Below are 72,089 nucleotides of genomic sequence, written 5' to 3' on the forward strand. Positions count from 1 at the left end.
ACGTGTACATCTTCCCTCGGTAATATAAACGGAAAATCAAGAACATTTTAGTTAATTCTAATGAAAACACAATGATTTTTATAATTTGTATTGGAAACAACATTGTCATATGTCTATTCTTGGATCTAAATAATACGAAACCTCGCTCAATGATTTGAAGTTAAAATCCTCAAATATGGTTAAATATTGACTTTTTCACGTTTTTCATGTAGTTTGATATTACGTAAATATATTCATTTTTACGAATATTTCGATACTATTTCATGTAGTATCACGATATGTGATTTGGCCTTCAAATCTCAGAATTTCGCATAATATTGCATTTTAAGCAAGTTTTCTTGCATTTTGTTTCGTACGAAAAATCATCGAATTTAGCAATATTTTGACGTTTATCATCCCATTTTCCTTTATGTGACTTAAACAAAATATCATCGAATTAGGCAATATTTTGCCGTTTTCTACGTTTTTGTGAATTTTCAGTCTATGGGTATTAATTCAGTATATATACGATAAAAATGACGCAAACACATAAGTGATTAGATAATAACCTTAAATACTTCATTTTCAATCATCTATTTGTTTCTCGTAAAATACTGAGTAAGATATTGAAAAGGGGAGAAGTTCTGTTATTATTGCATATATCGACGTTTCAGCCGGAATAGAGCGATTTTCGTGTACATCTTCCATCGGTAATATAAACGGAAAATCAGGATCATTTTAGTTAATACTAATGAAAAAACATTGATTTTTATCATTTGTATTGGAAACAACATTGTCATATGTCTTTTCTTGGATCTAAATAATACGAAACCTCGCTCTATGATTTGAAGTTAAGATCCTCAAATATGATTAAATAGTGACTTTTTTCACGTTTTTCATGTAGTTTGATACTACGTAAATATATTGAGTTTTACCAATATTTCGATTCTATTTCATGTAGTATCACGATATGTGATTTGGCCTTCAAATCTCAGAATTTCGCATAATATTGCATTTTAAGCAAGTTTTCTTGCATTTTGTTTCGTACGAAAAATCATCGAATTTAGCAATATTTTGACGTTTATCATCCCATTTTCCTGTATGTGACTTAAACAAAATATCATCGAATTAGGGAATATTTTGCCGTTTTCCACGTTTTTGTGAATTTTCAGTCTATGGGTATTAATTCATATATATACGATAAAAATGATGCAAACACATAATTGATTAGATAATAACCTTAAATACTTCATTTTCAATCATCTATTTGTTTCTCGTTAAAATACTGAGTAAGATATTGAAAAGGGAAGAAGTTCGATTTTTATTGCATATATCGACGTTTCAGCCGGAATAGAGCGATTTTCGTGTACATCTTCCATCGGTAATATAAACGGAAAATCAGGAACATTTTAGTTAATACCAATGAAAACACATTGATTTTTATCATTTGTATTGGTAACAACACTGTCATATGTCTTTTCTTGGATAATGCGAAACCTCGCTTTTCATATATAATTTGAAGTTAAAATCCTCATATATGGTGAAATATTGACTTTTTCACGTTTTTCATGTAGTTTGATATAACGTAAATATATTCATTTTTACCAATATTTCGATACTATTTCATGCAGTATCACGATATGTGATTTGGCCTTCAAATCTCAGAATTTCGCATAATATTGCATTTTAAGCAAGTTTTCTTGCCTTTTGTTTCGTACGAAAAATCATCGAATTTAGCAATATTTTGACGTTTATCATCCCCTTTTTCTTTATGTGACTTAAACAAAATATCATCGAATTAGGCAATATTTTGCCGTTTTCCACGTTTTTGTGAATTTTCAGTCTAAGGGTATTAATTCATATATATACGATAAAAATGATGCAAACACATAATTGATTAGATAATAACCTTAAATACTTCATTTTCAATCATCTATTTGTTTCTCGTTAAAATACTGAGTAAGATAATGAAAAGGGGAGAAGTTCGGTTTTTATTGCATATATCGACGTTTCAGCCGGATAAGAGCGGTTTTACGTGTACATCTTCCCTCGGTAATATAAACGGAAAGTCAAGAACATTTTAGTTAATTCTAATGAAAACACATTGATTTTTATAATTTGTATTGGAAACAACATTGTCATATGTCTATTCTTGGATCTAAATAATACGAAACCTCGCTCTATGATTTGAAGTTAAAATCCTCAAATATGGTTAAATATTGACTTTTTTCACGTTTTTCATGTAGTTTGATATTACGTAAATATATTCATTTTTACCAATATTTCGATACTATTTCATGTAGTATCACGATATGTGATTTGGCCTTCAAATCTCAGAATTTTGCATAATATTGCATTTTAAGCAAGTTTTCTTGCCTTTTGTTTCGTACGAAAAATCATCGAATTTAGCAATATTTTGACGTTTATCATCCCCTTTTCCTTTATGTGACTTAAACAAAATATCATCGAATTAGGCAATATTTTGCCGTTTTCCACGTTTCTGTGAATTTTCAGTCTATGGGTATTAATTCATATATATACGATAAAAATTATGCAAACACATAATTGATTAGATAATAACTTTAAATACTTCATTTTCAATCAACTATTTGTTTCTCGTTAAAATACTGAGTAAGATATTGAAAAGGGGAGAAGTTCTGTTTTTATTGCATATATCGACGTTTCAGCCGGAATAGAGCGATTTTCGTGTACATCTTCCATCGGTAATATAAACGGAAAATCATTAACATTTTAGTTAATACCAATGAAAACACATTGATTTTTATCATTTGTATTGGTAACAACATTGTCATATGTCTTTTCTTGGATCTAAATAATACGAAACCTCGCTCTATGATTTGATGTTAAAATCCTTATATATGGTTAAATATTGACTTTTTTCACGTTTTTCATGTAGTTTGATATAACGTAAATATATTCATTTTTACCAATATTTCGATACTATTTCATGTGATCACGATATGTGATTTGGCCTTCAAATCTCAGAATTTCGCATAATATTGCATTTTAAGCAAGTTTTCTTGCCTTTTGTTTCGTACGAAAAATCATCGAATTTAGCAATATTTTGACGTTTATCATCCCCTTTTTCTTTATGTGACTTAAACAAAATATCATCGAATTTGGGAATATTTTGCCGTTTTCCACGTTTTTGTGAATTTTCAGTCTATGGGTATTAATTCATATATATACAATAAAAATGATGCAAACCCATAATTGATTAGATAATAACCTTAAATACTTCATTTTCAATCATCTATTTGTTTCTCGTTAAAATACTGAGTAAGATATTGAAAAGGGAAGAAGTTCGATTTTTATTGCATATATCGACGTTTCAGCCGGAATAGAGCGATTTTCGTTTACATCTTCCATCGGTAATATAAACGGAAAATCAGGAACATTTTAGTTAATACCAATGAAAACACATTGATTTTTATCATTTGTATTGGTAACAACACTGTCATATGTCTTTTCTTGGATAATGCGAAACCTCGCTCTATGATTTGAAGTTAAAATCCTCATATATGGTGAAATATTGCCTTTTTTCACGTTTTTCATGTAGTTTGATATAACGTAAATATATTCATTTTTACCAATATTTCGATACTATTTCATGTAGTATCACGATATGTGATTTGGCCTTCAAATCTCAGAATTTCGCATAATATTGCATTTTAAGCAAGTTTTCTTGCCTTTTGTTTCGTACGAAAAATCATCGAATTTAGCAATATTTTGACGTTTATCATCCCCTTTTTCTTTATGTGACTTAAACAAAATATCATCGAATTAGGCAATATTTTGCCGTTTTCCACGTTTTTGTGAATTTTCAGTCTATGGGTATTAATTCATATATATACGATAAAAATGATGCAAACACATAATTGATTAGATAATAACCTTAAATACTTCATTTTCAATCATCTATTTGTTTCTCGTTAAAATACTGAGTAAGATAATGAAAAGGGGAGAAGTTCGGTTTTTATTGCATATATCGACGTTTCAGCCGGATTAGAGCGGTTTTACGTGTACATCTTCCCTCGGTAATATAAACGGAAAGTCAAGAACATTTTAGTTAATTCTAATGAAAACACATTGATTTTTATAATTTGTATTGGAAACAACATTGTCATATGTCTATTCTTGGATCTAAATAATACGAAACCTCGCTCTATGATTTGAAGTTAAAATCCTCAAATATGGTTAAATATTGACTTTTTTCACGTTTTTCATGTAGTTTGATATTACGTAAATATATTCATTTTTACCAATATTTCGATACTATTTCATGTAGTATCACGATATGTGATTTGGCCTTCAAATCTCAGAATTTTGCATAATATTGCATTTTAAGCAAGTTTTCTTGCCTTTTGTTTCGTACGAAAAATCATCGAATTTAGCAATATTTTGACGTTTATCATCCCCTTTTCCTTTATGTGACTTAAACAAAATATCATCGAATTAGGCAATATTTTGCCGTTTTCCACGTTTCTGTGAATTTTCAGTCTATGGGTATTAATTCATATATATACGATAAAAATTATGCAAACACATAATTGATTAGATAATAACTTTAAATACTTCATTTTCAATCAACTATTTGTTTCTCGTTAAAATACTGAGTAAGATATTGAAAAGGGGAGAAGTTCTGTTTTTATTGCATATATCGACGTTTCAGCCGGAATAGAGCGATTTTCGTGTACATCTTTCATCGGTAATATAAACGGAAAATCAGGAACATTTTAGTTAATACCAATGAAAACACATTGATTTTTACCATTTGTATTGGTAACAACACTGTCATATGTCTTTTCTTGGATCTAAATAATAAGAAACCTCGCTCTATGATTTGAAGTTAAAATCCTCATATATGGTTAAATATTGACTTTTTTCACGTTTTTCATGTAGTTTGATATAACGTAAATATATTCATTTTTACCAATATATCGATACTATTTCATGTAGTATCACGATATGTGATTTGGCCTTCAAATCTCAGAATTTCGCATAATATTGCATTTTAAGCAAGTTTTCTTGCCTTTTGTTTCGTACGAAAAATCATCGAATTTAGCAATATTTTGACGTTTATCATCCCCTTTTCCTTTATGTGACTTAAACAAAATATCATCGAATTAGGGAATATTTTGCCGTTTTCCACGTTTTTGTGAATTTTCAGTCTATGGGTATTAATTCATATATATACGATAAAAATGATGCAAACACATAATTGATTAGATAATAACCTTAAATACTTCATTTTCAATCATCTATTTGTTTCTCGTTAAAATACTGAGTAAGATAATGAAAAGGGGAGAAGTTCGGTTTTTATTGCATATATCGACGTTTCAGCCGGATTAGAGCGGTTTTACGTGTACATCTTCCCTCGTTAATATAAACGGAAAATCAGGAACATTTTAGTTAATTCTAATGAAAACACATTGATTGTTATAATTTGTATTGGAAACAACATTGTCATATGTCTATTCTTGGATCTAAATAATACGAAACCTCGCTCTATGATTTGAACTTAAAATCCTCAAATATTGTTAAATAGTGACTTTTTTCACGTTTTTCATGTAGTTTGATACTACGTAAATATATTCATTTTTACCAATATTTAGATTCTATTTCATGTAGTATCACGATATGTGATTTGGCCTTCAAATCTCAGAATTTCGCATAATATTGCATTTTAAGCAAGTTTTCTTGCCTTTTGTTTCGTACGAAAAATCATCGAATTTAGCAATATTTTGATGTTGATCATCCCCTTTTCCTTTATGTGACTTAAACAAAATATCATCGAATTAGGCAACATTTTGCCGTTTTCCACGTTTTTGTGAATTTTCAGTCTATGGGTATTAATTCATATATATACGATAAAAATGATGCAAACACATAATTGATTAGATAATAACCTTAAATACTTCATTTTCAATCATCTATTTGTTTCTCGTTAAAATACTGAGTAAGATAATGAAAAGGGGAGAAGTTCGGATTTTATTGCATATATCGACGTTTCAGCCGGAATAGAGCGATTTTCGTGTACATCTTCCATCGGTAATATAAACGGAAAATCAGGAACATTTTAGTTAATACCAATGAAAACACATTGATTTTTATCATTTGTATTGGTAACAACACTGTCATATGTCTTTTCTTGGATCTAAATAATACGAAACCTCGCTCTATGATTTGAAGTTAAAATCCTCATATATGGTTAAATAGTGACTTTTTTCACGTTTTTCATGTAGTTTGATACTACGTAAATATATTCATTTTTACCAATATTTAGATTCTATTTCATGTAGTATCACGATATGTGATTTGGCCTTCAAATCTCAGAATTTCGCATAATATTGCATTTTAGGCAAGTTTTCTTGCCTTTTGTTTCGTACGAAAAATCATCGAATTAAGCAATATTTTGACGTTTATCATCCCCTTTTCCTTTATGTGACTTAAACAAAATATCATTGAATTAGGCAATATTTTGCCGTTTTCCACGTTTTTGTGAATTTTCAGTCTATGGGTATTAATTCATATACATACGATAAAAATGATGCAAACACATAATTGATTAGATAATAACCTTAAATACTTCATTTTCAATCATCTATTTGTTTCTCGTTAAAATACTGAGTAAGATAATGAAAAGGGGAGAAGTTCGGTTTTTATTGCATATATGGACGTTTCAGCCGGATTAGAGCGGTTTTACGTGTACATCTTCCCTCGTTAATATAAACGGAAAATCAGGAACATTTTAGTTAATTCTAATGAAAACACATTGATTGTTATAATTTGTATTGGAAACAACATTGTCATATGTCTATTCTTGGATCTAAATAATACGAAACCTCGCTCTATGATTTGAAGTTAAAATCCTCATATATGGTTTAATATTGACTTTTTTCACGTTTTTCATGTAGTTTGATATAACGTAAATATATTTATTTTTACCAATATTTCGATACTATTTCATGTAGTATCACGATATGTGATTTGGCCTTCAAATCTCAGAATTTCGCATAACATTGCATTTTAAGCAAGTTTTCTTGCCTTTTGTTTCGTACGAAAAATCATCGAATTTAGCAATATTTTGACGTTTATCATCCCCTTTTCCTTTATGTGACTTAAACAAAATATCATCGAATTAGGGAATATTTTGCCGTTTTCCACGTTTTTGTGAATTTTCAGTCTATGGGTATTAATTCATATATATACGATAAAAATGATGCAAACACATAATTGATTAGATAATAACCTTAAATACTTCATTTTCAATCATCTATTTGTTTCTCGTTAAAATACTGAGTAAGATAATGAAAAGGGGAGAAGTTCGGTTTTTATTGCATATATCGACGTTTCAGCCGGATTAGAGCGGTTTTACGTGTTCATCTTCCCTCGTTAATATAAACGGAAAATCAGGAACATTTTAGTTAATTCTAATGAAAACACATTGATTGTTATAATTTGTATTGGAAACAACATTGTCATATGTCTATTCTTGGATCTAAATAATACGAAACCTCGCTCTATGATTTGAACTTAAAATCCTCAAATATTGTTAAATAGTGACTTTTTTCACGTTTTTCATGTAGTTTGATACTACGTAAATATATTCATTTTTACCAATATTTAGATTCTATTTCATGTAGTATCACGATATGTGATTTGGCCTTCAAATCTCAGAATTTCGCATAATATTGCATTTTAAGCAAGTTTTCTTGCCTTTTGTTTCGTTCGAAAAATCATCGAATTTAGCAATATTTTGATGTTGATCATCCCCTTTTCCTTTATGTAACTTAAACAAAATATCATCGAATTAGGCAACATTTTGCCGTTTTCCACGTTTTTGTGAATTTTCAGTCTATGGGTATTAATTCATATATATACGATAAAAATGATGCAAACACATAATTGATTAGATAATAACCTTAAATACTTCATTTTCAATCATCTATTTGTTTCTCGTTAAAATACTGAGTAAGATAATGAAAAGGGGAGAAGTTCGGATTTTATTGCATATATCGACGTTTCAGCCGGAATAGAGCGATTTTCGTGTACATCTTCCATCGGTAATATAAACGGAAAATCAGGAACATTTTAGTTAATACCAATGAAAACACATTGATTTTTATCATTTGTATTGGTAACAACACTGTCATATGTCTTTTCTTGGATCTAAATAATACGAAACCTCGCTCTATGATTTGAAGTTAAAATCCTCATATATGGTTAAATAGTGACTTTTTTCACGTTTTTCATGTAGTTTGATACTACGTAAATATATTCATTTTTACCAATATTTAGATTCTATTTCATGTAGTATCACGATATGTGATTTGGCCTTCAAATCTCAGAATTTCGCATAATATTGCATTTTAGGCAAGTTTTCTTGCCTTTTGTTTCGTACGAAAAATCATCGAATTAAGCAATATTTTGACGTTTATCATCCCCTTTTCCTTTATGTGACTTAAACAAAATATCATTGAATTAGGCAATATTTTGCCGTTTTCCACGTTTTTGTGAATTTTCAGTCTATGGGTATTAATTCATATATATACGATAAAAATGATGCAAACACATAATTGATTAGATAATAACCTTAAATACTTCATTTTCAATCATCTATTTGTTTCTCGTTAAAATACTGAGTAAGATAATGAAAAGGGGAGAAGTTCGGTTTTTATTGCATATATGGACGTTTCAGCCGGATTAGAGCGGTTTTACGTGTACATCTTCCCTCGTTAATATAAACGGAAAATCAGGAACATTTTAGTTAATTCTAATGAAAACACATTGATTGTTATAATTTGTATTGGAAACAACATTGTCATATGTCTATTCTTGGATCTAAATAATACGAAACCTCGCTCTATGATTTGAAGTTAAAATCCTCATATATGGTTTAATATTGACTTTTTTCACGTTTTTCATGTAGTTTGATATAACGTAAATATATTTATTTTTACCAATATTTCGATACTATTTCATGTAGTATCACGATATGTGATTTGGCCTTCAAATCTCAGAATTTTGCATAATATTGCATTTTAAGCAAGTTTTCTTGCCTTTTGTTTCGTACGAAAAATCATCGAATTTAGCAATATTTTGACGTTTATCATCCCCTTTTCCTTTATGTGACTTAAACAAAATATCATCGAATTAGGCAATATTTTGCCGTTTTCCACGTTTTTGTGAATTTTCAGTCTATGGGTATTCATTCATATATATACGATAAAAAATGATGCAAACACATAATTGATTAGATAATAACCTTAAATACTTCATTTTCAATCAACTATTTGTTTCTCGTTAAAATACTGAGTAAGATAATGAAAAGGGGAGAAGTTCGGTTTTTATTGCATATATCGACGTTTCAGCCGGATTAGAGCGGTTTTACGTGTACATCTTCCCTCGGTAATATAAACGGAAAATCAGGAACATTTTAGTTAATTCTAATGAAAACACATTGATTTTTATAATTTGTATTGGAAACAACATTGTCGTATGTCTTTTCTTGGATCTAAATAATACGAAACCTCGCTCTATGATTTGAAGTTAAAATCCTCAAATATGGTTAAATAGTGACTTTTTTCACGTTTTTCATGTAGTTTGATACTACGTAAATATATTCATTTTTACCAATATTTCGATTCTATTTCATGTAGTATCACGATATGTGATTTGGCCTTCAAATCTCAGAATTTCGCATAATATTGCATTTTAAGCAAGTTTTCTTGCCTTTTGTTTCGTACGAAAAATCATCGAATTTAGCAATATTTTGACGTTTATCATCCCCTTTTCCTTTATGTGACTTAAACAAAATATCATCGAATTAGGCAATATTTTGCCGTTTTCCACGTTTCTGTGAATTTTCAGTCTATGGGTATTAATTCATATATATACGATAAAAATTATGCAAACACATAATTGATTAGATAATAACTTTAAATACTTCATTTTCAATCAAATATTTGTTTCTCGTTAAAATACTGAGTAAGATATTGAAAAGGGGAGAAGTTCTGTTTTTATTGCATATATCGACGTTTCAGCCGGAATAGAGCGATTTTCGTGTACATCTTCCATCGGTAATATAAACGGAAAATCAGGAACATTTTAGTTAATACCAATGAAAACACATTGATTTTTATCATTTGTATTGGTAACAACACTGTCATATGTCTTTTCTTGGATCTAAATAATACGAAACCTCGCTCTATGATTTGAAGTTAAAATCCTCATATATGGTTAAATAGTGATTTTTTTCACGTTTTTCATGTAGTTTGATACTACGTAAATATATTCATTTTTACCAATATTTAGATTCTATTTCATGTAGTATCACGATATGTGATTTGGCCTTCAAATCTCAGAATTTCGCATAATATTGCATTTTAAGCAAGTTTTCTTGCCTTTTGTTTCGCACGAAAAATCATCGAATTAAGCAATATTTTGACGTTTATCATCCCCTTTTCCTTTATGTGACTTAAACAAAATATCATTGAATTAGGCAATATTTTGCCGTTTCCCACGTTTTTGTGAATTTTCGGTCTATGGGTATTAATTCATATATATACAATAAAAATGATGCAAACACATAATTGATTAGATAATAACCTTAAATACTTAATTTTCAATCAACTATTTGTTTCTCGTTAAAATACTGAGTAAGATATTGAAAAGGGGAGAAGTTCTGTTTTTATTGCATATATCGACGTTTCAGCCGGAATAGAGCGATTTTCGTGTACATCTTCCATCGGTAATATAAACGGAAAATCAGGAACATTTTAGTTAATTCTAATGAAAACACATTGATTTTTATCATTTGTATTGGAAACAACATTGTCATATGTCTTTTCTTGGATCTAAATAATGCGAAACCTCGCTCTATGATTTGAAGGTAAAATCCTCATATATGGTTTAATATTGACTTTTTTCACGTTTTTCATGTAGTTTGATATAACGTAAATATATTTATTTTTACCAATATTTCGATACTATTTCATGTAGTATCACGATATGTGATTTGGCCTTCAAATCTCAGAATTTTGCATAATATTGCATTTTAAGCAAGTTTTCTTGCCTTTTGTTTCGTACGAAAAATCATCGAATTTAGCAATATTTTGACGTTTATCATCCCCTTTTCCTTTATGTGACTTAAACAAAATATCATCGAATTAGGCAATATTTTGCCGTTTTCCACGTTTTTGTGAATTTTCAGTCTATGGGTATTAATTCATATATATACGATAAAAAATGATGCAAACACATAATTGATTAGATAATAACCTTAAATACTTCATTTTCAATCAACTATTTGTTTCTCGTTAAAATACTGAGTAAGATAATGAAAAGGGGAGAAATTCGGTTTTTATTGCATATATCGACGTTTCAGCCGGATTAGAGCGGTTTTACGTGTACATCTTCCCTCGGTAATATAAACGGAAAATCAGGAACATTTTAGTTAATTCTAATGAAAACACATTGATTTTTATAATTTGTATTGGAAACAACATTGTCGTATGTCTTTTCTTGGATCTAAATAATACGAAACCTCGCTCTATGATTTGAAGTTAAAATCCTCAAATATGGTTAAATAGTGACTTTTTTCACGTTTTTCATGTAGTTTTATACTACGTAAATATATTCATTTTTACCAATATTTCGATTCTATTTCATGTAGTATCACGATATGTGATTTGGCCTTCAAATCTCAGAATTTCGCATAATATTGCATTTTAAGCAAGTTTTCTTGCATTTTGTTTCGTACGAAAAATCATCGAATTTAGCAATATTTTGACGTTTATCATCCCATTTTCCTTTATGTGACTTAAACAAAATATCATCGAATTAGGCAATATTTTGCCGTTTTCCACGTTTTTGTGAATTTTCACTCTATGGGTATTATTTCATATATATACGATAAAAATTATGCAAACACATAATTGATTAGATAATAACCTTAAATACTTCATTTTCAATCATCTATTTGTTTCTCGTAAAACACTGAGTAAGATATTGAAAAGGGGAGAAGTTCTGTTTTTATTGCATATATCGACGTTTCAGCCGGAATAGAGCGATTTTCGTGTACATCTTCCATCGGTAATATAAACGGAAAATCAGGAACATTTTAGTTAATACCAATGAAAACACATTGATTTTTATCATTTGTATTGGTAACAACACTGTCATATGTCTTTTCTTGGATCTAAATAATACGAAACCTCGCTCTATGATTTGAAGTTAAAATCCTCATATATGGTTAAATAGTGATTTTTTTCACGTTTTTCATGTAGTTTGATACTACGTAAATATATTCATTTTTACCAATATTTAGATTCTATTTCATGTAGTATCACGATATGTGATTTGGCCTTCAAATCTCAGAATTTCGCATAATATTGCATTTTAAGCAAGTTTTCTTGCCTTTTGTTTCGCACGAAAAATCATCGAATTAAGCAATATTTTGACGTTTATCATCCCCTTTTCCTTTATGTGACTTAAACAAAATATCATTGAATTAGGCAATATTTTGCCGTTTCCCACGTTTTTGTGAATTTTCGGTCTATGGGTATTAATTCATATATATACAATAAAAATGATGCAAACACATAATTGATTAGATAATAACCTTAAATACTTAATTTTCAATCAACTATTTGTTTCTCGTTAAAATACTGAGTAAGATATTGAAAAGGGGAGAAGTTCTGTTTTTATTGCATATATCGACGTTTCAGCCGGAATAGAGCGATTTTCGTGTACATCTTCCATCGGTAATATAAACGGAAAATCAGGAACATTTTAGTTAATTCTAATGAAAACACATTGATTTTTATCATTTGTATTGGAAACAACATTGTCATATGTCTTTTCTTGGATCTAAATAATGCGAAACCTCGCTCTATGATTTGAAGGTAAAATCCTCATATATGGTTTAATATTGACTTTTTTCACGTTTTTCATGTAGTTTGATATAACGTAAATATATTTATTTTTACCAATATTTCGATACTATTTCATGTAGTATCACGATATGTGATTTGGCCTTCAAATCTCAGAATTTTGCATAATATTGCATTTTAAGCAAGTTTTCTTGCCTTTTGTTTCGTACGAAAAATCATCGAATTTAGCAATATTTTGACGTTTATCATCCCCTTTTCCTTTATGTGACTTAAACAAAATATCATCGAATTAGGCAATATTTTGCCGTTTTCCACGTTTTTGTGAATTTTCAGTCTATGGGTATTAATTCATATATATACGATAAAAAATGATGCAAACACATAATTGATTAGATAATAACCTTAAATACTTCATTTTCAATCAACTATTTGTTTCTCGTTAAAATACTGAGTAAGATAATGAAAAGGGGAGAAATTCGGTTTTTATTGCATATATCGACGTTTCAGCCGGATTAGAGCGGTTTTACGTGTACATCTTCCCTCGGTAATATAAACGGAAAATCAGGAACATTTTAGTTAATTCTAATGAAAACACATTGATTTTTATAATTTGTATTGGAAACAACATTGTCGTATGTCTTTTCTTGGATCTAAATAATACGAAACCTCGCTCTATGATTTGAAGTTAAAATCCTCAAATATGGTTAAATAGTGACTTTTTTCACGTTTTTCATGTAGTTTTATACTACGTAAATATATTCATTTTTACCAATATTTCGATTCTATTTCATGTAGTATCACGATATGTGATTTGGCCTTCAAATCTCAGAATTTCGCATAATATTGCATTTTAAGCAAGTTTTCTTGCATTTTGTTTCGTACGAAAAATCATCGAATTTAGCAATATTTTGACGTTTATCATCCCATTTTCCTTTATGTGACTTAAACAAAATATCATCGAATTAGGCAATATTTTGCCGTTTTCCACGTTTTTGTGAATTTTCACTCTATGGGTATTATTTCATATATATACGATAAAAATTATGCAAACACATAATTGATTAGATAATAACCTTAAATACTTCATTTTCAATCATCTATTTGTTTCTCGTAAAACACTGAGTAAGATATTGAAAAGGGGAGAAGTTCGGTTTTTATTGCATATATCGACGTTTCAGCCGGATTAGAGCGGTTTTACGTGTACATCTTCCCTCGGTAATATAAACGGAAAATCAGGAACATTTTAGTTAATTCTAATGAAAACATTCATTTTTATCATTTGTATTGGAAACAACATTGTCATATGTTTTTCTTGGATCTAAATAATACGAAACCTCTCTCTATGATTTGAAGTTAAAATCCTCAAATATTGTTAAATAGTGACTTTTTTCACGTTTTTCATGTAGTTTGATACTACGAATATATATTGAGTTTTACCAATATTTCGATTCTATTTCATGTAGTATCACGATATGTGATTTGGCCTTCAAATCTCAGAATTTCGCATAATATTGCATTTTAAGCAAGTTTTCTTGCATTTTGTTTCGTACGAAAAATAATCGAATTGAGCAATATTTTGACGTTTATCATCCTCTTTTCCTTTATGTGACTTAAACAAAATATCATCGAATTAGGCAATATTTTGCCGTTTTCCACGTTTTTGTGAATTTTCAGTCTAAGGGTATTAATTGATATATATACAATAAAAATGATGCAAACCCTTAATTGATTAGATAATAACCTTAAATACTTCATTATCAATCATCTATTTGTTTCTCGTTAAAATACTGAGTAAGATATTGAAAAGGGAAGAAGTTCGATTTTTATTGCATATATCGACGTTTCAGACGGAATAGAGCGATTTTCGTGTACATCTTCCATCGGTAATATAAACGGAAAATCAGGAACATTTTAGTTAATACCAATGAAAACACATTGATTTTTATCATTTGTATTGGTAACAACACTGTCATATGTCTTTTCTTGGATCTAAATAATGCGAAACCTCGCTCTATGATTTGAAGTTAAAATCCTCATATATGGTTAAATATTGACTTTTTTCACGTTTTTCATGTAGTTTGATATAACGTAAATATATTCATTTTTACCAATATTTCGATACTATTTCATGTAGTATCACGATATGTGATTTGGCCTTCAAATCTCAGAATTTCGCATAATATTGCATTTTAAGCAAGTTTTCTTGCCCTTTGTTTCTTACGAAAAATCATCGAATTTAGCAATATTTTGACGTTTATCATCCCCTTTTTCATTATGTGACTTAAACAAAATATCATCGAATTAGGCAATATTTTGCCGTTTTCCACGTTTTTGTGAATTTTCAGTCTATGGGTATTAATTCATATATATACGATAAAAATGATGCAAACACATAATTGATGAGATAATAAACTTAAATACTTCATTTTCAATCAACTATTTGTTTCTCGTTAAAATACTGAGTAAGATATTGAAAAGGGGAGAAGTTCTGTTTTTATTGCATATATCGACGTTTCAGCCGGAATAGAGCGATTTTCGTGTACATCTTCCATCGGTAATATAAACGGAAAATCAGGAACATTTTAGTTAATACCAATGAAAACACATTGATTTTTATCATTTGTATTGGTAACAACACTGTCATATGTCTTTTCTTGGATCTAAATAATACGAAACCTCGCTCTATGATTTGAAGTTAAAATCCTCATATATGGTTAAATATTGACTTTTTTCACGTTTTTCATGTAGTTTGATATAACGTAAATATATTCATTTTTATCAATATTTCGATACTATTTCATGTAGTATCACGATATGTGATTTGGCCTTCAAATCTCAGAATTTCGCATAATATTGCATTTTAAGCAAGTTTTCTTGCCTTTTGTTTCGTACGAAAAATCATCGAATTTAGCAATATTTTGACGTTTATCATCCCCTTTTCCTTTATTTGACTTAAACAAAATATCATCGAATTAGGCAATATTTTGCCGTTTTCCACGTTTTTGTGAATTTTCAGTCTATGGGTATTAATTCATATATATACGATAAAAAATGATGCAAACACATAATTGATTAGATAATAACCTTAAATACTTCATTTTCAATCAACTATTTGTTTCTCGTTAAAATACTGAGTAAGATAATGAAAAGGGGAGAAGTTCGGTTTTTATTGCATATATCGACGTTTCAGCCGGATTAGAGCGGTTTTACGTGTACATCTTCCCTCGGTAATATAAACGGAAAATCAGGAACATTTTAGTTAATTCTAATGAAAACACATTGATTTTTATAATTTGTATTGGAAACAACATTGTCGTATGTCTTTTCTTGGATCTAAATAATACGTAACCTCTCTCTATGATTTGAAGTTAAAATCCTCAAATATGGTTAAATAGTGACTTTTTTCACGTTTTTCATGTAGTTTGATACTACGTAAATATATTGAGTTTTACCAATATTTCGATTCTATTTCATGTAGTATCACGATATGTGATTTGGCCTTCAAATCTCAGAATTTCGCATAATATTGCATTTTAAGCAAGTTTTCTTGCATTTTGTTTCGTACGAAAAATAATCGAATTTAGCAATATTTTGACGTTTATCATCCTCTTTTCCTTTATGTGACTTAAACAAAATATCATCGAATTAGGCAATATTTTGCCGTTTTCCACGTTTTTGTGAATTTTCAGTCTATGGGTATTAATTCATATATATACAATAAAAATGATGCAAACACATAATTGATTAGATAATAACCTTAAATACTTCATTATCAATCATCTATTTGTTTCTCGTTAAAATACTGAGTAAGATATTGAAAAGGGAAGAAATTCTATTTTTATTGCATATATCGACGTTTCAGACGGAATAGAGCGATTTTCGTGTACATCTTCCATCGGTAATATAAACGGAAAATCAGGAACATTTTAGTTAATACCAATGAAAACACATTGATTTTTATCATTTGTATTGGTAACAACACTGTCATATGTCTTTTCTTGGATCTAAATAATACGAAACCTCGCTCTATGATTTGAAGTTAAAATCCTCATATATGGTTAAATATTGACTTTTTTCACGTTTTTCATGTAGTTTGATATAACGTAAATATATTCATTTTTACCAATATTTCGATACTATTTCATGTAGTATCACGATATGTGATTTGGCCTTCAAATCTCAGAATTTCGCATAATATTGCATTTTAAGCAAGTTTTCTTGCCTTTTGTTTCGTACGAAAAATCATCGAATTTAGCAATATTTTGACGTTTATCATCCCCTTTTCCTTCATTTGACTTAAACAAAATATCATCGAATTAGGCAATATTTTGCCGTTTTCCACGTTTTTTGTGTTTTTTAGTGATTTTCTTGTACATCTTCCATCGGTAATATAAACGGAAAATCAGGAACATTTTAGTTAATACCAATGAAAACACATTGATTTTTATCATTTGTATTGGTAACAACACTGTCATATGTCTTCTCTTGGATCTAAATAATACGAAACCTCGCTCTATGATTTGAAGTTAAAATCCTCATATATGGTTAAATATTGACTTTTTTCACGTTTTTCATGTAGTTTGATATAACGTAAATATATTCATTTTTACCAATATTTCGATACTATTTCATGTAGTATCACGATATGTGATTTGGCCTTCAAATCTCAGAATTTCGCATAATATTGCATTTTAAGCAAGTTTTCTTGCCTTTTGTTTCGTACGAAAAATCATCGAATTTAGCAATATTTTGACGTTTATCATCCCCTTTTCCTTTATTTGACTTAAACAAAATATCATCGAATTAGGCATTATTTTGCCGTTTTCCACGTTTTTGTGAATTTTCAGTCTATGGGTATTAATTCATATATATACGATAAAAAATGATGCAAACACATAATTGATTAGATAATAACCTTAAATACTTCATTTTCAATCAACTATTTGTTTCTCGTTAAAATACTGAGTAAGATAATGAAAAGGGGAGAAGTTCGGTTTTTATTGCATATATCGACGTTTCAGCCGGATTAGAGCGGTTTTACGTGTACATCTTCCCTCGGTAATATAAACGGAAAATCAGGAACATTTTAGTTAATTCTAATGAAAACACATTGATTTTTATAATTTGTATTGGAAACAACATTGTCGTATGTCTTTTCTTGGATCTAAATAATACGAAACCTCTCTCTATGATTTGAAGTTAAAATCCTCAAATATGGTTAAATAGTGACTTTTTTCACGTTTTTCATGTAGTTTGATACTACGTAAATATATTGAGTTTTACCAATATTTCGATTCTATTTCATGTAGTATCACGATATGTGATTTGGCCTTCAAATCTCAGAATTTCGCATAATATTGCATTTTAAGCAAGTTTTCTTGCATTTTGTTTCGTACGAAAAATAATCGAATTTAGCAATATTTTGACGTTTATCATCCTCTTTTCCTTTATGTGACTTAAACAAAATATCATCGAATTAGGCAATATTTTGCCGTTTTCCACGTTTTTGTGAATTTTCAGTCTATGGGTATTAATTCATATATATACAATAAAAATGATGCAAACACATAATTGATTAGATAATAACCTTAAATACTTCATTATCAATCATCTATTTGTTTCTCGTTAAAATACTGAGTAAGATATTGAAAAGGGAAGAAATTCTATTTTTATTGCATATATCGACGTTTCAGACGGAATAGAGCGATTTTCGTGTACATCTTCCATCGGTAATATAAACGGAAAATCAGGAACATTTTAGTTAATACCAATGAAAACACATTGATTTTTATCATTTGTATTGGTAACAACACTGTCATATGTCTTTTCTTGGATCTAAATAATACGAAACCTCGCTCTATGATTTGAAGTTAAAATCCTCATATATGGTTAAATATTGACTTTTTTCACGTTTTTCATGTAGTTTGATATAACGTAAATATATTCATTTTTCCCAATATTTCGATACTATTTCATGTAGTATCACGATATGTGATTTGGCCTTCAAATCTCAGAATTTCGCATAATATTGCATTTTAAGCAAGTTTTCTTGCCTTTTGTTTCGTACGAAAAATCATCGAATTTAGCAATATTTTGACGTTTATCATCCCCTTTTCCTTTATTTGACTTAAACAAAATATCATCGAATTAGGCAATATTTTGCCGTTTTCCACGTTTTTGTGAATTTTCAGTCTATGGGTATTAATTCATATATATACGATTAAAAATGATGCAAACACATAATTGATTAGATAATAACCTTAAATACTTCATTTTCAATCAACTATTTGTTTCTCGTTAAAATACTGAGTAAGATAATGAAAAGGGGAGAAGTTCGGTTTTTATTGCATATATCGACGTTTCAGCCGGATTAGAGCGGTTTTACGTGTACATCTTCCCTCGGTAATATAAACGGAAAATCAGGAACATTTTAGTTAATTCTAATGAAAACACATTGATTTTTATAATTTGTATTGGAAACAACATTGTCGTATGTCTTTTCTTGGATCTAAATAATACGAAACCTCTCTCTATGATTTGAAGTTAAAATCCTCAAATATGGTTAAATAGTGACTTTTTTCACGTTTTTCATGTAGTTTGATACTACGTAAATATATTGAGTTTTACCAATATTTCGATTCTATTTCATGTAGTATCACGATATGTGATTTGGCCTTCAAATCTCAGAATTTCGCATAATATTGCATTTTAAGCAAGTTTTCTTGCATTTTGTTTCGTACGAAAAATAATCGAATTTAGCAATATTTTGACGTTTATCATCCTCTTTTCCTTTATGTGACTTAAACAAAATATCATCGAATTAGGCAATATTTTGCCGTTTCCCACGTTTTTGTGAATTTTCGGTCTATGGGTATTAATTCATATATATACAATAAAAATGATGCAAACACATAATTGATTAGATAATAACCTTATATACTTAATTTTCAATCAACTATTTGTTTCTCGTTAAAATACTGAATAAGATATTGAAAAGGGGAGAAGTTCTGTTTTTATTGCATATATCGACGTTTCAGCCGGAATAGAGCGATTTTCGTGTACATCTTCCATCGGTAATATAAACGGAAAATCAGGAACATTTTAGTTAATTCTAATGAAAACACATTGATTTTTATCATTTGTATTGGAAACAACATTGTCATATGTCTTTTCTTGGATCTAAATAATGCGAAACCTCGCTCTATGATTTGAAGTTAAAATCCTCATATATGGTTTAATATTGACTTTTTTCACGTTTTTCATGTAGTTTGATATAACGTAAATATATTTATTTTTACCAATATTTCGATACTATTTCATGTAGTATCACGATATGTGATTTGGCCTTCAAATCTCAGAATTTTGCATAATATTGCATTTTAAGCAAGTTTTCTTGCCTTTTGTTTCGTACGAAAAATCATCGAATTTAGCAATATTTTGACGTTTATCATCCCCTTTTCCTTTATGTGACTTAAACAAAATATCATCGAATTAGGCAATATTTTGCCGTTTTCCACGTTTTTGTGAATTTTCACTCTATGGGTATTATTTCATATATATACGATAAAAATTATGCAAACACATAATTGATTAGATAATAACCTTAAATACTTCATTTTCAATCATCTATTTGTTTCTCGTAAAACACTGAGTAAGATATTGAAAAGGGGAGAAGTTCGGTTTTTATTGCATATATCGACGTTTCAGCCGGATTAGAGCGGTTTTACGTGTACATCTTCCTTCGGTAATATAAACGGAAAATCAGGAACATTTTAGTTAATTCTAATGAAAACATTCATTTTTATCATTTGTATTGGAAACAACATTGTCATATGTTTTTCTTGGATCTAAATAATACGAAACCTCTCTCTATGATTTGAAGTTAAAATCCTCAAATATGGTTAAATAGTGACTTTTTTCACGTTTTTCATGTAGTTTGATACTACGTAAATATATTGAGTTTTACCAATATTTCGATTCTATTTCATGTAGCATCACGATATGTGATTTGGCCTTCAAATCTCAGAATTTCGCATAATATTGCATTTTAAGCAAGTTTTCTTGCCTTTTGTTTCGTACGAAAAATCATCGAATTTAGCAATATTTTGACTTTTATCATCCCCTTTTCCTTTATTTGACTTAAACAAAATATCATCGAATTAGGCAATATTTTGCCGTTTTCCACGTTTTTGTGTTTTTTAGCGATTTTCGTGTACATCTTCCATCGGTAATATAAACGGAAAATCAGGAACATTTTAGTTAATACCAATGAAAACACATTGATTTTTATCATTTGTATTGGTAACAACACTGTCATATGTCTTTTCTTGGATCTAAATAATACGAAACCTCGCTCTATGATTTGAAGGTAAAATCCTCATATATGGTTAAATATTGACTTTTTTCACGTTTTTCATGTAGTTTGATATAACGTAAATATATTCATTTTTACCAATATTTCGATACTATTTCATGTAGTATCACGATATGTGATTTGGCCTTCAAATCTCAGAATTTCGCATAATATTGCATTTTAAGCAAGTTTTCTTGCCTTTTGTTTCGTACGAAAAATCATCGAATTTAGCAATATTTTGACGTTTATCATCCCCTTTTCCTTTATTTGACTTAAACAAAATATCATCGAATTAGGCAATATTTTGCCGTTTTCCACGTTTTTGTGAATTTTCAGTCTATGGGTATTAATTCATATATATACGATAAAAAATGATGCAAACACATAATTGATTAGATAATAACCTTAAATACTTCATTTTCAATCAACTATTTGTTTCTCGTTAAAATACTGAGTAAGATAATGAAAAGGGGAGAAGTTCGGTTTTTATTGCATATATCGACGTTTCAGCCGGATTAGAGCGGTTTTATGTGTACATCTTCCCTCGGTAATATAAACGGAAAATCAGGAACATTTTAGTTAATTCTAATGAAAACACATTGATTTTTATAATTTGTATTGGAAACAACATTGTCGTATGTCTTTTCTTGGATCTAAATAATACGAAACCTCTCTCTATGATTTGAAGTTAAAATCCTCAAATATGGTTAAATAGTGACTTTTTTCACGTTTTTCATGTAGTTTGATACTACGTAAATATATTGAGTTTTACCAATATTTCGATTCTATTTCATGTAGTATCACGATATGTGATTTGGCCTTCAAATCTCAGAATTTCGCATAATATTGCATTTTAAGCAAGTTTTCTTGCATTTTGTTTCGTACGAAAAATAATCGAATTTAGCAATATTTTGACGTTTATCATCCTCTTTTCCTTTATGTGACTTAAACAAAATATCATCGAATTAGGCAATATTTTGCCGTTTCCCACGTTTTTGTGAATTTTCGGTCTATGGGTATTAATTCATATATATACAATAAAAATGATGCAAACACATAATTGATTAGATAATAACCTTATATACTTAATTTTCAATCAACTATTTGTTTCTCGTTAAAATACTGAGTAAGATATTGAAAAGGGGAGAAGTTCTGTTTTTATTGCATATATCGACGTTTCAGCCGGAATAGAGCGATTTTCGTGTACATCTTCCATCGGTAATATAAACGGAAAATCAGGAACATTTTAGTTAATTCTAATGAAAACACATTGATTTTTATCATTTGTATTGGAAACAACATTGTCATATGTCTTTTCTTGGATCTAAATAATGCGAAACCTCGCTCTATGATTTGAAGTTAAAATCCTCATATATGGTTTAATATTGACTTTTTTCACGTTTTTCATGTAGTTTGATATAACGTAAATATATTTATTTTTACCAATATTTCGATACTATTTCATGTAGTATCACGATATGTGATTTGGCCTTCAAATCTCAGAATTTTGCATAATATTGCATTTTAAGCAAGTTTTCTTGCCTTTTGTTTCGTACGAAAAATCATCGAATTTAGCAATATTTTGACGTTTATCATCCCCTTTTCCTTTATGTGACTTAAACAAAATATCATCGAATTAGGCAATATTTTGCCGTTTTCCACGTTTTTGTGAATTTTCACTCTATGGGTATTATTTCATATATATACGATAAAAATTATGCAAACACATAATTGATTAGATAATAACCTTAAATACTTCATTTTCAATCATCTATTTGTTTCTCGTAAAACACTGAGTAAGATATTGAAAAGGGGAGAAGTTCGGTTTTTATTGCATATATCGACTTTTCAGCCGGATTAGAGCGGTTTTACGTGTACATCTTCCTTCGGTAATATAAACGGAAAATCAGGAACATTTTAGTTAATTCTAATGAAAACATTCATTTTTATCATTTGTATTGGAAACAACATTGTCATATGTTTTTCTTGGATCTAAATAATACGAAACCTCTCTCTATGATTTGAAGTTAAAATCCTCAAATATGGTTAAATAGTGACTTTTTTCACGTTTTTCATGTAGTTTGATACTACGTAAATATATTGAGTTTTACCAATATTTCGATTCTATTTCATGTAGTATCACGATATGTGATTTGGCCTTCAAATCTCAGAATTTCGCATAATATTGCATTTTAAGCAAGTTTTCTTGCCTTTTGTTTCGTACGAAAAATCATCGAATTTAGCAATATTTTGACGTTTATCATCCCCTTTTCCTTTATTTGACTTAAACAAAATATCATCGAATTAGGCAATATTTTGCCGTTTTCCACGTTTTTGTGTTTTTTAGCGATTTTCGTGTACATCTTCCATCGGTAATATAAACGGAAAATCAGGAACATTTTAGTTAATACCAATGAAAACACATTGATTTTTATCATTTGTATTGGTAACAACACTGTCATATGTCTTTTCTTGGATCTAAATAATACGAAACCTCGCTCTATGATTTGAAGTTAAAATCCTCATATATGGTTAAATATTGACTTTTTTCACGTTTTTCATGTAGTTTGATATAACGTAAATATATTTATTTTTACCAATATTTCGATACTATTTCATGTAGTATCACGATATGTGATTTGGCCTTCAAATCTCAGAATTTCGCATAATATTGCATTTTAAGCAAGTTTTCTTGCCTTTTGTTTCGTACGAAAAATCATCGAATTTAGCAATATTTTGACGTTTATCATCCCCTTTTCCTTTATTTGACTTAAACAAAATATCATCGAATTAGGCAATATTTTGCCGTTTTCCACGTTTTTGTGAATTTTCAGTCTATGGGTATTAATTCATATATATACGATAAAAAATGATGCAAACACATAATTGATTAGATAATAACCTTAAATACTTCATTTTCAATCAACTATTTGTTTCTCGTTAAAATACTGAGTAAGATAATGAAAAGGGGAGAAGTTCGGTTTTTATTGCATATATCGACGTTTCAGCCGGATTAGAGCGGTTTTATGTGTACATCTTCCCTCGGTAATATAAACGGAAAATCAGGAACATTTTAGTTAATTCTAATGAAAACACATTGATTTTTATAATTTGTATTGGAAACAACATTGTCGTATGTCTTTTCTTGGATCTAAATAATACGAAACCTCTCTCTATGATTTGAAGTTAAAATCCTCAAATATGGTTAAATAGTGACTTTTTTCACGTTTTTCATGTAGTTTGATACTACGTAAATATATTGAGTTTTACCAATATTTCGATTCTATTTCATGTAGTATCACGATATGTGATTTGGCCTTCAAATCTCAGAATTTCGCATAATATTGCATTTTAAGCAAGTTTTCTTGCATTTTGTTTCGTACGAAAAATAATCGAATTTAGCAATATTTTGACGTTTATCGTCCTCTTTTCCTTTATGTGACTTAAACAAAATATCATCGAATTAGGCAATATTTTGGCGCTTTCCACGTTTTTGTGAATTTTCAGTCTATGGGTATTAATTCATATATATACAATAAAAATGATGCAAACACATAATTGATTAGATAATAACCTTAAATACTTCATTATCAATCATCTATTTGTTTCTCGTTAAAATACTGAGTAAGATATTGAAAAGGGAAGAAATTCGATTTTTATTGCATATATCGACGTTTCAGACGGAATAGAGCGATTTTCGTGTACATCTTCCATCGGTAATATAAACGGAAAATCAGGAACGTTTTAGTTAATACCAATGAAAACACATTGATTTTTATCATTTGTATTGGTAACAACACTGTCATATGTCTTTTCTTGGATCTAAATAATGCGAAACCTCGCTCTATGATTTGAAGTTAAAATCCTCATATATGGTTAAATATTGATTTTTTTCACGTTTTTCATGTAGTTTGATATAACGTAAATATATTCATTTTTACCAATATTTCGATACTATTTCATGTAGTATCACGATATGTGATTTCGCCTTCAAATCTCAGAATTTCGCATAATATTGCATTTTAAGCAAGTTTTCTTGTCTTTTGTTTCTTACGAAAAATCATCGAATTTAGCAATATTTTGACGTTTATCATCCCCTTTTTCTTTATGTGACTTAAACAAAATATCATCGAATTAGGCAATATTTTGCCGTTTTCCACGTTTTTGTGAATTTTCAGTCTATAGGTATTAATTCATATATATACGATAAAAATGATGCAAACACATAATTGATTAGATAATAACCTTAAATACTTCATTTTCAATCAACTATTTGTTTCTCGTTAAAATACTGAGTAAGATATTGAAAAGGGGAGAAGTTCTGTTTTTATTGCATATATCGACGTTTCAGCCGGAATAGAGCGATTTTCGTGTACATCTTCCATCGGTAATATAAACGGAAAATCAGGAACATTTTAGTTAATACCATCGAAAACACATTGATTTTTATCATTTGTATTGGTAACAACACTGTCATATGTCTTTTCTTGGATCTAAATAATACGAAACCTCGCTCTATGATTTGAAGTTAAAATCCTCATATATGGTTAAATATTGACTTTTTTCACGTTTTTCATGTAGTTTGATATAACGTAAATATATTCATTTTTACCAATATTTCGATACTATTTCATGTAGTATCACGATATGTGATTTGGCCTTCAAATCTCAGAATTTCGCATAATATTGCATTTTAAGCAAGTTTTCTTGCCTTTTGTTTCGTACGAAAAATCATCGAATTTAGCAATATTTTGACGTATATCATCCCCTTTTCCTTTATGTGACTTAAACAAAATATCATCGAATTAGGCAATATTTTGCCGTTTTCCACATTTTTGTGAATTTTCAGTCTATGGGTATTAATTCATATATATATATACGATAAAAATGATGTAAACACATAATTGATTAGATAATAACCTTAAATACTTCATTTTCAATCATCTATTTGTTTCTCGTTAAAATACTGAGTAAGATAATGAAAAGGGGAGAAGTTCGGTTTTTATTGCATATATCGACGTTTCAGCCGGATTAGAGCGGTTTTACGTGTACATCTTCCCTCGGTAATATAAACGGAAAGTCAAGAACATTTTAGTTAATTCTAATGAAAACACATTGATTTTTATAATTTGTATTGGAAACAACATTGTCATATGTCTATTCTTGGATCTAAATAATACGAAACCTCGCTCTATGATTTGAAGTTAAAATCCTCAAATATGGGTAAATATTGACTTTTTTCACGTTTTTCATGTAGTTTGATGTTACGTAAATATATTCATTTTTACCAATATTTCGATACTATTTCATGTAGTATCACGATATGTGATTTGGCCTTCAAATCTCAGAATTTCGCATAATATTGCATTTTAAGCAAGTTTTCTTGCCCTTTGTTTCGTACGAAAAATCATCGAATTTAGCAATATTTTGACGTTTATCATCCCCTTTTCCTTTATGTGACTTAAACAAAATATCATCGAATTAGACAATATTTTGCCGTTTTCCACGTTTCTGTGAATTTTCAGTCTATGGGTATTAATTCATTATATATACGATAAAAATTATGCAAACACATAATTGATTAGATAATAACCTTAAATACTTCATTTTCAATCAACTATTTGTTTCTCGTTAAAATACTGAGTAAGATATTGAAAAGGGGAGAAGTTCTGTTTTTATTGCATATATCGACGTTTCAGCCGGAATAGAGCGATTTTCGTGTACATCTTCCATCGGTAATATAAACGGAAAATCAGGAACATTTTAGTTAATACCAATGAAAACACATTGATTTTTATAATTTGTATTGGTAACAACACTGTCATATGTCTTTTCTTGGATCTAAATAATACGAAACCTCGCTCTATGATTTGAAGTTAAAATCCTCATATATGGTTAAATATTGACTTTTTTCACGTTTTTCATGTAGTTTGATATAACGTAAATATATTCATTTTTACCAATATTTCGATACTATTTCATGTAGTATCACGATATGTGATTTGGCCTGCAAATCTCAGAATTTCGCATAATATTGCATTTTAAGCAAGTTTTCTTGCCTTTTGTTTCGTACGAAAAATCATCGAATTTAGCAATATTTTGACGTTTATCATCCCCTTTTCCTTTATTTGACTTAAACAAAATATCATCGAATTAGGCAATATTTTGCCGTTTTCCACGTTTTTGTGAATTTTCAGTCTATGGGTATTAATTCATATATATAAGATAAAAATGATGCAAACACATAATTGATTAGATAATAACCTTAAATACTTCATTTTCAATCAACTATTTGTTTCTCGTTAAAATACTGAGTAAGATATTGAAAAGGGGAGAAGTTCGGTTTTTATTGCATATATCGACGTTTCAGCCGGAATAGAGCGATTTTCGTGTACATCTTCCATCGGTAATATAAACGGAAAATCAGGAACATTTTAGTTAATACCAATGAAAACACATTGATTTTTATCATTTGTATTGGTAACAACACTGTCATATGTCTTTTCTTGGATCTAAATAATACGAAACCTCGCTCTATGATTTGAAGTTAAAATCCTCATATATGGTTAAATATTGACTTTTTTCACGTTTTTCATGTAGTTTGATATAACGTAAATATATTCATTTTTACCAATATTTCGATACTATTTCATGTAGTATCACGATATGTGATTTGGCCTTCAAATCTCAGAATTTCGCATAATATTGCATTTTAAGCAAGTTTTCTTGCCTTTTGTTTCGTACGAAAAATCATCGAATTTAGCAATATTTTGACGTTTATCATCCCCTTTTCCTTTATTTGACTTAAACAAAATATCATCGAATTAGGCAATATTTTGCCGTTTTCCACGTTTTTGTGAATTTTCAGTCTATGGGTATTAATTCATATATATACGATAAAAAATGATGCAAACACATAATTGATTAGATAATAACCTTAAATACTTCATTTTCAATCAACAATTTGTTTCTCGTTAAAATACTGAGTAAGATAATGAAAAGGGGAGAAGTTCGGTTTTTATTGCATATATCGACGTTTCAGCCGGATTAGAGCGGTTTTACGTGTACATCTTCCCTCGGTAATATAAACGGAAAATCAGGAACATTTTAGTTAATTCTAATGAAAACATTAATTTTTATCATTTGTATTTGTAATTTTCAGTCTATGGGTATTAATTCATATATATACAATAAAAATGATGCAAACACATAATTGATTAGATAATAACCTTAAATACTTCATTATCAATCATCTATTTGTTTCTCGTTAAAATACTGAGTAAGATATTGAAAAGGGAAGAAATTCGATATTTATTGCATATATCGACGTTTCAGACGGAATAGAGCGATTTTCGTGTACATCTTCCATCGGTAATATAAACGGAAAATCAGGAACATTTTAGTTAATACCAATGAAAACACATTGATTTTTATCATTTGTATTGGTAACAACACTGTCATATGTCTTTTCTTGGATCTCAATAATGCGAAACCTCGCTCTATGATTTGAAGTTAAAATCCTCATATATGGTTAAATATTGACTTTTTTCACGTTTTTCATGTAGTTTGATATAACGTAAATATATTCATTTTTACCAATATTTCGATACTATTTCATGTAGTATCACGATATGTGATTTCGCCTTCAAATCTCAGAATTTCGCATAATATTGCATTTTAAGCAAGTTTTCTTGCCTTTTGTTTCTTACGAAAAATCATCGAATTTAGCAATATTTTGACGTTTATCATCCCCTTTTTCTTTATGTGACTTAAACAAAATATCATCGAATTAGGCAAAATTTTGCCGTTTTCCACGTTTTTGTGAATTTTCAGTCTATGGGTATTATTCATATATATACGATAAAAATGATGCAAACACATAATTGATTAGATAATAACCTTAAATACTTCATTTTCAATCAACTATTTGTTTCTCGTTAAAATACTGAGTAAGATATTGAAAAGGGGAGAAGTTCTGTTTTTATTGCATATATCGACGTTTCAGCCGGAATAGAGCGATTTTCGTGTACATCTTCCATCGGTAATATAAACGGAAAATCAGGAACATTTTAGTTAATACCAATGAAAACACATTGATTTTTATCATTTGTATTGGTAACAACACTGTCATATGTCTTTTCTTGGATCTAAATAATACGAAACCTCGCTCTATGATTTGAAGTTAAAATCCTCATATATGGTTAAATAGTGACTTTTTTCACGTTTTTCATGTAGTTTGATACTACGTAAATATATTCATTTTTACCAATATTTAGATTCTATTTCATGTAGTATCACGATATGTGATTTGGCCTTCAAATCTCAGAATTTCGCATAATATTGCATTTTAAGCAAGTTTTCTTGCCTTTTGTTTCGTACGAAAAATCATCGAATTAAGCAATATTTTGACGTTTATCATCCCCTTTTCCTTTATGTGACTTAAACAAAATATCATTGAATTAGGCAATATTTTGCCGTTTCCCACGTTTTTGTGAATTTTCGGTCTATGGGTATTAATTCATATATATACAATAAAAATGATGCAAACACATAATTGATTAGATAATAACCTTATATACTTCATTTTCAATCAACTATTTGTTTCTCGTTAAAATACTGAGTAAGATATTGAAAAGGTGAGAAGTTCTGTTTTTATTGCATATATCGACGTTTCAGCCGGAATAGAGCGATTTTCGTGTACATCTTCCATCGGTAATATAAACGGAAAATCAGGAACATTTTAGTTAATACCAATGAAAACACATTGATTTTTATCATTTGTATTGGTAACAACACTGTCATATGTCTTTTCTTGGATCTAAATAATACGAAACCTCGCTCTATGATTTGAAGTTAAAATCCTCATATATGGTTAAATATTGACTTTTTTCACGTTTTTCATGTAGTTTGATATAACGTAAATATATTCATTTTTACCAATATTTCGATACTATTTCATGTAGTATCACGATATGTGATTTGGCCTTCAAATCTCAGAATTTCGCATAATATTGCATTTTAAGCAAGTTTTCTTGCCTTTTGTTTCGTACGAAAAATCATCGAATTTAGCAATATTTTGACGTTTATCATCCCCTTTTCCTTTATTTGACTTAAACAAAATATCATCGAATTAGGCAATATTTTGCCGTTTTCCACGTTTTTGTGAATTTTCAGTCTATGGGTATTAATTCATATATATACGATAAAAAATGATGCAAACACATAATTGATTAGATAATAACCTTAAATACTTCATTTTCAATCAACTATTTGTTTCTCGTTAAAATACTGAGTAAGATAATGAAAAGGGGAGAAGTTCGGTTTATATTGCATATATCGACGTTTCAGCCGGATTAGAGCGGTTTTACGTGTACATCTTCCCTCGGTAATATAAACGGAAAATCAGGAACATTTTAGTTAATTCTAATGAAAACACATTGATTTTTATAATTTGTATTGGAAACAACATTGTCGTATGTCTTTTCTTGGATCTAAATAATACGAAACCTCGCTCTATGATTTGAAGTTAAAATCCTCAAATATGGTTAAATAGTGACTTTTTTCACGTTTTTCATGTAGTTTGATACTACGTAAATATATTCATTTTTACCAATATTTCGATTCTATTTCATGTAGTATCACGATATGTGATTTGGCCTTCAAATCTCAGAATTTCGCATAATATTGCATTTTAAGCAAGTTTTCTTGCATTTTGTTTCGTACGAAAAATAATCGAATTTAGCAATATTTTGACGTTTATCATCCTCTTTTCCTTTATGTGACTTAAACAAAATATCATCGAATTAGGCAATATTTTGCCGTTTTCCACGTTTTTGTGAATTTTCAGTCTATGGGTATTAATTCATATATATACAATAAAAATGATGCAAACACATAATTGATTAGATAATAACCTTAAATACTTCATTATCAATCATCTATTTGTTTCTCGTTAAAATACTGAGTAAGATATTGAAAAGGGAAGAAATTCGATTTTTATTGCATATATCGACGTTTCAGACGGAATAGAGCGATTTTCGTGTACATCTTCCATCGGTAATATAAACGGAAAATCAGGAACGTTTTAGTTAATACCAATGAAAACACATTGATTTTTATCATTTGTATTGGTAACAACACTGTCATATGTCTTTTCTTGGATCTAAATAATGCGAAACCTCGCTCTATGATTTGAAGTTAAAATCCTCATATATGGTTAAATATTGACTTTTTTCACGTTTTTCATGTAGTTTGATATAACGTAAATATATTCATTTTTACCAATATTTCGATACTATTTCATGTAGTATCACGATATGTGATTTGGCCTTCAAATCTCAGAATTTCGCATAATATTGCATTTTAAGCAAGTTTTCTTGCCTTTTGTTTCGTACGAAAAATCATCGAATTTAGCAATATTTTGACGTTTATCATCCCCTTTTCCTTTATTTGACTTAAACAAAATATCATCGAATTAGGCAATATTTTGCCGTTTTCCACGTTTTTGTGAATTTTCAGTCTATGGGTATTAATTCATATATATACGATAAAAAATGATGCAAACACATAATTGATTAGATAATAACCTTAAATACTTCATTTTCAATCAACAATTTGTTTCTCGTTAAAATACTGAGTAAGATAATGAAAAGGGGAGAAGTTCGGTTTTTATTGCATATATCGACGTTTCAGCCGGATTAGAGCGGTTTTACGTGTACATCTTCCCTCGGTAATATAAACGGAAAATCAGGAACATTTTAGTTAATTCTAATGAAAACATTAATTTTTATCATTTGTATTTGTAATTTTCAGTCTATGGGTATTAATTCATATATATACAATAAAAATGATGCAAACACATAATTGATTAGATAATAACCTTAAATACTTCATTATCAATCATCTATTTGTTTCTCGTTAAAATACTGAGTAAGATATTGAAAAGGGAAGAAATTCGATATTTATTGCATATATCGACGTTTCAGACGGAATAGAGCGATTTTCGTGTACATCTTCCATCGGTAATATAAACGGAAAATCAGGAACATTTTAGTTAATACCAATGAAAACACATTGATTTTTATCATTTGTATTGGTAACAACACTGTCATATGTCTTTTCTTGGATCTCAATAATGCGAAACCTCGCTCTATGATTTGAAGTTAAAATCCTCATATATGGTTAAATATTGACTTTTTTCACGTTTTTCATGTAGTTTGATATAACGTAAATATATTCATTTTTACCAATATTTCGATACTATTTCATGTAGTATCACGATATGTGATTTCGCCTTCAAATCTCAGAATTTCGCATAATATTGCATTTTAAGCAAGTTTTCTTGCCTTTTGTTTCTTACGAAAAATCATCGAATTTAGCAATATTTTGACGTTTATCATCCCCTTTTTCTTTATGTGACTTAAACAAAATATCATCGAATTAGGCAAAATTTTGCCGTTTTCCACGTTTTTGTGAATTTTCAGTCTATGGGTATTATTCATATATATACGATAAAAATGATGCAAACACATAATTGATTAGATAATAACCTTAAATACTTCATTTTCAATCAACTATTTGTTTCTCGTTAAAATACTGAGTAAGATATTGAAAAGGGGAGAAGTTCTGTTTTTATTGCATATATCGACGTTTCAGCCGGAATAGAGCGATTTTCGTGTACATCTTCCATCGGTAATATAAACGGAAAATCAGGAACATTTTAGTTAATACCAATGAAAACACATTGATTTTTATCATTTGTATTGGTAACAACACTGTCATATGTCTTTTCTTGGATCTAAATAATACGAAACCTCGCTCTATGATTTGAAGTTAAAATCCTCATATATGGTTAAATAGTGACTTTTTTCACGTTTTTCATGTAGTTTGATACTACGTAAATATATTCATTTTTACCAATATTTAGATTCTATTTCATGTAGTATCACGATATGTGATTTGGCCTTCAAATCTCAGAATTTCGCATAATATTGCATTTTAAGCAAGTTTTCTTGCCTTTTGTTTCGTACGAAAAATCATCGAATTAAGCAATATTTTGACGTTTATCATCCCCTTTTCCTTTATGTGACTTAAACAAAATATCATTGAATTAGGCAATATTTTGCCGTTTCCCACGTTTTTGTGAATTTTCGGTCTATGGGTATTAATTCATATATATACAATAAAAATGATGCAAACACATAATTGATTAGATAATAACCTTATATACTTCATTTTCAATCAACTATTTGTTTCTCGTTAAAATACTGAGTAAGATATTGAAAAGGTGAGAAGTTCTGTTTTTATTGCATATATCGACGTTTCAGCCGGAATAGAGCGATTTTCGTGTACATCTTCCATCGGTAATATAAACGGAAAATCAGGAACATTTTAGTTAATACCAATGAAAACACATTGATTTTTATCATTTGTATTGGTAACAACACTGTCATATGTCTTTTCTTGGATCTAAATAATACGAAACCTCGCTCTATGATTTGAAGTTAAAATCCTCATATATGGTTAAATATTGACTTTTTTCACGTTTTTCATGTAGTTTGATATAACGTAAATATATTCATTTTTACCAATATTTCGATACTATTTCATGTAGTATCACGATATGTGATTTGGCCTTCAAATCTCAGAATTTCGCATAATATTGCATTTTAAGCAAGTTTTCTTGCCTTTTGTTTCGTACGAAAAATCATCGAATTTAGCAATATTTTGACGTTTATCATCCCCTTTTCCTTTATTTGACTTAAACAAAATATCATCGAATTAGGCAATATTTTGCCGTTTTCCACGTTTTTGTGAATTTTCAGTCTATGGGTATTAATTCATATATATACGATAAAAAATGATGCAAACACATAATTGATTAGATAATAACCTTAAATACTTCATTTTCAATCAACTATTTGTTTCTCGTTAAAATACTGAGTAAGATAATGAAAAGGGGAGAAGTTCGGTTTATATTGCATATATCGACGTTTCAGCCGGATTAGAGCGGTTTTACGTGTACATCTTCCCTCGGTAATATAAACGGAAAATCAGGAACATTTTAGTTAATTCTAATGAAAACACATTGATTTTTATAATTTGTATTGGAAACAACATTGTCGTATGTCTTTTCTTGGATCTAAATAATACGAAACCTCGCTCTATGATTTGAAGTTAAAATCCTCAAATATGGTTAAATAGTGACTTTTTTCACGTTTTTCATGTAGTTTGATACTACGTAAATATATTCATTTTTACCAATATTTCGATTCTATTTCATGTAGTATCACGATATGTGATTTGGCCTTCAAATCTCAGAATTTCGCATAATATTGCATTTTAAGCAAGTTTTCTTGCATTTTGTTTCGTACGAAAAATAATCGAATTTAGCAATATTTTGACGTTTATCATCCTCTTTTCCTTTATGTGACTTAAACAAAATATCATCGAATTAGGCAATATTTTGCCGTTTTCCACGTTTTTGTGAATTTTCAGTCTATGGGTATTAATTCATATATATACAATAAAAATTATGCAAACACATAATTGATTAGATAATAACCTTAAATACTTCATTATCAATCATCTATTTGTTTCTCGTTAAAATACTGAGTAAGATATTGAAAAGGGAAGAAATTCTATTTTTATTGCATATATCGACGTTTCAGACGGAATAGAGCGATTTTCGTGTACATCTTCCATCGGTAATATAAACGGAAAATCAGGAACATTTTAGTTAATACCAATGAAAACACATTGATTTTTATCATTTGTATTGGTAACAACACTGTCATATGTCTTTTCTTGGATCTAAATAATACGAAACCTCGCTCTATGATTTGAAGTTAAAATCCTCATATATGGTTAAATATTGACTTTTTTCACGTTTTTCATGTAGTTTGATATAACGTAAATATATTCATTTTTACCAATATTTCGATACTATTTCATGTAGTATCACGATATGTGATTTGGCCTTCAAATCTCAGAATTTCGCATAATATTGCATTTTAAGCAAGTTTTCTTGCCTTTTGTTTCGTACGAAAAATCATCGAATTTAGCAATATTTTGACGTTTATCATCCCCTTTTCCTTTATTTGACTTAAACAAAATATCATCGAATTAGGCAATATTTTGCCGTTTTCCACGTTTTTGTGAATTTTCAGTCTATGGGTATTAATTCATATATATACGATAAAAAATGATGCAAACACATAATTGATTAGATAATAACCTTAAATACTTCATTTTCAATCAACAATTTGTTTCTCGTTAAAATACTGAGTAAGATAATGAAAAGGGGAGAAGTTCGGTTTTTATTGCATATATCGACGTTTCAGCCGGATTAGAGCGGTTTTACGTGTACATCTTCCCTCGGTAATATAAACGGAAAATCAGGAACATTTTAGTTAATTCTAATGAAAACATTAATTTTTATCATTTGTATTTGTAATTTTCAGTCTATGGGTATTAATTCATATATATACAATAAAAATGATGCAAACACATAATTGATTAGATAATAACCTTAAATACTTCATTATCAATCATCTATTTGTTTCTCGTTAAAATACTGAGTAAGATATTGAAAAGGGAAGAAATTCGATATTTATTGCATATATCGACGTTTCAGACGGAATAGAGCGATTTTCGTGTACATCTTCCATCGGTAATATAAACGGAAAATCAGGAACATTTTAGTTAATACCAATGAAAACACATTGATTTTTATCATTTGTATTGGTAACAACACTGTCATATGTCTTTTCTTGGATCTAAATAATGCGAAACCTCGCTCTATGATTTGAAGTTAAAATCCTCATATATGGTTAAATATTGACTTTTTTCACGTTTTTCATGTAGTTTGATATAACGTAAATATATTCATTTTTACCAATATTTCGATACTATTTCATGTAGTATCACGATATGTGATTTCGCCTTCAAATCTCAGAATTTCGCATAATATTGCATTTTAAGCAAGTTTTCTTGCCTTTTGTTTCGTACGAAAAATCATCGAATTTAGCAATATTTTGACGTTTATCATCCCCTTTTCCTTTATTTGACTTAAACAAAATATCATCGAATTAGGCAATATTTTGCCGTTTTCCACGTTTTTGTGAATTTTCAGTCTATGGGTATTAATTCATATATATACGATAAAAAATGATGCAAACACATAATTGATTAGATAATAACCTTAAATACTTCATTTTCAATCAACAATTTGTTTCTCGTTAAAATACTGAGTAAGATAATGAAAAGGGGAGAAGTTCGGTTTTTATTGCATATATCGACGTTTCAGCCGGATTAGAGCGGTTTTACGTGTACATCTTCCCTCGGTAATATAAACGGAAAATCAGGAACATTTTAGTTAATTCTAATGAAAACATTAATTTTTATCATTTGTATTTGTAATTTTCAGTCTATGGGTATTAATTCATATATATACAATAAAAATGATGCAAACACATAATTGATTAGATAATAACCTTAAATACTTCATTATCAATCATCTATTTGTTTCTCGTTAAAATACTGAGTAAGATATTGAAAAGGGAAGAAATTCGATATTTATTGCATATATCGACGTTTCAGACGGAATAGAGCGATTTTCGTGTACATCTTCCATCGGTAATATAAACGGAAAATCAGGAACATTTTAGTTAATACCAATGAAAACACATTGATTTTTATCATTTGTATTGGTAACAACACTGTCATATGTCTTTTCTTGGATCTAAATAATGCGAAACCTCGCTCTATGATTTGAAGTTAAAATCCTCATATATGGTTAAATATTGACTTTTTTCACGTTTTTCATGTAGTTTGATATAACGTAAATATATTCATTTTTACCAATATTTCGATACTATTTCATGTAGTATCACGATATGTGATTTCGCCTTCAAATCTCAGAATTTCGCATAATATTGCATTTTAAGCAAGTTTTCTTGCCTTTTGTTTCGTACGAAAAATCATCGAATTTAGCAATATTTTGACGTTTATCATCCCCTTTTCCTTTATTTGACTTAAACAAAATATCATCGAATTAGGCAATATTTTGCCGTTTTCCACGTTTTTGTGAATTTTCAGTCTATGGGTATTAATTCATATATATACGATAAAAAATGATGCAAACACATAATTGATTAGATAATAACCTTAAATACTTCATTTTCAATCAACTATTTGTTTCTCGTTAAAATACTGAGTAAGATAATGAAAAGGGGAGAAGTTCGGTTTTTATTGCATATATCGACGTTTCAGCCGGATTAGAGCGGTTTTACGTGTACATCTTCCCTCGGTAATATAAACGGAAAATCAGGAACATTTTAGTTAATTCTAATGAAAACACATTGATTTTTATAATTTGTATTGGAAACAACATTGTCGTATGTGTTTTCTTGGATCTAAATAATACGAAACCTCGCTCTATGATTTGAAGTTAAAATCCTCAAATATGGTTAAATAGTGACTTTTTTTCACGTTTTTCATGTAGTTTGATACTACGTAAATATATTCATTTTTACCAATATTTCGATTCTATTTCATGTAGTATCACGATATGTGATTTGGCCTTCAAATCTCAGAATTTCGCATAATATTGCATTTTAAGCAAGTTTTCTTGCATTTTGTTTCGTACGAAAAATAATCGAATTTAGCAATATTTTGACGTTTATCATCCTCTTTTCCTTTATGTGACTTAAACAAAATATCATCGAATTAGGCAATATTTTGCCGTTTTCAACGTTTTTGTGAATTTTCAGTCTATGGGTATTAATTCATATATATACAATAAAAATGATGCAAACACATAATTGATTAGATAATAACCTTAAATACTTCATTATCAATCATCTATTTGTTTCTCGTTAAAATACTGAGTAAGATATTGAAAAGGGAAGAAATTCGATATTTATTGCATATATCGACGTTTCAGACGGAATAGAGCGATTTTCGTGTACATCTTCCATCGGTAATATAAACGGAAAATCAGGAACATTTTAGTTAATACCAATGAAAACACATTGATTTTTATCATTTGTATTGGTAACAACACTGTCATATGTCTTTTCTTGGATCTAAATAATGCGAAACCTCGCTCTATGATTTGAAGTTAAAATCCTCATATATGGTTAAATATTGACTTTTTTCACGTTTTTCATGTAGTTTGATATAACGTAAATATATTCATTTTTACCAATATTTCGATACTATTTCATGTAGTATCACGATATGTGATTTCGCCTTCAAATCTCAGAATTTCGCATAATATTGCATTTTAAGCAAGTTTTCTTGCCTTTTGTTTCGTACGAAAAATCATCGAATTTAGCAATATTTTGACGTTTATCATCCCCTTTTCCTTTATTTGACTTAAACAAAATATCATCGAATTAGGCAATATTTTGCCGTTTTCCACGTTTTTGTGAATTTTCAGTCTATGGGTATTAATTCATATATATACGATAAAAAATGATGCAAACACATAATTGATTAGATAATAACCTTAAATACTTCATTTTCAATCAACAATTTGTTTCTCGTTAAAATACTGAGTAAGATAATGAAAAGGGGAGAAGTTCGGTTTTTATTGCATATATCGACGTTTCAGCCGGATTAGAGCGGTTTTACGTGTACATCTTCCCTCGGTAATATAAACGGAAAATCAGGAACATTTTAGTTAATTCTAATGAAAACATTAATTTTTATCATTTGTATTTGTAATTTTCAGTCTATGGGTATTAATTCATATATATACAATAAAAATGATGCAAACACATAATTGATTAGATAATAACCTTAAATACTTCATTATCAATCATCTATTTGTTTCTCGTTAAAATACTGAGTAAGATATTGAAAAGGGAAGAAATTCGATATTTATTGCATATATCGACGTTTCAGACGGAATAGAGCGATTTTCGTGTACATCTTCCATCGGTAATATAAACGGAAAATCAGGAACATTTTAGTTAATACCAATGAAAACACATTGATTTTTATCATTTGTATTGGTAACAACACTGTCATATGTCTTTTCTTGGATCTAAATAATGCGAAACCTCGCTCTATGATTTGAAGTTAAAATCCTCATATATGGTTAAATATTGACTTTTTTCACGTTTTTCATGTAGTTTGATATAACGTAAATATATTCATTTTTACCAATATTTCGATACTATTTCATGTAGTATCACGATATGTGATTTCGCCTTCAAATCTCAGAATTTCGCATAATATTGCATTTTAAGCAAGTTTTCTTGCCTTTTGTTTCGTACGAAAAATCATCGAATTTAGCAATATTTTGACGTTTATCATCCCCTTTTCCTTTATTTGACTTAAACAAAATATCATCGAATTAGGCAATATTTTGCCGTTTTCCACGTTTTTGTGAATTTTCAGTCTATGGGTATTAATTCATATATATACGATAAAAAATGATGCAAACACATAATTGATTAGATAATAACCTTAAATACTTCATTTTCAATCAACTATTTGTTTCTCGTTAAAATACTGAGTAAGATAATGAAAAGGGGAGAAGTTCGGTTTTTATTGCATATATCGACGTTTCAGCCGGATTAGAGCGGTTTTACGTGTACATCTTCCCTCGGTAATATAAACGGAAAATCAGGAACATTTTAGTTAATTCTAATGAAAACACATTGATTTTTATAATTTGTATTGGAAACAACATTGTCGTATGTGTTTTCTTGGATCTAAATAATACGAAACCTCGCTCTATGATTTGAAGTTAAAATCCTCAAATATGGTTAAATAGTGACTTTTTTTCACGTTTTTCATGTAGTTTGATACTACGTAAATATATTCATTTTTACCAATATTTCGATTCTATTTCATGTAGTATCACGATATGTTATTTGGCCTTCAAATCTCAGAATTTCGCATAATATTGCATTTTAAGCAAGTTTTCTTGCATTTTGTTTCGTACGAAAAATAATCGAATTTAGCAATATTTTGACGTTTATCATCCTCTTTTCCTTTATGTGACTTAAACAAAATATCATCGAATTAGGCAATATTTTGCCGTTTTCAACGTTTTTGTGAATTTTCAGTCTATGGGTATTAATTCATATATATACAATAAAAATGATGCAAACACATAATTGATTAGATAATAACCTTAAATACTTCATTATCAATCATCTATTTGTTTCTCGTTAAAATACTGAGTAAGATATTGAAAAGGGAAGAAATTCGATATTTATTGCATATATCGACGTTTCAGACGGAATAGAGCGATTTTCGTGTACATCTTCCATCGGTAATATAAACGGAAAATCAGGAACATTTTAGTTAATACCAATGAAAACACATTGATTTTTATCATTTGTATTGGTAACAACACTGTCATATGTCTTTTCTTGGATCTAAATAATGCGAAACCTCGCTCTATGATTTGAAGTTAAAATCCTCATATATGGTTAAATATTGACTTTTTTCACGTTTTTCATGTAGTTTGATATAACGTAAATATATTCATTTTTACCAATATTTCGATACTATTTCATGTAGTATCACGATATGTGATTTCGCCTTCAAATCTCAGAATTTCGCATAATATTGCATTTTAAGCAAGTTTTCTTGCCTTTTGTTTCGTACGAAAAATCATCGAATTTAGCAATATTTTGACGTTTATCATCCCCTTTTCCTTTATTTGACTTAAACAAAATATCATCGAATTAGGCAATATTTTGCCGTTTTCCACGTTTTTGTGAATTTTCAGTCTATGGGTATTAATTCATATATATACGATAAAAAATGATGCAAACACATAATTGATTAGATAATAACCTTAAATACTTCATTTTCAATCAACAATTTGTTTCTCGTTAAAATACTGAGTAAGATAATGAAAAGGGGAGAAGTTCGGTTTTTATTGCATATATCGACGTTTCAGCCGGATTAGAGCGGTTTTACGTGTACATCTTCCCTCGGTAATATAAACGGAAAATCAGGAACATTTTAGTTAATTCTAATGAAAACATTAATTTTTATCATTTGTATTTGTAATTTTCAGTCTATGGGTATTAATTCATATATATACAATAAAAATGATGCAAACACATAATTGATTAGATAATAACCTTAAATACTTCATTATCAATCATCTATTTGTTTCTCGTTAAAATACTGAGTAAGATATTGAAAAGGGAAGAAATTCGATATTTATTGCATATATCGACGTTTCAGACGGAATAGAGCGATTTTCGTGTACATCTTCCATCGGTAATATAAACGGAAAATCAGGAACATTTTAGTTAATACCAATGAAAACACATTGATTTTTATCATTTGTATTGGTAACAACACTGTCATATGTCTTTTCTTGGATCTAAATAATGCGAAACCTCGCTCTATGATTTGAAGTTAAAATCCTCATATATGGTTAAATATTGACTTTTTTCACGTTTTTCATGTAGTTTGATATAACGTAAATATATTCATTTTTACCAATAATTCGATACTATTTCATGTAGTATCACGATATGTGATTTGGCCTTCAAATCTCAGAATTTCGCATAATATTGCATTTTAAGCAAGTTTTCTTGCCTTTTGTTTCGTACGAAAAATCATCGAATTTAGCAATATTTTGACGTTTATCATCCCCTTTTCCTTTATTTGACTTAAACAAAATATCATCGAATTAGGCAATATTTTGCCGTTTTCCACGTTTTTGTGAATTTTCAGTCTATGGGTATTAATTCATATATATACGATAAAAAATGATGCAAACACATAATTGATTAGATAATAATCTTAAATACTTCATTTTCAATCAACTATTTGTTTCTCGTTAAAATACTGAGTAAGATAATGAAAAGGGGAGAAGTTCGGTTTTTATTGCATATATCGACGTTTCAGCCGGATTAGAGCGGTTTTACGTGTACATCTTCCCTCGGTAATATAAACGGAAAATCAGGAACATTTTAGTTAATTCTAATGAAAACACATTGATTTTTATAATTTGTATTGGAAACAACATTGTCGTATGTCTTTTCTTGGATCTAAATAATACGAAACCTCGCTCTATGATTTGAAGTTAAAATCCTCAAATATGGTTAAATAGTGACTTTTTTTCACGTTTTTCATGTAGTTTGATACTACGTAAATATATTCATTTTTACCAATATTTCGATTCTATTTCATGTAGTATCACGATATGTGATTTGGCCTTCAAATCTCAGAATTTCGCATAATATTGCATTTTAAGCAAGTTTTCTTGCATTTTGTTTCGTACGAAAAATAATCGAATTTAGCAATATTTTGACGTTTATCATCCTCTTTTCCTTTATGTGACTTAAACAAAATATCATCGAATTAGGCAATATTTTGCCGTTTTCCACGTTTTTGTGAATTTTCAGTCTATGGGTATTAATTCATATATATACAATAAAAATTATGCAAACACATAATTGATTAGATAATAACCTTAAATACTTCATTATCAATCATCTATTTGTTTCTCGTTAAAATACTGAGTAAGATATTGAAAAGGGAAGAAATTCTATTTTTATTGCATATATCGACGTTTCAGACGGAATAGAGCGATTTTCGTGTACATCTTCCATCGGTAATATAAACGGAAAATCAGGAACATTTTAGTTAATACCAATGAAAACACATTGATTTTTATCATTTGTATTGGTAACAACACTGTCATATGTCTTTTCTTGGATCTAAATAATACGAAACCTCGCTCTATGATTTGAAGTTAAAATCCTCATATATGGTTAAATATTGACTTTTTTCACGTTTTTCATGTAGTTTGATATAACGTAAATATATTCATTTTTACCAATATTTCGATACTATTTCATGTAGTATCACGATATGTGATTTGGCCTTCAAATCTCAGAATTTCGCATAATATTGCATTTTAAGCAAGTTTTCTTGCCTTTTGTTTCGTACGAAAAATCATCGAATTTAGCAATATTTTGACGTTTATCATCCCCTTTTCCTTTATTTGACTTAAACAAAATATCATCGAATTAGGCAATATTTTGCCGTTTTCCACGTTTTTGTGAATTTTCACTCTATGGGTATTATTTCATATATATACGATAAAAATTATGCAAACACATAATTGATTAGATAATAACCTTAAATACTTCATTTTCAATCATCTATTTGTTTCTCGTAAAACACTGAGTAAGATATTGAAAAGGGGAGAAGTTCGGTTTTTATTGCATATATCGACTTTTCAGCCGGATTAGAGCGGTTTTACGTGTACATCTTCCTTCGGTAATATAAACGGAAAATCAGGAACATTTTAGTTAATTCTAATGAAAACATTCATTTTTATCATTTGTATTGGAAACAACATTGTCATATGTTTTTCTTGGATCTAAATAATACGAAACCTCTCTCTATGATTTGAAGTTAAAATCCTCAAATATGGTTAAATAGTGACTTTTTTCACGTTTTTCATGTAGTTTGATACTACGTAAATATATTGAGTTTTACCAATATTTCGATTCTATTTCATGTAGTATCACGATATGTGATTTGGCCTTCAAATCTCAGAATTTCGCATAATATTGCATTTTAAGCAAGTTTTCTTGCCTTTTGTTTCGTACGAAAAATCATCGAATTTAGCAATATTTTGACGTTTATCATCCCCTTTTCCTTTATTTGACTTAAACAAAATATCATCGAATTAGGCAATATTTTGCCGTTTTCCACGTTTTTGTGAATTTTCACTCTATGGGTATTATTTCATATATATACGATAAAAATTATGCAAACACATAATTGATTAGATAATAACCTTAAATACTTCATTTTCAATCATCTATTTGTTTCTCGTAAAACACTGAGTAAGATATTGAAAAGGGGAGAAGTTCGGTTTTTATTGCATATATCGACTTTTCAGCCGGATTAGAGCGGTTTTACGTGTACATCTTCCTTCGGTAATATAAACGGAAAATCAGGAACATTTTAGTTAATTCTAATGAAAACATTCATTTTTATCATTTGTATTGGAAACAACATTGTCATATGTTTTTCTTGGATCTAAATAATACGAAACCTCTCTCAATGATTTGAAGTTAAAATCCTCAAATATGGTTAAATAGTGACTTTTTTCACGTTTTTCATGTAGTTTGATACTACGTAAATATATTGAGTTTTACCAATATTTCGATTCTATTTCATGTAGTATCACGATATGTGATTTGGCCTTCAAATCTCAGAATTTCGCATAATATTGCATTTTAAGCAAGTTTTCTTGCCTTTTGTTTCGTACGAAAAATCATCGAATTTAGCAATATTTTGACGTTTATCATCCCCTTTTCCTTTATTTGACTTAAACAAAATATCATCGAATTAGGCAATATTTTGCCGTTTTCCACGTTTTTGTGTTTTTTAGCGATTTTCGTGTACATCTTCCATCGGTAATGTAAACGGAAAATCAGGAACATTTTAGTTAATAAGAATGAAAACACATTGATTTTTATCATTTGTATTGGTAACAACACTGTCATATGTCTTTTCTTGGATCTAAATAATACGAAACCTCGCTCTATGATTTGAAGTTAAAATCCTCATATATGGTTAAATATTGACTTTTTTCACGTTTTTCATGTAGTTTGATATAACGTAAATATATTTATTTTTACCAATATTTCGATACTATTTCATGTAGTATCACGATATGTGATTTGGCCTTCAAATCTCAGAATTTCGCATAATATTGCATTTTAAGCAAGTTTTCTTGCCTTTTGTTTCGTACGAAAAATCATCGAATTTAGCAATATTTTGACGTTTATCATCCCCTTTTCCTTTATTTGACTTAAACAAAATATCATCGAATTAGGCAATATTTTGCCGTTTTCCACGTTTTTGTGAATTTTCAGTCTATGGGTATTAATTCATATATATACGATAAAAAATGATGCAAACACATAATTGATTAGATAATAACCTTAAATACTTCATTTTCAATCAACTATTTGTTTCTCGTTAAAATACTGAGTAAGATAATGAAAAGGGGAGAAGTTCGGTTTTTATTGCATATATCGACGTTTCAGCCGGATTAGAGCGGTTTTATGTGTACATCTTCCCTCGGTAATATAAACGGAAAATCAGGAACATTTTAGTTAATTCTAATGAAAACACATTGATTTTTATAATTTGTATTGGAAACAACATTGTCGTATGTCTTTTCTTGGATCTAAATAATACGAAACCTCTCTCTATGATTTGAAGTTAAAATCCTCAAATATGGTTAAATAGTGACTTTTTTCACGTTTTTCATGTAGTTTGATACTACGTAAATATATTGAGTTTTACCAATATTTCGATTCTACTTCATGTAGTATCACGATATGTGATTTGGCCTTCAAATCTCAGAATTTCGCATAATATTGCATTTTAAGCAAGTTTTCTTGCATTTTGTTTCGTACGAAAAATAATCGAATTTAGCAATATTTTGACGTTTATCATCCTCTTTTCCTTTATGTGACTTAAACAAAATATCATCGAATTAGGCAATATTTTGGCGCTTTCCACGTTTTTGTGAATTTTCAGTCTATGGGTATTAATTCATATATATACAATAAAAATGATGCAAACACATAATTGATTAGATAATAACCTTAAATACTTCATTATCAATCATCTATTTGTTTCTCGTTAAAATACTGAGTAAGATATTGAAAAGGGAAGAAATTCGATTTTTATTGCATATATCGACGTTTCAGACGGAATAGAGCGATTTTCGTGTACATCTTCCATCGGTAATATAAACGGAAAATCAGGAACGTTTTAGTTAATACCAATGAAAACACATTGATTTTTATCATTTGTATTGGTAACAACACTGTCATATGTCTTTTCTTGGATCTAAATAATGCGAAACCTCGCTCTATGATTTGAAGTTAAAATCCTCATATATGGTTAAATATTGACTTTTTTCACGTTTTTCATGTAGTTTGATATAACGTAAATATATTCATTTTTACCAATATTTCGATACTATTTCATGTAGTATCACGATATGTGATTTCGCCTTCAAAGCTCAGAATTTCGCATAATATTGCATTTTAAGCAAGTTTTCTTGCCTTTTGTTTCTTACGAAAAATCATCGAATTTAGCAATATTTTGACGTTTATCATCCCCTTTTTCTTTATGTGACTTAAACAAAATATCATCGAATTAGGCAATATTTTGCCGTTTTCCACGTTTTTGTGAATTTTCAGTCTATAGGTATTAATTCATATATATACGATAAAAATGATGCAAACACATAATTGATTAGATAATAACCTTAAATACTTCATTTTCAATCAACTATTTGTTTCTCGTTAAAATACTGAGTAAGATATTGAAAAGGGGAGAAGTTCTGTTTTTATTGCATATATCGACGTTTCAGCCGGAATAGAGCGATTTTCGTGTACATCTTCCATCGGTAATATAAACGGAAAATCAGGAACATTTTAGTTAATACCATCGAAAACACATTGATTTTTATCATTTGTATTGGTAACAACACTGTCATATGTCTTTTCTTGGATCTAAATAATACGAAACCTCGCTCTATGATTTGAAGTTAAAATCCTCATATATGGTTAAAAATTGACTTTTTTCACGTTTTTCATGTAGTTTGATATAACGTAAATATATTCATTTTTACCAATATTTCGATACTATTTCATGTAGTATCACGATATGTGATTTGGCCTTCAAATCTCAGAATTTCGCATAATATTGCATTTTAAGCAAGTTTTCTTGCCTTTTGTTTCGTACGAAAAATCATCGAATTTAGCAATATTTTGACGTATATCATCCCCTTTTCCTTTATGTGACTTAAACAAAATATCATCGAATTAGGCAATATTTTGCCGTTTTCCACATTTTTGTGAATTTTCAGTCTATGGGTATTAATTCATATATATATATACGTTAAAAATGATGTAAACACATAATTGATTAGATAATAACCTTAAATACTTCATTTTCAATCATCTATTTGTTTCTCGTTAAAATACTGAGTAAGATAATGAAAAGGGGAGAAGTTCGGTTTTTATTGCATATATCGACGTTTCAGCCGGATTAGAGCGGTTTTACGTGTACATCTTCCCTCGGTAATATAAACGGAAAGTCAAGAACATTTTAGTTAATTCTAATGAAAACACATTGATTTTTATAATTTGTATTGGAAACAACATTGTCATATGTCTATTCTTGGATCTAAATAATACGAAACCTCGCTCTATGATTTGAAGTTAAAATCCTCAAATATGGGTAAATATTGACTTTTTTCACGTTTTTCATGTAGTTTGATATTACGTAAATATATTCATTTTTACCAATATTTCGATACTATTTCATGTAGTATCACGATATGTGATTTGGCCTTCAAATCTCAGAATTTCGCATAATATTGCATTTAAGCAAGTTTTCTTGCCTTTTGTTTCGTACGAAAAATCATCGAATTTAGCAATATTTTGACGTTTATCATCCCCTTTTCCTTTATGTGACTTAAACAAAATATCATCGAATTAGGCAATATTTTGCCGTTTTCCACGTTTCTGTGAATTTTCAGTCTATGGGTATTAATTCATTATATATACGATAAAAATTATGCAAACACATAATTGATTAGATAATAACCTTAAATACTTCATTTTCAATCAACTATTTGTTTCTCGTTAAAATACTGAGTAAGATATTGAAAAGGGGAGAAGTTCTGTTTTTATTGCATATATCGACGTTTCAGCCGGAATAGAGCGATTTTCGTGTACATCTTCCATCGGTAATATAAACGGAAAATCAGGAACATTTTAGTTAATACCAATGAAAACACATTGATTTTTATAATTTGTATTGGTAACAACACTGTCATATGTCTTTTCTTGGATCTAAATAATACGAAACCTCGCTCTATGATTTGAAGTTAAAATCCTCATATATGGTTAAATATTGACTTTTTTCACGTTTTTCATGTAGTTTGATATAACGTAAATATATTCATTTTTACCAATATTTCGATACTATTTCATGTAGTATCACGATATGTGATTTGGCCTGCAAATCTCAGAATTTCGCATAATATTGCATTTTAAGCAAGTTTTCTTGCCTTTTGTTTCGTACGAAAAATCATCGAATTTAGCAATATTTTGACGTTTATCATCCCCTTTTCCTTTATTTGACTTAAACAAAATATCATCGAATTAGGCAATATTTTGCCGTTTTCCACGTTTTTGTGAATTTTCAGTCTATGGGTATTAATTCATATATATACGATAAAAATGATGCAAACACATAATTGATTAGATAATAACCTTAAATACTTCATTTTCAATCAACTATTTGTTTCTCGTTAAAATACTGAGTAAGATATTGAAAAGGGGAGAAGTTCGGTTTTTATTGCATATATTGACGTTTCAGCCGGAATAGAGCGATTTTCGTGTACATCTTCCCTCGGTAATATAAACGGAAAATCAGGAACATTTTAGTTAATTCTAATGAAAACATTAATTTTTATCATTTGTATTTGTAATTTTCAGTCTATGGGTATTAATTCATATATATACAATAAAAATGATGCAAACACATAATTGATTAGATAATAACCTTAAATACTTCATTATCAATCATCTATTTGTTTCTCGTTAAAATACTGAGTAAGATATTGAAAAGGGAAGAAATTCGATTTTTATTGCATATATCGACGTTTCAGACGGAATAGAGCGATATTCGTGTACATCTTCCATCGGTAATATAAACGGAAAATCAGGAACGTTTTAGTTAATACCAATGAAAACACATTGATTTTTATCATTTGTATTGGTAACAACACTGTCATATGTCTTTTCTTGGATCTAAATAATGCGAAACCTCGCTCTATGATTTGAAGTTAAAATCCTCATATATGGTTAAATATTGACTTTTTTCACGTTTTTCATGTAGTTTGATATAACGTAAATATATTCATTTTTACCAATATTTCGATACTATTTCATGTAGTATCACGATATGTGATTTCGCCTTCAAATCTCAGAATTTCGCATAATATTGCATTTTAAGCAAGTTTTCTTGCCTTTTGTTTCTTACGAAAAATCATCGAATTTAGCAATATTTTGACGTTTATCATCCCCTTTTTCTTTATGTGACTTAAACAAAATATCATCGAATTAGGCAATATTTTGCCGTTTTCCACGTTTTTGTGAATTTTCAGTCTATAGGTATTAATTCATATATATACGATAAAAATGATGCAAACACATAATTGATTAGATAATAACCTTAAATACTTCATTTTCAATCAACTATTTGTTTCTCGTTAAAATACTGAGTAAGATTTTGAAAAGGGGAGAAGTTCTGTTTTTATTGCATATATCGACGTTTCAGCCGGAATAGAGCGATTTTCGTGTACATCTTCCATCGGTAATATAAACGGAAAATCAGGAACATTTTAGTTAATACCATCGAAAACACATTGATTTTTATCATTTGTATTGGTAACAACACTGTCATATGTCTTTTCTTGGATCTAAATAATACGAAACCTCGCTCTATGATTTGAAGTTAAAATCCTCATATATGGTTAAATATTGACTTTTTTCACGTTTTTCATGTAGTTTGATATAACGTAAATATATTCATTTTTACCAATATTTCGATACTATTTCATGTAGTATCACGATATGTGATTTGGCCTTCAAATCTCAGAATTTCGCATAATATTGCATTTTAAGCAAGTTTTCTTGCCTTTTGTTTCGTACGAAAAATCATCGAATTTAGCAATATTTTGACGTATATCATCCCCTTTTCCTTTATGTGACTTAAACAAAATATCATCGAATTAGGCAATATTTTGCCGTTTTCCACATTTTTGTGAATTTTCAGTCTATGGGTATTAATTCATATATATATATACGATAAAAATGATGTAAACACATAATTGATTAGATAATAACCTTAAATACTTCATTTTCAATCAACAATTTGTTTCTCGTTAAAATACTGAGTAAGATAATGAAAAGGGGAGAAGTTCGGTTTTTATTGCATATATCGACGTTTCAGCCGGATTAGAGCGGTTTTACGTGTACATCTTCCCTCGGTAATATAAACGGAAAATCAGGAACATTTTAGTTAATTCTAATGAAAACATTAATTTTTATCATTTGTATTTGTAATTTTCAGTCTATGGGTATTAATTCATATATATACAATAAAAATGATGCAAACACATAATTGATTAGATAATAACCTTAAATACTTCATTATCAATCATCTATTTGTTTCTCGTTAAAATACTGAGTAAGATATTGAAAAGGGGAGAAGTTCGGTTTTTATTGCATATATCGACGTTTCAGCCGGAATAGAGCGATTTTCGTGTACATCTTCCATCGGTAATATAAACGGAAAATCAGGAACATTTTAGTTAATACCAATGAAAACACATTGATTTTTATCATTTGTATTGGTAACAACACTGTCATATGTCTTTTCTTGGATCTAAATAATACGAAACCTCGCTCTATGATTTGAAGTTAAAATCCTCATATATGGTTAAATATTGACTTTTTTCACGTTTTTCATGTAGTTTGATATAACGTAAATATATTCATTTTTACCAATATTTCGATACTATTTCATGTCGTATCACGATATGTGATTTGGCCTTCAAATCTCAGAATTTCGCATAATATTGCATTTTAAGCAAGTTTTCTTGCCTTTTGTTTCGTACGAAAAATCATCGAATTTAGCAATATTTTGACGTTTATCATCCCCTTTTCCTTTATTTGACTTAAACAAAATATCATCGAATTAGGCAATATTTTGCCGTTTTCCACGTTTTTGTGAATTTTCAGTCTATGGGTATTAATTCATATATATACGATAAAAAATGATGCAAACACATAATTGATTAGATAATAACCTTAAATACTTCATTTTCAATCAACAATTTGTTTCTCGTTAAAATACTGAGTAAGATAATAAAAAGGGGAGAAGTTCGGTTTTTATTGCATATATCGACGTTTCAGCCGGATTAGAGCGGTTTTACGTGTACATCTTCCCTCGGTAATATAAACGGAAAATCAGGAACATTTTAGTTAATTCTAATGAAAACATTAATTTTTATCATTTGTATTTGTAATTTTCAGTCTATGGGTATTAATTCATATATATACAATAAAAATGATGCAAACACATAATTGATTAGATAATAACCTTAAATACTTCATTATCAATCATCTATTTGTTTCTCGTTAAAATACTGAGTAAGATATTGAAAAGGGAAGAAATTCGATATTTATTGCATATATCGACGTTTCAGACGGAATAGAGCGATTTTCGTGTACATCTTCCATCGGTAATATAAACGGAAAATCAGGAACATTTTAGTTAATACCAATGAAAACACATTGATTTTTATCATTTGTATTGGTAACAACACTGTCATATGTCTTTTCTTGGATCTAAATAATGCGAAACCTCGCTCTATGATTTGAAGTTAAAATCCTCATATATGGTTAAATATTGACTTTTTTCACGTTTTTCATGTAGTTTGATATAACGTAAATATATTCATTTTTACCAATATTTCGATACTATTTCATGTAGTATCACGATATGTGATTTCGCCTTCAAATCTCAGAATTTCGCATAATATTGCATTTTAAGCAAGTTTTCTTGCCTTTTGTTTCTTACGAAAAATCATCGAATTTAGCAATATTTTGACGTTTATCATCCCCTTTTTCTTTATGTGACTTAAACAAAATATCATCGAATTAGGCAAAATTTTGCCGTTTTCCACGTTTTTGTGAATTTTCAGTCTATGGGTATTATTCATATATATACGATAAAAATGATGCAAACACATAATTGATTAGATAATAACCTTAAATACTTCATTTTCAATCAACTATTTGTTTCTCGTTAAAATACTGAGTAAGATATTGAAAAGGGGAGAAGTTCTGTTTTTATTGCATATATCGACGTTTCAGCCGGAATAGAGCGATTTTCGTGTACATCTTCCATCGGTAATATAAACGGAAAATCAGGAACATTTTAGTTAATACCAATGAAAACACATTGATTTTTATCATTTGTATTGGTAACAACACTGTCATATGTCTTTTCTTGGATCTAAATAATACGAAACCTCGCTCTATGATTTGAAGTTAAAATCCTCATATATGGTTAAATAGTGACTTTTTTCACGTTTTTCATGTAGTTTGATACTACGTAAATATATTCATTTTTACCAATATTTAGATTCTATTTCATGTAGTATCACGATATGTGATTTGGCCTTCAAATCTCAGAATTTCGCATAATATTGCATTTTAAGCAAGTTTTCTTGCCTTTTGTTTCGTACGAAAAATCATCGAATTAAGCAATATTTTGACGTTTATCATCCCCTTTTCCTTTATGTGACTTAAACAAAATATCATTGAATTAGGCAATATTTTGCCGTTTCCCACGTTTTTGTGAATTTTCGGTCTATGGGTATTAATTCATATATATACAATAAAAATGATGCAAACACATAATTGATTAGATAATAACCTTATATACTTCATTTTCAATCAACTATTTGTTTCTCGTTAAAATACTGAGTAAGATATTGAAAAGGTGAGAAGTTCTGTTTTTATTGCATATATCGACGTTTCAGCCGGAATAGAGCGATTTTCGTGTACATCTTCCATCGGTAATATAAACGGAAAATCAGGAACATTTTAGTTAATACCAATGAAAACACATTGATTTTTATCATTTGTATTGGTAACAACACTGTCATATGTCTTTTCTTGGATCTAAATAATACGAAACCTCGCTCAATGATTTGAAGTTAAAATCCTCATATATGGTTAAATATTGACTTTTTTCACGTTTTTCATGTAGTTTGATATAACGTAAATATATTCATTTTTACCAATATTTCGATACTATTTCATGTAGTATCACGATATGTGATTTGGCCTTCAAATCTCAGAATTTCGCATAATATTGCATTTTAAGCAAGTTTTCTTGCCTTTTGTTTCGTACGAAAAATCATCGAATTTAGCAATATTTTGACGTTTATCATCCCCTTTTCCTTTATTTGACTTAAACAAAATATCATCGAATTAGGCAATATTTTGCCGTTTTCCACGTTTTTGTGAATTTTCAGTCTATGGGTATTAATTCATATATACGATAAAAAATGATGCAAACACATAATTGATTAGATAATAACCTTAAATACTTCATTTTCAATCAACTATTTGTTTCTCGTTAAAATACTGAGTAAGATAATGAAAAGGGGAGAAGTTCGGTTTTTATTGCATATATCGACGTTTCAGCCGGATTAGAGCGGTTTTACGTGTACATCTTCCCTCGGTAATATAAACGGAAAATCAGGAACATTTTAGTTAATTCTAATGAAAACACATTGATTTTTATAATTTGTATTGGAAACAACATTGTCGTATGTCTTTTCTTGGATCTAAATAATACGAAACCTCGCTCTATGATTTGAAGTTAAAATCCTCAAATATGGTTAAATAGTGACTTTTTTCACGTTTTTCATGTAGTTTGATACTACGTAAATATATTCATTTTTACCAATATTTCGATTCTATTTCATGTAGTATCACGATATGTGATTTGGCCTTCAAATCTCAGAATTTCGCATAATATTGCATTTTAAGCAAGTTTTCTTGCATTTTGTTTCGTACGAAAAATAATCGAATTTAGCAATATTTTGACGTTTATCATCCTCTTTTCCTTTATGTGACTTAAACAAAATATCATCGAATTAGGCAATATTTTGCCGTTTTCCACGTTTTTGTGAATTTTCAGTCTATGGGTATTAATTCATATATATACAATAAAAATTATGCAAACACATAATTGATTAGATAATAACCTTAAATACTTCATTATCAATCATCTATTTGTTTCTCGTTAAAATACTGAGTAAGATATTGAAAAGGGAAGAAATTCTATTTTTATTGCATATATCGACGTTTCAGACGGAATAGAGCGATTTTCGTGTACATCTTCCATCGGTAATATAAACGGAAAATCAGGAACATTTTAGTTAATACCAATGAAAACACATTGATTTTTATCATTTGTATTGGTAACAACACTGTCATATGTCTTTTCTTGGATCTAAATAATACGAAACCTCGCTCTATGATTTGAAGTTAAAATCCTCATATATGGTTAAATATTGACTTTTTTCACGTTTTTCATGTAGTTTGATATAACGTAAATATATTCATTTTTACCAATATTTCGATACTATTTCATGTAGTATCACGATATGTGATTTGGCCTTCAAATCTCAGAATTTCGCATAATATTGCATTTTAAGCAAGTTTTCTTGCCTTTTGTTTCGTACGAAAAATCATCGAATTTAGCAATATTTTGACGTTTATCATCCCCTTTTCCTTTATTTGACTTAAACAAAATATCATCGAATTAGGCAATATTTTGCCGTTTTCCACGTTTTTGTGAATTTTCAGTCTATGGGTATTAATTCATATATATACGATAAAAAATGATGCAAACACATAATTGATTAGATAATAACCTTAAATACTTCATTTTCAATCAACAATTTGTTTCTCGTTAAAATACTGAGTAAGATAATGAAAAGGGGAGAAGTTCGGTTTTTATTGCATATATCGACGTTTCAGCCGGATTAGAGCGGTTTTACGTGTACATCTTCCCTCGGTAATATAAACGGAAAATCAGGAACATTTTAGTTAATTCTAATGAAAACATTAATTTTTATCATTTGTATTTGTAATTTTCAGTCTATGGGTATTAATTCATATATATACAATAAAAATGATGCAAACACATAATTGATTAGATAATAACCTTAAATACTTCATTATCAATCATCTATTTGTTTCTCGTTAAAATACTGAGTAAGATATTGAAAAGGGAAGAAATTCGATATTTATTGCATATATCGACGTTTCAGACGGAATAGAGCGATTTTCGTGTACATCTTCCATCGGTAATATAAACAGAAAATCAGGAACATTTTAGTTAATACCAATGAAAACACATTGATTTTTATCATTTGTATTGGTAACAACACTGTCATATGTCTTTTCTTGGATCTAAATAATGCGAAACCTCGCTCTATGATTTGAAGTTAAAATCCTCATATATGGTTAAATATTGACTTTTTTCACGTTTTTCATGTAGTTTGATATAACGTAAATATATTCATTTTTACCAATATTTCGATACTATTTCATGTAGTATCACGATATGTGATTTCGCCTTCAAATCTCAGAATTTCGCATAATATTGCATTTTAAGCAAGTTTTCTTGCCTTTTGTTTCGTACGAAAAATCATCGAATTTAGCAATATTTTGACGTTTATCATCCCCTTTTCCTTTATTTGACTTAAACAAAATATCATCGAATTAGGCAATATTTTGCCGTTTTCCACGTTTTTGTGAATTTTCAGTCTATGGGTATTAATTCATATATATACGATAAAAAATGATGCAAACACATAATTGATTAGATAATAACCTTAAATACTTCATTTTCAATCAACAATTTGTTTCTCGTTAAAATACTGAGTAAGATAATGAAAAGGGGAGAAGTTCGGTTTTTATTGCATATATCGACGTTTCAGCCGGATTAGAGCGGTTTTACGTGTACATCTTCCCTCGGTAATATAAACGGAAAATCAGGAACATTTTAGTTAATTCTAATGAAAACATTAATTTTTATCATTTGTATTTGTAATTTTCAGTCTATGGGTATTAATTCATATATATACAATAAAAATGATGCAAACACATAATTGATTAGATAATAACCTTAAATACTTCATTATCAATCATCTATTTGTTTCTCGTTAAAATACTGAGTAAGATATTGAAAAGGGAAGAAATTCGATATTTATTGCATATATCGACGTTTCAGACGGAATAGAGCGATTTTCGTGTACATCTTCCATCGGTAATATAAACGGAAAATCAGGAACATTTTAGTTAATACCAATGAAAACACATTGATTTTTATCATTTGTATTGGTAACAACACTGTCATATGTCTTTTCTTGGATCTAAATAATGCGAAACCTCGCTCTATGATTTGAAGTTAAAATCCTCATATATGGTTAAATATTGACTTTTTTCACGTTTTTCATGTAGTTTGATATAACGTAAATATATTCATTTTTACCAATATTTCGATACTATTTCATGTAGTATCACGATATGTGATTTGGCCTTCAAATCTCAGAATTTCGCATAATATTGCATTTTAAGCAAGTTTTCATGCCTTTTGTTTCGTACGAAAAATCATCGAATTTAGCAATATTTTGACGTATATCATCCCCTTTTCCTTTATGTGACTTAAACAAAATATCATCGAATTAGGCAATATTTTGCCGTTTTCCACATTTTTGTGAATTTTCAGTCTATGGGTATTAATTCATATATATATATACGTTAAAAATGATGTAAACACATAATTGATTAGATAATAACCTTAAATACTTCATTTTCAATCATCTATTTGTTTCTCGTTAAAATACTGAGTAAGATAATGAAAAGGGGAGAAGTTCGGTTTTTATTGCATATATCGACGTTTCAGCCGGATTAGAGCGGTTTTACGTGTACATCTTCCCTCGGTAATATAAACGGAAAGTCAAGAACATTTTAGTTAATTCTAATGAAAACACATTGATTTTTATAATTTGTATTGGAAACAACATTGTCATATGTCTATTCTTGGATCTAAATAATACGAAACCTCGCTCTATGATTTGAAGTTAAAATCCTCAAATATGGGTAAATATTGACTTTTTTCACGTTTTTCATGTAGTTTGATATTACGTAAATATATTCATTTTTACCAATATTTCGATACTATTTCATGTAGTATCACGATATGTGATTTGGCCTTCAAATCTCAGAATTTCGCATAATATTGCATTTAAGCAAGTTTTCTTGCCTTTTGTTTCGTACGAAAAATCATCGAATTTAGCAATATTTTGACGTTTATCATCCCCTTTTCCTTTATGTGACTTAAACAAAATATCATCGAATTAGGCAATATTTTGCCGTTTTCCACGTTTCTGTGAATTTTCAGTCTATGGGTATTAATTCATTATATATACGATAAAAATTATGCAAACACATAATTGATTAGATAATAACCTTAAATACTTCATTTTCAATCAACTATTTGTTTCTCGTTAAAATACTGAGTAAGATATTGAAAAGGGGAGAAGTTCTGTTTTTATTGCATATATCGACGTTTCAGCCGGAATAGAGCGATTTTCGTGTACATCTTCCATCGGTAATATAAACGGAAAATCAGGAACATTTTAGTTAATACCAATGAAAACACATTGATTTTTATAATTTGTATTGGTAACAACACTGTCATATGTCTTTTCTTGGATCTAAATAATACGAAACCTCGCTCTATGATTTGAAGTTAAAATCCTCATATATGGTTAAATATTGACTTTTTTCACGTTTTTCATGTAGTTTGATATAACGTAAATATATTCATTTTTACCAATATTTCGATACTATTTCATGTAGTATCACGATATGTGATTTGGCCTGCAAATCTCAGAATTTCGCATAATATTGCATTTTAAGCAAGTTTTCTTGCCTTTTGTTTCGTACGAAAAATCATCGAATTTAGCAATATTTTGACGTTTATCATCCCCTTTTCCTTTATTTGACTTAAACAAAATATCATCGAATTAGGCAATATTTTGCCGTTTTCCACGTTTTTGTGAATTTTCAGTCTATGGGTATTAATTCATATATATACGATAAAAATGATGCAAACACATAATTGATTAGATAATAACCTTAAATACTTCATTTTCAATCAACTATTTGTTTCTCGTTAAAATACTGAGTAAGATATTGAAAAGGGGAGAAGTTCGGTTTTTATTGCATATATTGACGTTTCAGCCGGAATAGAGCGATTTTCGTGTACATCTTCCCTCGGTAATATAAACGGAAAATCAGGAACATTTTAGTTAATTCTAATGAAAACATTAATTTTTATCATTTGTATTTGTAATTTTCAGTCTATGGGTATTAATTCATATATATACAATAAAAATGATGCAAACACATAATTGATTAGATAATAACCTTAAATACTTCATTATCAATCATCTATTTGTTTCTCGTTAAAATACTGAGTAAGATATTGAAAAGGGAAGAAATTCGATTTTTATTGCATATATCGACGTTTCAGACGGAATAGAGCGATATTCGTGTACATCTTCCATCGGTAATATAAACGGAAAATCAGGAACGTTTTAGTTAATACCAATGAAAACACATTGATTTTTATCATTTGTATTGGTAACAACACTGTCATATGTCTTTTCTTGGATCTAAATAATGCGAAACCTCGCTCTATGATTTGAAGTTAAAATCCTCATATATGGTTAAATATTGACTTTTTTCACGTTTTTCATGTAGTTTGATATAACGTAAATATATTCATTTTTACCAATATTTCGATACTATTTCATGTAGTATCACGATATGTGATTTCGCCTTCAAATCTCAGAATTTCGCATAATATTGCATTTTAAGCAAGTTTTCTTGCCTTTTGTTTCTTACGAAAAATCATCGAATTTAGCAATATTTTGACGTTTATCATCCCCTTTTTCTTTATGTGACTTAAACAAAATATCATCGAATTAGGCAATATTTTGCCGTTTTCCACGTTTTTGTGAATTTTCAGTCTATAGGTATTAATTCATATATATACGATAAAAATGATGCAAACACATAATTGATTAGATAATAACCTTAAATACTTCATTTTCAATCAACTATTTGTTTCTCGTTAAAATACTGAGTAAGATATTGAAAAGGGGAGAAGTTCTGTTTTTATTGCATATATCGACGTTTCAGCCGGAATAGAGCGATTTTCGTGTACATCTTCCATCGGTAATATAAACGGAAAATCAGGAACATTTTAGTTAATACCATCGAAAACACATTGATTTTTATCATTTGTATTGGTAACAACACTGTCATATGTCTTTTCTTGGATCTAAATAATACGAAACCTCGCTCTATGATTTGAAGTTAAAATCCTCATATATGGTTAAATATTGACTTTTTTCACGTTTTTCATGTAGTTTGATATAACGTAAATATATTCATTTTTACCAATATTTCGATACTATTTCATGTAGTATCACGATATGTGATTTGGCCTTCAAATCTCAGAATTTCGCATAATATTGCATTTTAAGCAAGTTTTCTTGCCTTTTGTTTCGTACGAAAAATCATCGAATTTAGCAATATTTTGACGTATATCATCCCCTTTTCCTTTATGTGACTTAAACAAAATATCATCGAATTAGGCAATATTTTGCCGTTTTCCACATTTTTGTGAATTTTCAGTCTATGGGTATTAATTCATATATATATATACGATAAAAATGATGTAAACACATAATTGATTAGATAATAACCTTAAATACTTCATTTTCAATCAACAATTTGTTTCTCGTTAAAATACTGAGTAAGATAATGAAAAGGGGAGAAGTTCGGTTTTTATTGCATATATCGACGTTTCAGCCGGATTAGAGCGGTTTTACGTGTACATCTTCCCTCGGTAATATAAACGGAAAATCAGGAACATTTTAGTTAATTCTAATGAAAACATTAATTTTTATCATTTGTATTTGTAATTTTCAGTCTATGGGTATTAATTCATATATATACAATAAAAATGATGCAAACACATAATTGATTAGATAATAACCTTAAATACTTCATTATCAATCATCTATTTGTTTCTCGTTAAAATACTGAGTAAGATATTGAAAAGGGGAGAAGTTCGGTTTTTATTGCATATATCGACGTTTCAGCCGGAATAGAGCGAATTTCGTGTACATCTTCCATCGGTAATATAAACGGAAAATCAGGAACATTTTAGTTAATACCAATGAAAACACATTGATTTTTATCATTTGTATTGGTAACAACACTGTCATATGTCTTTTCTTGGATCTAAATAATACGAAACCTCGCTCTATGATTTGAAGTTAAAATCCTCATATATGGTTAAATATTGACTTTTTTCACGTTTTTCATGTAGTTTGATATAACGTAAATATATTCATTTTTACCAATATTTCGATACTATTTCATGTCGTATCACGATATGTGATTTGGCCTTCAAATCTCAGAATTTCGCATAATATTGCATTTTAAGCAAGTTTTCTTGCCTTTTGTTTCGTACGAAAAATCATCGAATTTAGCAATATTTTGACGTTTATCATCCCCTTTTCCTTTATTTGACTTAAACAAAATATCATCGAATTAGGCAATATTTTGCCGTTTTCCACGTTTTTGTGAATTTTCAGTCTATGGGTATTAATTCATATATATACGATAAAAAATGATGCAAACACATAATTGATTAGATAATAACCTTAAATACTTCATTTTCAATCAACAATTTGTTTCTCGTTAAAATACTGAGTAAGATAATAAAAAGGGGAGAAGTTCGGTTTTTATTGCATATATCGACGTTTCAGCCGGATTAGAGCGGTTTTACGTGTACATCTTCCCTCGGTAATATAAACGGAAAATCAGGAACATTTTAGTTAATTCTAATGAAAACATTAATTTTTATCATTTGTATTTGTAATTTTCAGTCTATGGGTATTAATTCATATATATACAATAAAAATGATGCAAACACATAATTGATTAGATAATAACCTTAAATACTTCATTATCAATCATCTATTTGTTTCTCGTTAAAATACTGAGTAAGATATTGAAAAGGGAAGAAATTCGATATTTATTGCATATATCGACGTTTCAGACGGAATAGAGCGATTTTCGTGTACATCTTCCATCGGTAATATAAACGGAAAATCAGGAACATTTTAGTTAATACCAATGAAAACACATTGATTTTTATCATTTGTATTGGTAACAACACTGTCATATGTCTTTTCTTGGATCTAAATAATGCGAAACCTCGCTCTATGATTTGAAGTTAAAATCCTCATATATGGTTAAATATTGACTTTTTTCACGTTTTTCATGTAGTTTGATATAACGTAAATATATTCATTTTTACCAATATTTCGATACTATTTCATGTAGTATCACGATATGTGATTTCGCCTTCAAATCTCAGAATTTCGCATAATATTGCATTTTAAGCAAGTTTTCTTGCCTTTTGTTTCTTACGAAAAATCATCGAATTTAGCAATATTTTGACGTTTATCATCCCCTTTTTCTTTATGTGACTTAAACAAAATATCATCGAATTAGGCAAAATTTTGCCGTTTTCCACGTTTTTGTGAATTTTCAGTCTATGGGTATTATTCATATATATATGATAAAAATGATGCAAACACATAATTGATTAGATAATAACCTTAAATACTTCATTTTCAATCAACTATTTGTTTCTCGTTAAAATACTGAGTAAGATATTGAAAAGGGGAGAAGTTCTGTTTTTATTGCATATATCGACGTTTCAGCCGGAATAGAGCGATTTTCGTGTACATCTTCCATCGGTAATATAAACGGAAAATCAGGAACATTTTAGTTAATACCAATGAAAACACATTGATTTTTATCATTTGTATTGGTAACAACACTGTCATATGTCTTTTCTTGGATCTAAATAATACGAAACCTCGCTCTATGATTTGAAGTTAAAATCCTCATATATGGTTAAATAGTGACTTTTTTCACGTTTTTCATGTAGTTTGATACTACGTAAATATATTCATTTTTACCAATATTTAGATTCTATTTCATGTAGTATCACGATATGTGATTTGGCCTTCAAATCTCAGAATTTCGCATAATATTGCATTTTAAGCAAGTTTTCTTGCCTTTTGTTTCGTACGAAAAATCATCGAATTAAGCAATATTTTGACGTTTATCATCCCCTTTTCCTTTATGTGACTTAAACAAAATATCATTGAATTAGGCAATATTTTGCCGTTTCCCACGTTTTTGTGAATTTTCGGTCTATGGGTATTAATTCATATATATACAATAAAAATGATGCAAACACATAATTGATTAGATAATAACCTTATATACTTCATTTTCAATCAACTATTTGTTTCTCGTTAAAATACTGAGTAAGATATTGAAAAGGTGAGAAGTTCTGTTTTTATTGCATATATCGACGTTTCAGCCGGAATAGAGCGATTTTCGTGTACATCTTCCATCGGTAATATAAACGGAAAATCAGGAACATTTTAGTTAATACCAATGAAAACACATTGATTTTTATCATTTGTATTGGTAACAACACTGTCATATGTCTTTTCTTGGATCTAAATAATACGAAACCTCGCTCTATGATTTGAAGTTAAAATCCTCATATATGGTTAAATATTGACTTTTTTCACGTTTTTCATGTAGTTTGATATAACGTAAATATATTCATTTTTACCAATATTTCGATACTATTTCATGTAGTATCACGATATGTGATTTGGCCTTCAAATCTCAGAATTTCGCATAATATTGCATTTTAAGCAAGTTTTCTTGCCTTTTGTTTCGTACGAAAAATCATCGAATTTAGCAATATTTTGACGTTTATCATCCCCTTTTCCTTTATTTGACTTAAACAAAATATCATCGAATTAGGCAATATTTTGCCGTTTTCCACGTTTTTGTGAATTTTCAGTCTATGGGTATTAATTCATATATATACGATAAAAAATGATGCAAACACATAATTGATTAGATAATAACCTTAAATACTTCATTTTCAATCAACTATTTGTTTCTCGTTAAAATACTGAGTAAGATAATGAAAAGGGGAGAAGTTCGGTTTTTATTGCATATATCGACGTTTCAGCCGGATTAGAGCGGTTTTACGTGTACATCTTCCCTCGGTAATATAAACGGAAAATCAGGAACATTTTAGTTAATTCTAATGAAAACACATTGATTTTTATAATTTGTATTGGAAACAACATTGTCGTATGTCTTTTCTTGGATCTAAATAATACGAAACCTCGCTCTATGATTTGAAGTTAAAATCCTCAAATATGGTTAAATAGTGACTTTTTTCACGTTTTTCATGTAGTTTGATACTACGTAAATATATTCATTTTTACCAATATTTCGATTCTATTTCATGTAGTATCACGATATGTGATTTGGCCTTCAAATCTCAGAATTTCGCATAATATTGCATTTTAAGCAAGTTTTCTTGCATTTTGTTTCGTACGAAAAATAATCGAATTTAGCAATATTTTGACGTTTATCATCCTCTTTTCCTTTATGTGACTTAAACAAAATATCATCGAATTAGGCAATATTTTGCCGTTTTCCACGTTTTTGTGAATTTTCAGTCTATGGGTATTAATTCATATATATACAATAAAAATTATGCAAACACATAATTGATTAGATAATAACCTTAAATACTTCATTATCAATCATCTATTTGTTTCTCGTTAAAATACTGAGTAAGATATTGAAAAGGGAAGAAATTCTATTTTTATTGCATATATCGACGTTTCAGACGGAATAGAGCGATTTTCGTGTACATCTTCCATCGGTAATATAAACGGAAAATCAGGAACATTTTAGTTAATACCAATGAAAACACATTGATTTTTATCATTTGTATTGGTAACAACACTGTCATATGTCTTTTCTTGGATCTAAATAATACGAAACCTCGCTCTATGATTTGAAGTTAAAATCCTCATATATGGTTAAATATTGACTTTTTTCACGTTTTTCATGTAGTTTGATATAACGTAAATATATTCATTTTTACCAATATTTCGATACTATTTCATGTAGTATCACGATATGTGATTTGGCCTTCAAATCTCAGAATTTCGCATAATATTGCATTTTAAGCAAGTTTTCTTGCCTTTTGTTTCGTACGAAAAATCATCGAATTTAGCAATATTTTGACGTTTATCATCCCCTTTTCCTTTATTTGACTTAAACAAAATATCATCGAATTAGGCAATATTTTGCCGTTTTCCACGTTTTTGTGAATTTTCAGTCTATGGGTATTAATTCATATATATACGATAAAAAATGATGCAAACACATAATTGATTAGATAATAACCTTAAATACTTCATTTTCAATCAACAATTTGTTTCTCGTTAAAATACTGAGTAAGATAATGAAAAGGGGAGAAGTTCGGTTTTTATTGCATATATCGACGTTTCAGCCGGATTAGAGCGGTTTTACGTGTACATCTTCCCTCGGTAATATAAACGGAAAATCAGGAACATTTTAGTTAATTCTAATGAAAACATTAATTTTTATCATTTGTATTTGTAATTTTCAGTCTATGGGTATTAATTCATATATATACAATAAAAATGATGCAAACACATAATTGATTAGATAATAACCTTAAATACTTCATTATCAATCATCTATTTGTTTCTCGTTAAAATACTGAGTAAGATATTGAAAAGGGAAGAAATTCGATATTTATTGCATATATCGACGTTTCAGACGGAATAGAGCGATTTTCGTGTACATCTTCCATCGGTAATATAAACAGAAAATCAGGAACATTTTAGTTAATACCAATGAAAACACATTGATTTTTATCATTTGTATTGGTAACAACACTGTCATATGTCTTTTCTTGGATCTAAATAATGCGAAACCTCGCTCTATGATTTGAAGTTAAAATCCTCATATATGGTTAAATATTGACTTTTTTCACGTTTTTCATGTAGTTTGATATAACGTAAATATATTCATTTTTACCAATATTTCGATACTATTTCATGTAGTATCACGATATGTGATTTCGCCTTCAAATCTCAGAATTTCGCATAATATTGCATTTTAAGCAAGTTTTCTTGCCTTTTGTTTCGTACGAAAAATCATCGAATTTAGCAATATTTTGACGTTTATCATCCCCTTTTCCTTTATTTGACTTAAACAAAATATCATCGAATTAGGCAATATTTTGCCGTTTTCCACGTTTTTGTGAATTTTCAGTCTATGGGTATTAATTCATATATATACGATAAAAAATGATGCAAACACATAATTGATTAGATAATAACCTTAAATACTTCATTTTCAATCAACAATTTGTTTCTCGTTAAAATACTGAGTAAGATAATGAAAAGGGGAGAAGTTCGGTTTTTATTGCATATATCGACGTTTCAGCCGGATTAGAGCGGTTTTACGTGTACATCTTCCCTCGGTAATATAAACGGAAAATCAGGAACATTTTAGTTAATTCTAATGAAAACATTAATTTTTATCATTTGTATTTGTAATTTTCAGTCTATGGGTATTAATTCATATATATACAATAAAAATGATGCAAACACATAATTGATTAGATAATAACCTTAAATACTTCATTATCAATCATCTATTTGTTTCTCGTTAAAATACTGAGTAAGATATTGAAAAGGGAAGAAATTCGATATTTATTGCATATATCGACGTTTCAGACGGAATAGAGCGATTTTCGTGTACATCTTCCATCGGTAATATAAACGGAAAATCAGGAACATTTTAGTTAATACCAATGAAAACACATTGATTTTTATCATTTGTATTGGTAACAACACTGTCATATGTCTTTTCTTGGATCTAAATAATGCGAAACCTCGCTCTATGATTTGAAGTTAAAATCCTCATATATGGTTAAATATTGACTTTTTTCACGTTTTTCATGTAGTTTGATATAACGTAAATATATTCATTTTTACCAATATTTCGATACTATTTCATGTAGTATCACGATATGTGATTTGGCCTTCAAATCTCAGAATTTCGCATAATATTGCATTTTAAGCAAGTTTTCTTGCCTTTTGTTTCGTACGAAAAATCATCGAATTTAGCAATATTTTGACGTTTATCATCCCCTTTTCCTTTATTTGACTTAAACAAAATATCATCGAATTAGGCAATATTTTGCCGTTTTCCACGTTTTTGTGAATTTTCAGTCTATGGGTATTAATTCATATATATACGATAAAAAATGATGCAAACACATAATTGATTAGATAATAACCTTAAATACTTCATTTTCAATCAACTATTTGTTTCTCGTTAAAATACTGAGTAAGATAATGAAAAGGGGAGAAGTTCGGTTTTTATTGCATATATCGACGTTTCAGCCGGATTAGAGCGGTTTTACGTGTACATCTTCCCTCGGTAATATAAACGGAAAATCAGGAACATTTTAGTTAATTCTAATGAAAACACATTGATTTTTATAATTTGTATTGGAAACAACATTGTCGTATGTCTTTTCTTGGATCTAAATAATACGAAACCTCGCTCTATGATTTGAAGTTAAAATCCTCAAATATGGTTAAATAGTGACTTTTTTTCACGTTTTTCATGTAGTTTGATACTACGTAAATATATTCATTTTTACCAATATTTCGATTCTATTTCATGTAGTATCACGATATGTGATTTGGCCTTCAAATCTCAGAATTTCGCATAATATTGCATTTTAAGCAAGTTTTCTTGCATTTTGTTTCGTACGAAAAATAATCGAATTTAGCAATATTTTGACGTTTATCATCCTCTTTTCCTTTATGTGACTTAAACAAAATATCATCGAATTAGGCAATATTTTGCCGTTTTCCACGTTTTTGTGAATTTTCAGTCTATGGGAATTAATTCATATATATACAATAAAAATTATGCAAACACATAATTGATTAGATAATAACCTTAAATACTTCATTATCAATCATCTATTTGTTTCTCGTTAAAATACTGAGTAAGATATTGAAAAGGGAAGAAATTCTATTTTTATTGCATATATCGACGTTTCAGACGGAATAGAGCGATTTTCGTGTACATCTTCCATCGGTAATATAAACGGAAAATCAGGAACATTTTAGTTAATACCAATGAAAACACATTGATTTTTATCATTTGTATTGGTAACAACACTGTCATATGTCTTTTCTTGGATCTAAATAATACGAAACCTCGCTCTATGATTTGAAGTTAAAATCCTCATATATGGTTAAATATTGACTTTTTTCACGTTTTTCATGTAGTTTGATATAACGTAAATATATTCATTTTTACCAATATTTCGATACTATTTCATGTAGTATCACGATATGTGATTTGGCCTTCAAATCTCAGAATTTCGCATAATATTGCATTTTAAGCAAGTTTTCTTGCCTTTTGTTTCGTACGAAAAATCATCGAATTTAGCAATATTTTGACGTTTATCATCCCCTTTTCCTTTATTTGACTTAAACAAAATATCATCGAATTAGGCAATATTTTGCCGTTTTCCACGTTTTTGTGAATTTTCAGTCTATGGGTATTAATTCATATATATACGATAAAAAATGATGCAAACACATAATTGATTAGATAATAACCTTAAATACTTCATTTTCAATCAACAATTTGTTTCTCGTTAAAATACTGAGTAAGATAATGAAAAGGGGAGAAGTTCGGTTTTTATTGCATATATCGACGTTTCAGCCGGATTAGAGCGGTTTTACGTGTACATCTTCCCTCGGTAATATAAACGGAAAATCAGGAACATTTTAGTTAATTCTAATGAAAACATTAATTTTTATCATTTGTATTTGTAATTTTCAGTCTATGGGTATTAATTCATATATATACAATAAAAATGATGCAAACACATAATTGATTAGATAATAACCTTAAATACTTCATTATCAATCATCTATTTGTTTCTCGTTAAAATACTGAGTAAGATATTGAAAAGGGAAGAAATTCGATATTTATTGCATATATCGACGTTTCAGACGGAATAGAGCGATTTTCGTGTACATCTTCCATCGGTAATATAAACGGAAAATCAGGAACATTTTAGTTAATACCAATGAAAACACATTGATTTTTATCATTTGTATTGGTAACAACACTGTCATATGTCTTTTCTTGGATCTAAATAATGCGAAACCTCGCTCTATGATTTGAAGTTAAAATCCTCATATATGGTTAAATATTGACTTTTTTCACGTTTTTCATGTAGTTTGATATAACGTAAATATATTCATTTTTACCAATATTTCGATACTATTTCATGTAGTATCACGATATGTGATTTCACCTTCAAATCTCAGAATTTCGCATAATATTGCATTTTAAGCAAGTTTTCTTGCCTTTTGTTTCTTACGAAAAATCATCGATTTTAGCAATATTTTGACGTTTATCATCCCCTTTTTCTTTATGTGACTTAAACAAAATATCATCGAATTAGGCAAAATTTTGCCGTTTTCCACGTTTTTGTGAATTTTCAGTCTATGGGTATTATTCATATATATACGATAAAAATGATGCAAACACATAATTGATTAGATAATAACCTTAAATACTTCATTTTCAATCAACTATTTGTTTCTCGTTAAAATACTGAGTAAGATATTGAAAAGGGGAGAAGTTCTGTTTTTATTGCATATATCGACGTTTCAGCCGGAATAGAGCGATTTTCGTGTACATCTTCCATCGGTAATATAAACGGAAAATCAGGAACATTTTAGTTAATACCAATGAAAACACATTGATTTTTATCATTTGTATTGGTAACAACACTGTCATATGTCTTTTCTTGGATCTAAATAATGCGAAACCTCGCTCTATGATTTGAAGTTAAAATCCTCATATATGGTTAAATATTGACTTTTTTCACGTTTTTCATGTAGTTTGATATAACGTAAATATATTCATTTTTACCAATATTTCGATACTATTTCATGTAGTATCACGATATGTGATTTCGCCTTCAAATCTCAGAATTTCGCATAATATTGCATTTTAAGCAAGTTTTCTTGCCTTTTGTTTCGTACGAAAAATCATCGAATTTAGCAATATTTTGACGTTTATCATCCCCTTTTCCTTTATTTGACTTAAACAAAATATCATCGAATTAGGCAATATTTTGCCGTTTTCCACGTTTTTGTGAATTTTCAGTCTATGGGTATTAATTCATATATATACGATAAAAAATGATGCAAACACATAATTGATTAGATAATAACCTTAAATACTTCATTTTCAATCAACAATTTGTTTCTCGTTAAAATACTGAGTAAGATAATGAAAAGGGGAGAAGTTCGGTTTTTATTGCATATATCGACGTTTCAGCCGGATTAGAGCGGTTTTACGTGTACATCTTCCCTCGGTAATATAAACGGAAAATCAGGAACATTTTAGTTAATTCTAATGAAAACATTAATTTTTATCATTTGTATTTGTAATTTTCAGTCTATGGGTATTAATTCATATATATACAATAAAAATGATGCAAACACATAATTGATTAGATAATAACCTTAAATACTTCATTATCAATCATCTATTTGTTTCTCGTTAAAATACTGAGTAAGATATTGAAAAGGGAAGAAATTCGATATTTATTGCATATATCGACGTTTCAGACGGAATAGAGCGATTTTCGTGTACATCTTCCATCGGTAATATAAACGGAAAATCAGGAACATTTTAGTTAATACCAATGAAAACACATTGATTTTTATCATTTGTATTGGTAACAACACTGTCATATGTCTTTTCTTGGATCTAAATAATGCGAAACCTCGCTCTATGATTTGAAGTTAAAATCCTCATATATGGTTAAATATTGACTTTTTTCACGTTTTTCATGTAGTTTGATATAACGTAAATATATTCATTTTTACCAATATTTCGATACTATTTCATGTAGTATCACGATATGTGATTTGGCCTTCAAATCTCAGAATTTCGCATAATATTGCATTTTAAGCAAGTTTTCTTGCCTTTTGTTTCGTACGAAAAATCATCGAATTTAGCAATATTTTGACGTTTATCATCCCCTTTTCCTTTATTTGACTTAAACAAAATATCATCGAATTAGGCAATATTTTGCCGTTTTCCACGTTTTTGTGAATTTTCAGTCTATGGGTATTAATTCATATATATACGATAAAAAATGATGCAAACACATAATTGATTAGATAATAACCTTAAATACTTCATTTTCAATCAACTATTTGTTTCTCGTTAAATACTGAGTAAGATAATGAAAAGGGGAGAAGTTCGGTTTTATTGCATATATCGACGTTTCAGCCGGATTAGAGCGGTTTTACGTGTACATCTTCCCTCGGTAATATAAACGGAAAATCAGGAACATTTTAGTTAATTCTAATGAAAACACATTGATTTTTATAATTGTATTGGAAACAACATTGTCGTATGTCTTTTCTTGGATCTAAATAATACGAAACCTCGCTCTATGATTTGAAGTTAAAATCCTCAAATATGGTTAAATAGTGACTTTTTTTCACGTTTTTCATGTAGTTTGATACTACGTAAATATATTCATTTTTACCAATATTTCGATTCTATTTCATGTAGTATCACGATATGTGATTTGGCCTTCAAATCTCAGAATTTCGCATAATATTGCATTTTAAGCAAGTTTTCTTGCATTTTGTTTCGTACGAAAAATAATCGAATTTAGCAATATTTTGACGTTTATCATCCTCTTTTCCTTTATGTGACTTAAACAAAATATCATCGAATTAGGCAATATTTTGCCGTTTTCCACGTTTTTGTGAATTTTCAGTCTATGGGAATTAATTCATATATATACAATAATTAGGCAATATTTTGCCGTTTTCCACGTTTTTGTGAATTTTCAGTCTATGGGAATTAATTCATATATATACAATAAAAATTATGCAAACACATAATTGATTAGATAATAACCTTAAATACTTCATTATCAATCATCTATTTGTTTCTCGTTAAAATACTGAGTAAGATATTGAAAAGGGAAGAAATTCTATTTTTATTGCATATATCGACGTTTCAGACGGAATAGAGCGATTTTCGTGTACATCTTCCATCGGTAATATAAACGGAAAATCAGGAACATTTTAGTTAATACCAATGAAAACACATTGATTTTTATCATTTGTATTGGTAACAACACTGTCATATGTCTTTTCTTGGATCTAAATAATACGAAACCTCGCTCTATGATTTGAAGTTAAAATCCTCATATATGGTTAAATATTGACTTTTTTCACGTTTTTCATGTAGTTTGATATAACGTAAATATATTCATTTTTACCAATATTTCGATACTATTTCATGTAGTATCACGATATGTGATTTGGCCTTCAAATCTCAGAATTTCGCATAATATTGCATTTTAAGCAAGTTTTCTTGCCTTTTGTTTCGTACGAAAAATCATCGAATTTAGCAATATTTTGACGTTTATCATCCCCTTTTCCTTTATTTGACTTAAACAAAATATCATCGAATTAGGCAATATTTTGCCGTTTTCCACGTTTTTGTGAATTTTCAGTCTATGGGTATTAATTCATATATATACGATAAAAAATGATGCAAACACATAATTGATTAGATAATAACCTTAAATACTTCATTTTCAATCAACAATTTGTTTCTCGTTAAAATACTGAGTAAGATAATGAAAAGGGGAGAAGTTCGGTTTTTATTGCATATATCGACGTTTCAGCCGGATTAGAGCGGTTTTACGTGTACATCTTCCCTCGGTAATATAAACGGAAAATCAGGAACATTTTAGTTAATTCTAATGAAAACATTAATTTTTATCATTTGTATTTGTAATTTTCAGTCTATGGGTATTAATTCATATATATACAATAAAAATGATGCAAACACATAATTGATTAGATAATAACCTTAAATACTTCATTATCAATCATCTATTTGTTTCTCGTTAAAATACTGAGTAAGATATTGAAAAGGGAAGAAATTCGATATTTATTGCATATATCGACGTTTCAGACGGAATAGAGCGATTTTCGTGTACATCTTCCATCGGTAATATAAACGGAAAAT

The sequence above is a fragment of the Procambarus clarkii genome, chromosome 80, assembly GCF_040958095.1.
Source record: "Procambarus clarkii isolate CNS0578487 chromosome 80, FALCON_Pclarkii_2.0, whole genome shotgun sequence".
In the NCBI taxonomy this organism is placed as follows: Eukaryota; Metazoa; Arthropoda; class Malacostraca; order Decapoda; family Cambaridae; genus Procambarus; species Procambarus clarkii.